General features: G+C 42.3%; 1 protein-coding gene across 1 annotated transcript; it reads right to left on the bottom strand.

The window, feature by feature from the left end:
• Positions 1 to 590: 590 nt before the first annotated feature.
• lrp2b (low density lipoprotein receptor-related protein 2b) lies at positions 591 to 39,265 on the bottom strand. The gene is made up of 80 exons (XM_076759923.1): positions 39,199 to 39,265; positions 37,537 to 37,647; positions 37,210 to 37,332; positions 36,475 to 36,591; positions 36,187 to 36,297; positions 35,067 to 35,183; positions 34,333 to 34,449; positions 33,976 to 34,119; positions 33,608 to 33,724; positions 33,021 to 33,149; positions 32,645 to 32,814; positions 32,208 to 32,431; positions 31,652 to 31,858; positions 30,898 to 31,100; positions 30,492 to 30,632; positions 30,159 to 30,368; positions 29,787 to 29,979; positions 29,262 to 29,387; positions 29,017 to 29,147; positions 28,558 to 28,695; positions 28,018 to 28,296; positions 27,673 to 27,912; positions 27,406 to 27,528; positions 27,132 to 27,248; positions 26,541 to 26,918; positions 26,006 to 26,254; positions 25,487 to 25,695; positions 25,160 to 25,344; positions 24,731 to 24,959; positions 24,448 to 24,625; positions 24,104 to 24,232; positions 23,359 to 23,525; positions 22,937 to 23,080; positions 22,411 to 22,520; positions 21,658 to 21,835; positions 20,942 to 21,155; positions 20,191 to 20,427; positions 19,890 to 20,081; positions 19,255 to 19,727; positions 17,997 to 18,444; positions 17,666 to 17,831; positions 17,375 to 17,533; positions 17,000 to 17,289; positions 16,273 to 16,476; positions 15,735 to 15,977; positions 15,487 to 15,612; positions 15,226 to 15,345; positions 14,520 to 14,651; positions 14,092 to 14,293; positions 13,688 to 13,983; positions 13,020 to 13,536; positions 12,651 to 12,806; positions 12,133 to 12,303; positions 11,782 to 12,005; positions 11,503 to 11,680; positions 11,002 to 11,198; positions 10,426 to 10,671; positions 9,912 to 10,040; positions 9,553 to 9,672; positions 9,212 to 9,328; positions 9,005 to 9,121; positions 8,545 to 8,682; positions 8,098 to 8,220; positions 7,122 to 7,250; positions 6,236 to 6,367; positions 5,944 to 6,069; positions 5,548 to 5,691; positions 5,259 to 5,424; positions 5,016 to 5,144; positions 4,468 to 4,688; positions 4,196 to 4,378; positions 3,923 to 4,042; positions 3,675 to 3,762; positions 3,452 to 3,516; positions 3,169 to 3,322; positions 2,964 to 3,021; positions 2,694 to 2,825; positions 1,558 to 1,641; positions 1,267 to 1,323; positions 591 to 933 (listed from the first exon to the last, which is right to left on the bottom strand). Exons 1-80 carry the CDS (start codon positions 39,263 to 39,265, stop codon positions 892 to 894), a joined length of 13,776 nt encoding a protein of 4,591 aa, XP_076616038.1. The 3' UTR covers positions 591 to 891.
• Between the last annotated feature and the right edge of the window lie 18,207 nt (positions 39,266 to 57,472).

Below are 57,472 nucleotides of genomic sequence, written 5' to 3'. Positions count from 1 at the left end.
TCTCAGTGAGCGGTGCAGTACATGTTTTGGCTGATGGTCAGAGATGCCTTGTGGGGGACCAGAGCTATGAAAACATGAAGTGTGAATCATCATGGACCACAGCATAAAAACACACCAGCTCACAGCTCCCTTTACAATCCTCACTATTCAGTTTCTACTTTTCCTCACTCCCTCTGTCTGTCTTCTCCACTTTTCTTTGGTCCCTTTGCTCATCTGGTTGGCCTGGTTGTTGCGAGCTCAAAGAGACATTGATGTGTTCAGACATTTGCGACAGTGGGAGAGGAGAGGAGCAGAATCACTGCTGTTGCTCTGCGATCACGGTCTCCAATTGTGGCTTTCTGTGTGATTAAATGGATGATGACAAAGCATTTCATCTCAGCTCAGTGGGTCAGATACAGTAGCTGGGGATCAGAGTCCTATCAGACAGATCCTTCTGTGATATGTGCAGTCGCACAAAGAAAGGTACAAGAGAGAGAGATTGTCATAGCGTTCAGAATCTAGGGGCTTAATCTCAAGATCTTAAAACCTGACATTTTATGACATGGCACAGAATCTGCAGTCCAATCATCACACTTCTACTGACACACAATGATGATAATAACAGCTTTAATATTCATCTTTCTGAAAATCAAAATTTATTTCAAGATAAAAAAGAAACTCCACATAAAAACAGCATTTACACGTTTATATTTGACTTCCTTCAGTTATTGAATGAGTCTCCTATCAGTTAAATTAAATCCGGTCTGCGAAAGATGATTTTTTTTGTACACAAGCAGTTTTGTTGAAATTTTAATTTTCCTTTAATGATGTTACAGTACATCCTCTAATAAGAATGAATAAAGTTTCAGCCTTGAAATGTGGTCCAGTGCAATCCCTGATGTCGAGGTCACATCAAATGTCAGAATCTGAACCGGGTCCAAATGGGTTCTCCCTCTGGAAGATCGCAACACGTCACAAACATTAAAGCAATGAGATACATTGCTACCAAGCTTCTTTATGTCACATATATATATAAATGTTATATGCAGTATTTTAACACAAAATAAAACCAGAATAAGTAGAAGAATATGTAGCTACAAAGTTGTCAAATTAAAGTAAAAATATACAGAAATTTACAAACTTCATGGCCATCATGTGAACTCTACCCAGCGCAATTAAACCCAGAACAATGGACAGTGCTTTGAGACACTTAATGCTGTCTGCATATCCCTTTTTTTTTCTTCCCCTGACACTTTCAGTCTGAGCTTATTGACATTCTGGACTCACCATATATGAAGGGTTTTTGAAAGATGCAAATCTGTCACCTCCAAGGGGTTCAAACTGCTAGAACAGAAAGGAGAAATGAAATGCTTCAATAACTGAGCAGATTAGCATGTGCACACACGCACGCACACACACACACGCGCACTCAAGACGTGACCGCCTTCAGTCTACTCCGACAAAACACTCCACTCTTGTCTGACTCTGTTAAATACATCACATCAGACCTGCACATTCAGAGCATGTAATCGTTTCCAGATATCGAGCTCTAACATTTTGACATGTCTCCATGGCTACCTGTGTGCTCGAATCAGCTGGCTGCGCAGGAGTGAAGTCAACATCTTCTGCGTCTGAGCCGTATGCCGGGTTCTCAAAAGCCCCCTAAAATGGCCACAAGGTTGAAACACGGAGAAGAGCTTAAAGGAACATTCAATCAGTTGATGATCATCACACAACAAAACAAACAAAGCGCTCAGACAGCAACACCTGATGACATCTGGTTTTAGAACATGATCCTTGACAAAGAGAAAATAATAAGATTGATTAGTAACTACAGTTTCCATTATCTGAATTTTCCTCAGTGAGGTACGATGTCTCAGAATGAATCCATTCAGTTAGCAGGTAAGAAAAACATGTGGCGTGACTTTAAATTGTTGATGAACCTCGCTGACGGTCGCAGGTGTGCTTTTTAGTCCAAAATTGCCAGAACAACCACAACTTGAACTTCCTCTAAAGAGTTCTTAAAGATCCAGTGTGAAGGATTTAGTGGCATCTAGTGGTGAAGTCGCAGATTGCAACCAAGTGAAAACCCCTCGTCTCACCCTCCCTGACAGCGGCCTCTAAAACACAAACAATGCTAACGCTACTCTCTGAAACCAGTACTTGATTTGTTCATTCTGGGCTACAGTAGAAACATGGCGGTCCAACATAGCAGACTCAATATTCTCTGTAGATATAACAAGCTCCTTCTAAGGTTAAGGAAACACAACGGTTCTTATTTTCACGTCTTTACAAAAAACATAATCATGAATATTATTTTGCATTTCTGCCATATTCCACCTAAATCTGACACACAGGATCTTTAATGTACTTGTGTCGGGTTTAAGTGACGTGCCGCATCGGAGCACAGTGTCATGTTTTTGCATTATATGTTCATATTTCTCATTCTGAAACTAAGGAATTACAGACCCCCAAACAGCAGATACACACGTTACACCAAGTTATGTCAAAAATATCAAGATGACTTTGGACACTGGAGCAGGGGACAAGGACAAATCCATGAAGGAAAAGCATTCTCTTGATGATACTGCCCTTTGGCATGTACTCTTAAAAAGTTAATGTGTTGTATGTCACATATTCATATGCAGCAGTCAAGCTGGAAGAGGTTATGAGCAAAATCAATGAACTCTACAGATCAGCAGCGATTTACTGACCTTGTCTGTTCCAGCAGGAGCAGGTGTGGCTGTCATCTTGTGTGCGGCACCAGGCTGTTGTGTAGTTTCATATACCGGGTTCACAAAATTATTCCCATCTGTGTCCACCATGGACACAGACATACAGGGCACCTGACATCAGACAACAAGACCAAACGAGTAAATATCTGTAACAGCTCTTGGTTTATGTGAAGTGTTAATCACTGGCTGTCAATGACGCGTGTGACAACCACGTCTAGTCATGAATGACTGTTTTGTGTTGCTACTGACCGGATCAGAATCCAGTCTTGTTTCATTTCCATCTGATGAATTTGGAGTTGAACCGTTTCTGAAAATCATCAAGACACAGATATGATTCAGCTGTAACACAACGCTGTACACGACATACCACCATAGCCTGACAAGAAAAAGCATATACTCATATAAGCATATAATAATCAATTCTACCATCTATTAAAAAGAGGCTTCATCTCACCTAAAGCTTGGCATACTGGGCATTCTGGGCATGGAGGGCATGCTGGGCAAGTTGTTCCTTAGCCTCTCCACCAGGTTAGGTTTCTTCCTGGCAACAAAGACCAGAGCAACTAGCAGAGCCACAATCACCACTGTCACACCAATCGCTATTCCAACTGAGACGGAGGGACAGAGACAGAGGAGGGGGAAAAGGTGGCTTATTAATAATAGGATTAAGTTTGGCACTTACAAGTGACTTTGAATATTGTTATGTTATATTTTTGGCTATAAAAAATTAAATATACTTGAGGATGCAACCACGTTGTTCATGTTTGTCTGGCAGTATTCTCCCCTCCACTGTGGAGGACATCTTTGAAACAAAACACAAACATTAGAGGTGCCTGTAAACTGAGCAATGCATGTATCTGATGTGCAGATGTACATAACAAGCCTGGAGGGCTGTGCAGTCCTTTGTGCTTTCTAGTTCATTTTCAGTTGCCGGTGGCAAAGACTGAAATAATGTCTTACATGCAGAGAGCCTTGTTGTCATCAAAGTAGCAGGTGCCTCCATTTTTACACTGACATGGAGGGGGCATGGTGGGTGGTGGCTCAAACCCTGAAATAATTCACATGAAAAGCAATCATGACATACTGGCCCATGGCAGAATGATTTCCATCACTGGGACGTCAATCGGGATTCAATACAGTCTTAGGTAGGAACATCCTCCTCTGTCTTAAGCACCTTACTGAGGAAAATAAATCGGTTGTTTTCTTACCAGCATCACATTCAGTGTGACTGCCTGGGATGAAGGTGGAGCCCTCGGGGCAGGCGCAGGTGTAACCGCCCGGTCGGAGCAAACACAGGTGGCTGCAGGTTCCCTTACAGGGATTCTTCACTGCAGACAGGAGGACGTGAGTTTTAATTCATTCATAAAACTTTCTGTGCATCAGTCAACAATAAAAGAGACTATTATTAATCTGCAAATAGAAAACATATGCAGGGTGTATATACTATATACTGTAAATTTTTAGGTGAGTGTGCAGCTTACTGTCTATGGAGTTGTATCTCTGCTGCTGGAACACAGAGACCTGGGTCAGCCAGGGCCCGGCAGTCAGCAGCTTGGTCTTGACTCCGAGACCAAACTTGTTCTGTCGGAACACCTCGCCTTTCTCCTGAGTGCTCCAGTAAACGTCGCCCTCGAACACACTCACACTGAAGGGGTTTCTCACATCTATAGGCGAGGTGTAACAAAATGTGAACAACTTAACCGAGCTCTAATGAAGAAAGTAGATACCGATGACTGTCCTTCCTGATCCTCACCTATGTAGACAGCAGTTCTACGGTCCTCTCCTGAAGGCAAAATAGACTCTATGCGGCTCTCCTTGGAGTCAGACCAGTAGATTCTGTCGTCGTTGGTGAAGTCAATTGACAGGCCAGTGGGCCAACCCAGGCCATCACCCACTAGGACTTTCCTCTCCTGGCCGTCCAGCCAAGAGCACTCAATCTTGGCTTCGTCTCCACGATCCGCCCAGTACAACATCCTGCAGAAACAGAGCAGAGGTTGAAGCTCTTGGCTGCGAGATGTGGCCGGTTAAAGTTTTAGACGATGGATAAATACAACAGGCTCACAGCTTGATTCTTTGTCCCTTCTGCAGTCGTCTGAATGTGAATTTCACTTACAGAATTTCCATTTGAGGAGAGAAATCCAAAAATGTCTGCCATATGTTCAAAGAAACACAACCCTACTGGCAAACGGTTTCCAAAATATTACACCAGGTGCAATATGTACAAATTTAGCAAGTGACCTTAATTTACTACAGTCTGTGACAGCTCCTCAAAGTCAGGTGTGGTAGGTCTGTCTGTCTCACCCCAGTCGTGGGTTGACGGCCACAGCGGACGGGTGGCCCAGGTCAGTGTTGACGATGTGCTTCCTGTAGCGTCCATCCAGCATGGCCACCTCTAACCTCTTCACCCTGGACTCTGCCCAGTAAAGGTTCCTGCAGGCAGAAGAATTACAAAACTACTCACAAAAAAATACTTTGACACATGCAACCTTTCTACCGCGCAGCTGTTTACTCTGAAAATCATATTCTTCATCAGCTCACACATACCTGCCCACCCAGTCCACAGCGATGTCGTCTGGTGTGGTGATGTATTTGATGTCGAGGTTGACAGCAACAGCCATGTTGTTACTGCCATCATCCACTGAAGGTATGTATGCTCTCTTAATGGCACCTGGTTCAGAGTCCTGACCGGCGACAGTAAAGTACACCATACCTGATGAAACACAAGGACATCACCAAACAAGTTCGAGATTTCAAAGTTGTCATTACTGTATTTCTTTGTGTGGACCCAGCTGTCTTTCCCACAGTATCTAGCATTAATCTGTGTGTGACGTACTGAATTTGGTGTTGTTGTGGTCCCAGTCGTAGTCCAGAGCCATAATGTGCTCCTCTTCATGCAGGAAGTCGTGGTAGGTCTCTACCTGCAGATTGAACTTACGGATACGAATGTTCTCTGGTAGAAGCAGCAGGGGAGTCGCTCCTGAGAGACACAGACATTTACACTTTACCTGTGATAACTAGCGGGGCTGATAAACAATGAAAAAAAAGATTTTATATCATAAAATGACATTTTTGTTGGTTGATTTATAATAGGAGAATGAAAAGAGGCGCAGCTGGCAACTACATTTACACTCACGTCATTAATAAATCACCAGACAGATAAGAGATAAGTTGCATCTGATTCTGAACTCTCTTTTTTCTCTTTGTTGAGCAATCACATGATTGTTCTCACCTTCAGCCTCACACATGCTGCCGTCGCCCACTTTCCGGTAGCCGGGAGCACACTCACAATCATAGCTGCCCTTGGTGTTCTTACAGAACTGAGGACAGGTGCCGTACACCGCACACTCATTGATGTCTGGAGGAGCAGGAGGAAGTTATAAGAAAGAGCTGACATTTGTTAAATATTCTTTTTGGTATTTTGAATGCATTTAGTGGATTTTCTGTTCAGCCATATGCAGTTGTTTGTGTATGCGAGTTGTGTGTGTGTGTGTGTGTGTGTGTGTGTGTGTGTGTGTGCGTACCCCGGCAAGTGTAAGTGCTGTCGGGGTCCACTGTGTATCCGGGTCTGCAGGAACAGATGAAGCCGGTACCGTTCAGGTTGGTGCAGTCGTGCTGGCAAAGCTTCTCCTCACAGTTCCGATCGTGTCCAAAATCTGGAGCCAGGCAACACAGAGCCGCTTAACTTTTGATGAACTCCAACAATGGTTTTGTTTTTACGAGGATGCTTATGCAGCTATTGACCATAATCTGGGTATTTGGTCACAATGATTCCCTGCACCTTTTTGACTGAACCATGTATCCATAAAGCAGATTCTGCTGTGAAATTATGTTTATATGACAAAAAAGCAAAAGCTACCAGGTTAGAGAAAAAAGACCCCATCCATATCTGCCCATCATCATCATGAGGAAAATATCTTAAAATGCACCTTTTTTCGATTTAGTTTTCTCAAGATCTGTATCTCATAATGATGAGATACCTCATAACTTGATTAATTTTCTATAATTATGATACTACGTCATAACTGGGTCTCAAACTGGCCCTGGATAAGTGGCACAAAATGGATGACCGGAGTCATCATTTCCCGATATGGAAGTCATAATTCTGAGTAAATTGCTCCAATTTCATTTGGAGAATGCAATGTGCTTCTGTAAAGACCAAATATTCACATGATGGTAACTGTCCAATACATATGCCATAATTATGAGATCTTTTCTTGTTATTGTACAAGCCAATTTTATTGTTTTGGCGAATGCTGTCTTGACATTTGATCTGTATTAACTATGTACAATAACCTCGTTTTTTAATACTCGACCAAAACATCTGATTAGGATGCATGATTCATAGTGTTTTTCCCCCAGCAACATTTAATAACTGACAGTGAACGAGTGCTTTGTCATGCTACTCACTGCAGCCCAATTCGTCAGTGAGGTCCCCACAGTTGTCATTGTGGTCACATACATATGGCAGGGCCACGCAGTGTCCGTTGATGCATTTAAACTCCTCCAGTGTGCAGGGGGCCAGTGTGGGCTCGCGGCCTGAGGAGGACACAGCCAGAATGAGTCATCAACAAAAGTGCGCGGGGAAGGTTGAGTGGGTATACAACCCATCTGTGGAAACATGTCCACCTCCACTCGTCTAAGACTGAAGAGCTTTCAACTGTCACTCTTCACTCACCGACTGTCTAAATACCAAAAAAGAAGACAAAAATGTGTGGACTGCCCACATGTGTAGATAAAAAAAAACCCCCTAAAGCATACCACACAGTCAAGTACTCAAATGTAGGCACATACATGTACAGGACAACAAACTATACTATAGCCACTGAATCACTTGAAGGCTTCTCCACAGCCTCCCTTGTTTGTCTCCTCCCCAGCAACAAATGGATTTAGATGAGCTCGCCAATGTCCACCAACTATTTAATCTCCTCTCAAAATAATTTGCTCCAATTGATGTTTAAGCTGATTGTGTAACAATTCCACAGAACAGACCGTTTCCTTATCTCTTGTACGTTTCAGGTTTTGCGCAGACACACTCCATTTCACTGGCCTCAGAGAGGAAGGCTGAGGAGGCATTAGTGTCTAATCCTTTGCTGCCTCAGAAACTGATGATTAGTGGTGCATTGGCTGAGCATGAACTTATCAGAAATATGATTATGGCTTAGCTTAAAAAGAAAGAAAGGAAGCGCATTTTTTCAAATGTAAAACATCATCATACTGTACACAAAATCTAATTCATCGTATGTCTCTGTGTGTTCACACTTCTGTACCTAACTCAAACTTCTTGCAAGTTTCATAAGCGTAAGCAGCGGGTAAGGAGCAATGTTTCCATTCAAAATACCACTGACAAACTACATAGATATTGGTGTATGTGTGTGAGCCATACAATGTTCCTCTGTCTCGTCACTGCCGTCTCCACAATCGTCATTCTGGTTGCACAGCAGGCCGGCATAGATGCAGTAGCCATTTGCACAGCGGAACTTGGACGGCATCTCACAGGTGACGGTCACTTGTTCAACACAAAAATCCAAGTTTAGATCAACCTCTGCGAGCATTAATGACTAAAAGCACTCTGATGACATTAATCATGCTGTCTTATCAATATTTGGCTGCCTTCTATACCTCTGTTGACTTCATTATGAGGTAGATTTAACAGGAAGGAGCAGTTGAAGAGCTGTTTTCATTCATGAGGTGAGGATCCTTACATTAAGTTCATGAATTAGTATTAGGATTAGAATTATAATGTGCTTTAAGGGAGGAATGATTATGTTGATCACAGAGAAAATACTTTTCACCAGACTTTACCATATACAATAAACAAAATGTTTCTCACAGCACAAACTGAGCTGCTCGTCAGAGAGGTCGCCACAGTCATCGATGCCATCACACACCCATTTCTGGTTCACACACAGGTGGTTCTCACACTGGAACTGGTGATCAGGGCACCAACGGCCTCCTGGGTAACGAGTTGCTGTCGGGGGGGGGGGGGGATAAGATGAATAAATAAAATAAAACAGACAGGATTTAAAAGGCTGTAGTCTTTTTGGAGATGGGCGTTATGTCTTTATTTAACAGTGGACAGTCACGAGATGACAGGAAATGAAGAAATGTAGGGGAGAAAAGAAATGGGAGTTTGTCCTACTGTCAGGTATTTTAGATATTTTTAAGACTTTACACTTGAATAATTTAGGACTAAGGACATGCAGATACCTCATACACACACACTCACACACAAAGACAGAATACAAGCGGGGCCGGGCAGTTTGCCACTAGTTTTCCTGTGGTTTACTTACGACAGCTGGTCTCATCTGACAGGTCTTGACAATCAGGCCGGCCATCACACTGCAGAGCAACGGGGATACAGTGACCCGAGTCACACTGGAAAAAACCTGGACGACACGTCAGCAACTCTGGAAGAGAGCCAGGATGGTAACGTGTTTGTGCTGTTTCATGGCAGAGAATATGTCACAGAAATGAGTTTGCGTGCAGCGCATGCTCACCACAGTCCCGCTCGTCTGAGCTGTCCCCACAGTCGTCCTCGTGGTCACACACAAAGGTTCCAGGGATGCACTGTGCGTTGTCACATCGAAACTCGCTTTCAGAGCAAGGCCTTGGCTCTACAGACCATGATCAGGGTAATAAAGAGACACACATAACTTCAGTATGAAATCAGAATGAGGTCTTAATGGTCACACACACTCTACACAGTTTTTTCAGTATACAGTGTGTATAAGTAATCCAAAATATAGGGTAAAGACAAAATATGTAACCGTGGTGGACACATGACTCTTGCTGGTTTGTGACGGATTGTGCTGAAAAAGTAGGACAGTAGGACACTCACGGCAGTTCCTCTCATCTGAGCCATCACCACAGTTGTCAGTGCCATCACACTGCCAGCGGATTGGGACACAGCGGTGGTTGTCACATCTGAAATCTCCCAGGGGATCACAGGTCACCTCCTCTGTTGGAAGACAAAGTCAGAAATGGACAAATGAAAAGATGAGTCAACCATTAATTCCCACCGATAAAATCAAAATCAAGTTAAACATTTCAATGAAAGAACAAAAAAACATGATTGCCAATCGCCTTTCCAGCTACAAAACGCAGTCAGTGTCTCTCCTTGCTTTTTCTCAATTAGCTAGTCTTTGTTACAGCCATGCCTTCACATTATGTCACATCTGCTGACACACAAGCACTGACCGCAGTCTTGCTCGTCACTGTTGTCGATGCAGTCGTTGGTGCCATCACAGCGGGCCCACTGAGGGATGCAGCGGTAGTTTGTCCTGCAGGAGAACTCGGTGTCCTCGTCACACTTGTAGTCTGGACCCACTGGACAGAGAAAGACAGACAGAGAAAGAGAGACAGAAAGAGAGAGAGAGACAGAGGGAAATGATGAGGAAGATAGAAATGAGACAGCGAGCATGGTCAGTAAGAACACAAGGAAGAGGATGAGAGGGGAAAACAATCAATACAATAACAAAATGGATGTGGAGTTTACAATGATTATATCACTGAAAACATAAATTGCCTGATTATACTGTCAGCTCTGCTATCATCAATTACAGCAGTGCCTGTCTTTTACGTGCCCATCACAGGCACAAGTATAAGGGAAATTAGGGGTGTCGCAGGTTTAATTCCTGCCACAGCCACTGAACAAGACATCTCTCAGCTCACCAATGAGGAAAAGATCATCAGTTTCAGTCGTGTTACTTACTGCAGGTTTGAAACGGCTCATCAGATCCATCTCCACAGTCATCCTGGGCGTCACAAAAGTAGCTTGATGGCAGACAGCGTCCGTTAGCACACTGGAACTGTCCTGGATGGCAGGTCCTGTGGGAACAAATCTCTGTGTCCTCATCGCTACCGTCTCCACAGTCATCCGCCCCGTCGCATTGCCAGGACACAGCGATGCACTTCTTGTTTTTACACTGGAACTGGTTTTCCTGGCATCTGTGGTCACCTACAGGGACACCAGCAGCTTGACTCATGTTTGAAAATTTGAGCAAAGTCCAAACTGAACCATCTACCTGAACTACATCTGAAGTGTGAGATCTTCTCCTGAGATTAAGCCTGACCAAGGCCTGAAATTTTGCCAGTAAATGTAGTATTCTTCATTACTTTACAAGCAAAATCCAAACAAAAATGAAATTAAAAAAAAAATAAAAAAAATCTAGGCAGACCTAAAATAATCACAGCTAAATTTTCAATTCTGCACAGGTAGAACAACTATAATTTCTTCCTATCGGACTTCCAGTGACAGTAATCACAGTAACTATATTAATTCTCATACTGCAGAGAGCCGCATCCTCGTCCGAACTGTCAGGGCAGTCTGGGGTGCCGTCGCAGATGAAGCCAGCGTAGCTACAGCTGCCATCCTGACACTGGAACTGGCCAACAGGGCACAAACGGGGCGGGCAGGTCTCAGGTTCATCTGAGCCATCACCGCAGTCTGATTGGCCGTCACACTTCCACCATATAGGAATACACCTGAGGATGAGAGGACAGAAAAAAATGATCTTAGAGATAGTGTGGGTATAAGGCAGCCAATGACAGGCCTTTCACTGTCTGCGTGTCACCGTTTTCAAGATCCCTGTCGACGGGAAACAACAACAACAATCTCCAAGGTTGTAACCTACAGCTGTAGGTTTGATCAGTTAATCCACAGATTTACAGGCTTTTACGGACAATTCCCCAATATCTAAAGCTCTGGAAATAATTCAATTCAATTCTACCTATCTATCTATCTATCTATCTATCTATCTATCTGTGAGGACTGTGAAATGGGACTGACCTCTCATTGTCCCCACAGCGGAACTGGGTGCTGGAGCAGTCGGCGACACACTGGATGCTGAAGCCCACAGAGAGGCTGATGAAGTGATCTGGACACTCGCAGAAAGCTTGCTGCCCACCAGGCGCAATCAGACACAAATGACTGCAGGTCAGGTGATGGGAAGTGCAGGGGTTTTCACCTGGGAAATAGGTTGATTGAAAATAACATATTGGTCAATACCAAGCTGCAGGGCCATTGAGCCAATAAGAATATAAGCATCCACAGTTTAAATGTACATACTGTGAGGCTGCCTGTAGGGGTGGTAGACGTGGATGTCATAGGGCCGGTGTGTGTTGTTGCCCATGAGTGTTCGCTGTTCGCCAGTGTACTTGTGGGCTTTCTCCACTGTGTGCGTGTTCCAGTCTGTCCAGTAAACCCAGTCCTCAAACAGGGAAACAGCAAAGACATGGGGAAGTGTACCAGCAATGGCCCGGTGGCGGTTCTGGCCATCCATATCTGCAAAGCTGAAGATTGATCCGGTGGAGGGTTAATACACATTGTAGGCAAATTACTGGTACAAATGACAGGAATTCAGAGTGCCACTGAGGCATACTTGACTGCAGCTGAAAATGTCTGAGTCTCTAAACTCACTCCAGAAAGTTAAGGTGGGCATCAGCGAAGAAGATCTTGTTGGTGGTGTAGTCTATGGTCAGAGCACTGGGCCACTCCAGCTTGGATGTGACAATTGCACTGATATTGCTTCCGTCCATGCCAGCTCTGCCAATATATGCTGTGTCACCCCAGTCGGTCCAGTACAGCCATCTGGATTAAAAAGAGGACAGGAAGGAAGAGCACAGAAGGGAGGGGAACAATCCAAACAAAGGATTAAAGCATTTTTATCGTTTGTGCACACATTTTATTGCCTTTCCTATTCCTCTGCCTACCTGGACCGCTGCAGACGGCACAAGATTACACAGGCTTCGTAAATATCTATTATCATATATTTCCATTACAGCTACAATAAACTGACAGGGGAAACGTTTTGCAATGTTAACTGTAGCTGTTAACATCTGGTTTTGGTGTCACAGATCAAGGGCTTCCGTATGTGTGTGTGTGTGTGTGTGTGTGTGTGTGTGTGTGTGTGTGTGTGTGTGTATGAGTGTCAGTACCCAAATTTAGGGTTCACAGCTACAGCACGAGGTTGGCTGATAACATAGGTGGCATTTCCATGCGTGAACGCTCCTGTCAGCAGCTTCTTCTTGTAGCGCCCATCCAGCTCCATCACATGAAGTGAGCCGTAATCAGAGTCTGACCAGTACAACTTCCTGCAGCACACACAAAAGGTTTTCACTGACATCCCTGCAGCCATGTTTTGGTCAGAGAGACCGATTCAGTAGTCATGACAATGATGTTTACAAACAATTAGATTAAGGTGCAAATTTGTCCTTGTTTTTACACACATTTATGTACATATGGGATGTTTTATTGTTGAATACAACACTAAAGGATTAATTGTAAGTTCCTCTAACTTCACACACCTGCCCACCCAGTCCAGCGCCAGGCCTTCAGCTCCTAATACGCCCTCATCCGCCAGCGTCTCCCTGTCAGTCCCGTCCAAACGCATCCTCTCAATCTTTCCTATTCCTGCATCCAGCCAGTACAGCCTCTGCTCAGAGTGGTCAAAATCTAATGCCACAACATTGGACAGCCCCTGCAGGACTATACTCAAATGTGATCCATCAGTGGTCAAATTGCGAATATAGTAGCGGTTACTGTACAACAGGTATGGGGCAATGCCACTGTTCTGACGACAGGTGCGCCCATCTGCTTCACGGATGTACCCCGGGGCACATTTGCAGTGGTAAGAGCCAACAACATTCTCGCAGATCTGGCTGCAGACGGCAGGTGTGCTCAAACACTCGTTGATGTCCTCGCAGGCGTGGCCATCTGGCATGAGAGTGTACCCAGGGTCGCAGGAGCAGTAGTAACCGGTGAGGGTGTCGGTGCAGATCTGGGCGCACTTGTGGACTGAAGGGTCGTTGCATTCATTAACTCCTAAACAGAACGACAAAAGAAACAGGAAAGTAAGGTGACACAGTTTTTTAAGTTGAGAGATCTCAATGTAATTCAGTGAAAACAGTTCCTCACGCATTAGGACGAACCCATACAATATTTACACATGATGTCATATTTCCACGTCTCTCACCGCAGCCTCTTTCGTCGCTGCTGTCCTTGCAGTCCGCCTGCCCGTTGCACACCTTACTGTTGTCAATGCACTCGCCTGACTTGCACATGTACTGCTGGGGTGCACAGGTGGGCTGGGGGGTAAAGCACAAGCTGTCTGCCTCATCGGAGCCATCCAAACAGTCGTTCATGCCGTCGCAGATGTCGGAGGCGAAGATGCAGGCTCCGTTACCGCAGGTGAACTGGTAGCTGCTGCATGTGCCATAAGTACAGCCCAACTCGTCGCTGCCGTCCCCACAGTCATCCACACGGTCACAGCTGGGGGAAGGAGTAATTCATTAGGCTCTATTCAGTAACAAGAAACATAGGTTTCAGACTACGAAAGAAGTGTCTGCTTTCATTCACTCGTGCAGACCTCTGACTTACTGGAAGTTGAAGAGGATGCAAAGCCCGTTGGAACAGGCAAACTCATTCATATGGCAGGTGCGATTGGGACAGTTTTGGAGCTCATCAGCCGCGTCAGCACAGTCTTTCTCGCCATCACACACCAAGCTTATAGATACACAGCGAGGGTGGCCAGGATGCCAGGTTGGGCAGGTGAACTGGTCAGAACTACAGGTACGGTCGCCTGCAAGAGACAGAAATAGGATGAGATGGATAAACTATACGATACCACAAACATGCAAGGTCCACATTCAGCTGTACAGATTTTGAGAGCATACGTGATAGAAGTGTACGAATAGGCAAATTTCAGATGAGATGTGGGATAGAGCTAGCCTCTAACAAATCGCATAAAATAAACGGATTTCCAGTGTAACCTCACACAGTCTAGAAAAATCAAAGCGTTATCTCACCACACTGCAGTTCAGGAGCCTCGTCACTGTTGTCCCCGCAGTCATTGTTGCCATCACACACCATTGAGTGGGGAATGCAGTTTCCATTGGTACATGTGAACTGGCTGGAACTGCATGTTCTGATTTGATCCTCTGCACAGGAACAAAGAAAAAGAAATCATATACAAGAGGCGCTATGAGATCTCCTCTATCTAGACAGGGAACAAGTTTTAGCACATGCTAATCACTGATTCACTGTATGATTAAGGTCTTATTAACATGTTATTGAGAACCATTCTTTAAAAAATGTGGCATCTACACAGACAAATTGACTGCTGGATCTAAAATAAAAGGCACAACCAAATAAATGTAACAGGGAAATGTGTCACCCAGCCCTAACCTAACAAATTAAAAATCATACTAGAAAACTACAGTCTTCTATCTGCATCCAAGCCATGTCAAGATATCAAGACACTGAAAATACTCTCTGAATCTGAAGTTGCATCAGTCTAAAAAGCAAAAACATAAAATGTAGTTTTTCAATTTTTCTATAAATTCTATTTATATAGTACCAAATCACAGCAAAAGTTATCTCATGACCCTCTATATAGGGCAAGTCTAGACTGTGCTCAATTACACCATGAGGTAAAATGGCAACAGACAGAAACCTTGAACAGAAACAGGCTCTGGATGGGCGACTGGTTGGATCCAAATGTGGAGCACTCACCGCAGGAGGGAGGTTCATCTGTCCCATCTTTGCAGTCTTCGATGGAGTCACATACAAAAGAGGCAGGGATACATTTCCCTACATCGCAGAGGAACTGGTCCGAAGAGCATGTGCGAGTCTCTGTAGCACAAATCCACAAATCCGCAGATTTGTACATATATCCATGCACTCTGCTGAATCTACTCATCAGGTAAAACATAAACTTGGCAGCATGACATTCTTTCTCTCTCTCTTATACTCTCACTCAAGTGTCCACCTTACCACAGAAGAGAGGATTCTCATCGCTGTTGTCCCCGCAGTTGTTGTAGCCATTGCACAGGTCTTCAGGGAAGATGCAAATATTGGTGTTGTCACATTTCTCCTGGCCTGAGGGACACGTCCTGTCAGCTGAAGAGGGCAAAGATCAAAACCACATCAACCACAGCATCAAAAACACAGAATCAGTGTCAATCCTAGTCTAATGAAGAAGTCCACCGGTAAATAAATCAGCCAGCTTGATCGTCACTCACGGCAGTTGATTTCATCAGAGGTGGCGCTGTCCTTGCAGTCATTGACGCCGTTACAGACAAAGTCCGCACTGATGCAGCGTCCGTTGTCACAGGTGAACTCAGTATCAGGATTACATGTGGGGAAGGAGCAGTCCTTCTCATCACTGTTGTCGCCACAGTCATTGTTGTGGTCACAGGTGAAGAGGAGCATCACGCAGCGTCCATTGTCACAGGTAAAGTGCATTGGCGAGCAGGTGTGGAAGGCTGAGCAGGACGAACAACAGAGTGCTGATTTACTCTCTTGCCATTAGAATTATGTTTTAGGCTTTCTGCTTATTCTGTTTATTCTAAGAACAAGCAGAAGCTACAACACACAGTTTAACAAACAGACATTATCAACATTCAAAGTTAACAACAAAATGAGTGCCCCTTTCCCATGTTGGCCCTTATTATACCTAATGGGGATATAAAATATCAAAAAATCATCAGTGTTTATGTACAGCATTTTTAGATCTGCTTGCTTACGTGGTTTAAAGTCAAATGAAACCTCAAGTCTCACCACACACTCTCTCCAGCTCATCCGAGTTATCGTTGCAGTCGTCGAAGCCATCGCATTTAAAGTTTGCTGAGATGCAGTTACCATTGAGACAAGTGTACTGCTGTGCATGACAGCGCTTCCCTGTGTCTTGGATGCAGTCTTTACCGTTGTTGGCCAGGTACCAATTCCCCTCATGGGGACACTGGCACTCTGGACCCGTTGGACCTGCAGGAGAGATTATGGGAGGAGAGGGAATTTAAGAATGGAGAGGAACTGGAGGAAACAGAGATAATCTGTTTTTTTAATTAGTAAAACTGTGTATCTTTGTGTCGTTTAGGATCTTCAGAACCTCTCTGCTTGTTCTGAAGTCTCAGAGAAAATGGTCTAACTTCAAGCTGACTCAAAGCATTTTGTCTGTCACTGTTAAAAATTCAAGAGGTTTTATGTAAGACTTTATTTTGAATTATTACATTGAGAGGCCACAGGCACAAATTCAGGCACCAAAAAGAAAGCTGCATTCACAATAGACAAGGTCAAGTATACAAGACACGTCCAGATACAGAGAAATACGTTGATGTTGCTTTGGAGGACAGAGGTTCGATCTCAATGAGGACAATGAGAACATATGAAAAATACCAGGTGTAAATGCAAAGGAAAGATTAGATTCTTTGTTTTCTGGATAACGCATCCAGATACAGATCCCATTTTATTATCTGGTGTAAATTGGATGTTGAGAGTTTGTGCTTACCGGGAACACAGACATGACTGCAGCCTCCGTTGAACTGCTGACAGGAGCTGGAGCAGCTCTCCTGGTTTGATGGGGAATAAACGTGGATGTCGTTTGGTCGGTACTGCAGCTCCTGAGCCAACACTGTAAAGCCAGAGCCATCGTCCTTCGAAGCCCTGTAGACTGCTCTGTCAGTCCAGTCGGTCCAGAAGATGTCTTGTTGGAAGACAGTCAGGGAGAAGGGGTACTGGACCCCCTGCAGGATTACTTGTCGGTTCTCACCGGTCAGAGTGGCCCGCTCAATCTTATCCCTGGGAAGGAGCAGAGGAGTTGTCAAAAAATGTGAACAGTACAGGATCTGATGCAAAACAGTACATATTTAAACAGTGCACATACAATGAGGCATCAGCCCAGTACAGCATCCTTTCATCATGATCCAGAGACAGGCCATTGGGCGTTGTCAGGCTGCTATTGATGATGGCGGTGCGGAAGTTTCCACCCAGTGTGGCCCTCTCAATCTTAGCTGGAGTGCCCCAGTCAGTCCAGTACAGGTAACTGGGCAGAGAAGGAGCACAGTGAGAAGGGAGGAGAGGACCTCTTGGATATACTTTGATGATGGCATCATGGTGAGTACATCACATCGATGTCCAATCTGTAGACACTTGGTAGAGAAGTAAGAGCTTTTACCCATAGCAGGGGTCAACAATGATGCCTCTGGGACGGTCTGCAAGGGCGATGATTGAGCGGTTCCCCCCATCCACCCCCATGGCCTGGACATTGCGGCTAGAGGAGTCAGTGAAGTAGAGACGCTTGTTGACCCAGTCATAGGACAATCCCTCTGGGTCATCCAAATCTGAGCAGTGTAACAGAGGAAGAAGATATTGAATAAAGAGAGACAAAAATAATGATTAGGTCATGAAGGAAGTGGAAAATGAGATGAGTGAGGAAAGTGAGGCTAAAACAGGAAACAGAAAAATTTATTAAAAGATAGTCCCACAAAGGGAACACATTCACCCACTTGTAGCTAAGATGACAGGTGGGCTGGTGGGGGATGACGTGGAGATGTAACCAATTGTGCTCCGACCAACACCCATATACTGTGTGAAGAAAATCCTCCTCTCCTTGAAGTCAAAATCCAGAGCCATCATGCCATAGCCCAAGTTCACTGTTGGATAGGGGGTGCTGTGATCTGCGGGGTCTAACCTCAAGCTATTCAGCGTGTAGTCTGTGGTGAAAATTATAAACTCATCTAGCCCGTAGCCACATGATACTCCATTACTAAGGAGTGACCCATGCGCACAACTACATTTTGGTTTCTCCTGGTCTGCTATGGCGAAGCACAGCTGGTGGCACCCTCCATTGTTATCGTGACATGGGTTAAAGCCCACCTGGTTGGCAGATGTTGGCTGGAGATGACTGTCAAAGACAGTGACATCAGACAGCCCATCAAGATTGTCTCGAATTATCTGGAACCAGAAAAAGAAAAAAACTGTTTTGTTATTTAGTGCCATAGGCTAATTTTCTGTCAACTAATTGTTTCAACTTTACCTCCAACCAACTCAGCCTTCACTCCTGTTACTTCTTACCAATGGAAAATGTACTACTTCCCATTGGTAACTACTATTGCAGCTGAAAATTGGTATTGCTACCGCTAAATTTATTGAGCTTTAGTCATCTGTTTTTTCTGTGGCTAAAGGGAAGATTTCCTCTTTGTCCAGCCCAAAGGAAGATTAGTTTCTAATTTGACTGGAAAACCCCTGAGGAAGTGAGAAATGAGCCATTACGCTTAAGACAGATAAGAGTTGAAATAATTAGCTGATTGACAACATATTAATCTGTTGTAATAATCGAAGACTTTTGTTTGTTCCAACTTCTCAATGTGAGGATGTTTTGCTTTTCTCTTTTTTTAATCATTGTATGCTGAACATATTTGGGTTTTGGACAGCTGGTCATACAAAACAAGACGAGGAAACTGAAATTGAACTGTAATTTCTTACATGCATTTTTTTCACCTTCTTTAGATTAAACAATGAATCAATTGATTGAGAAAATGATCTGCACATTAACCAATAATGATGCAGTGCACTGTTTACAACTAACATTTAGTAGTAGCAGTAGTTATTAGTAGTATTATTATTAATAGTAATATTTGAGTCCTCGATAAATTGTGTAAACAAACTTAGACAAATTATTTTACTAGTTCAAGGGCAGATCACAAAACAGCATCACTAGGAAAGCTAAAACTGCGTGTGAAATTCAGTGAATTTAGCTCTCACCTCTGGCTGGTCAGAATTGGCAGGGTCCTTACTGGCCTGGAAGAGCTTCTCAAGCTTTTTATCCACCCACAGCATGTAGTTTCCAAAAATAGCCATTCCTGTTGGAGACGGATAAGGGCTCCCATACCGGACAATCTGCCTCTGTGTGCCGTCTGCGGCCATTCGGGAGATCATATCAAGAACATCGTCCGTCCAGTAGAGGAAATTATTGGTGTAATCAATGGTAAGGCCGCGAGGTGACGCTAGGCTTTCTGATGCCAACACTGTACGGTTGGTGCCATCCAGCAGGGCCCGCTCAATCTTGGGTGTTCTGCCACCATCAGTCCAGAAGAGATAGCGCAGCTTGGGGCTGACGGCCAAGTCTCGGGGCTGGTCATGGGGGGACTTGAGGAGAATCATTCGGTAGGTGGTGTTGATAGAAAGCACCTCCAGAAAGGTCTGTTCCTCAAAGGCATTGGTGAAGTATAAATTACCTAAGAGAGTGAGTGGAGAGACAAGAGAGATGAGAAGCACACAGCCTTAGCGTTTGGCTGGGCAACATAGGAGTTTAGTTCTGTACAAAATCAATACACATCTTTGCACCTAAAGCCTCCCTGTAAAGATAATGGATTTGGGAGAGTTCAGTGGCTTCATACCCGCAATCCAGTCTACAGCAAGGCCCTGGATGCCTCTTCTTCCAACGCCTGAGTCGATGACACTGCCGTAATTCCCTCCATCTGTTCTGGCTCGGAAGATACCCTTGTATGCGATGGAGGTGCTGTTATCAGTCCAGTACACAAAGCCAGACTCAATGTGGAGGTCCAAACTGCCCTTCATGGAGTAGGCTGCTGCAAACGGTAATAATACTACTTGTAGAAACTGACAATTTGGTGCTTGTAGCCAACATGCAGAACTGGGTCAAACATCATAATGCACAACAGTATTAAGCCAACTTACGTCCACCGACAGGCACCATAGCCTCAGAGTGGTCCGAGCTGTTAATGTGGAAGCCACGGATGTAATTGGGGGTGGAGACAATTGCGTAAGAATCATACTGTTGACACTGGGAGCCATCTTCAGATGCGTAAAAGCCTGTGGTGCAGGCACAGGTCTTTTTATTGTTTGGTTTGGGCAGACAGAGGTGGGGACAGCCCCCGTTGTTGGAGCTGCAGGCGTTGGTGGTCCCTGCCGACTCTGACATGGGGGAAAGCAAGAGAGGGGTGGAGGTGAGCATTACTGGATCATATGAGTCCATATTACTGTCATGCAACTGGAGAACTGAACAAAAGTTAAACAGATGAAAGAGGCTGCGTTTTGTCTCCTTGTATGAAAAATGTTGGACAACTTTCTGCAAAAGAAATAGAATAATTTAGTAATGCAAAATACTTCTGTGGTGAAATCAGAGGAGAGGGAAATCTTCTCCCAGTCTTCAATAATGACAGATTATTTGCTTATTCTGATTAAAAAGAGTTATGACAACTATAAAGGTAAAAGGCCTAATCAACACAAAAGCTACATTCAAAAGATGAAATACAAGTGCTGCTCAATCCTGCTGTGTGCTGTCCTTGAGAAGGACACTAAACTCCTAATCACTCACTCACTGGCAGTAATTATCATTTGCGTTATATAACATTCTGGATGAAAACACCAAATAAAGCACAAGGACAGACGCCTCTGGCTTAAAATGGAAAACAGTGAATCCACGTACTGTCTCTGGCGTACACTTTGAGTCCATGGAGGCCAGACATGCCAGTCCTCATCACCACCTTATTGGAACCGGTGTCTTTGTCCACCCTCTCAATGACTTCGTAGTCCAGGTCGGTGTAGTACAGGTAGCTCTCGTGGACTGCCACCCCCCACGGATGGGACAGGCCACTCACCAGTGTCATCCGGGTAACTCCGTCCATGGTGCCACTCTCAATCTGAGCAAACAAGGAAAGGGCTACGATAAAGATAAAACTACAAGCAAAAGATTAGCGCAAGAAGTGACCCAACAACAAGTAGAAAGTAAATGTATGTGCCTAATTTGAAGAAATTCCCTCAAGGCATTCCTGAAATATTGCATTCATGAAAATCCCATTCATGGGACGGGCTGCGTACAGACGGATGGACAACCCGAAAAACATAATCCCTCCGGCTACAGCTGTCACCGGTGCAGATGTATAAAAGCATGAGCTTGGTCTGAACTCGTCAAATAACTGATTGACATGAACTGAAATGTCTTGTCGTATAGTGTGGTACTGAGTATTAAAAGCATTAAAGACAGAACATGTTTCACCGTGAAATTTACATAAAAACTGTTGCATAAAAGAAATAGAATTAAAAAGGTGAGTAAACTGACCATATTCCCCCTCAGAATCCCTAAAATGAAACTTGTACTAAACACAGTAACTGCGAATAGTTTAGCATGTATACTGTACACACCACGCCTGAGCCCGCCACACCCCAGTACAGTTTATTAGCAGGGGGGTCAGCGGCGATGAATCCAATGTTAACCAGGTTTCCTGTGTAGAGGTTCTTGAGGTTTCCTCCGTCCATGTCAGCGCTGCCAACCTTTGGAGGAATTCCATTGTTTGACCCCTTGTCTGTCCAAAACAATTTCCTGTGAAGGAAGAGTATAAATCTTAGAAACAATTAAAGAGAGTCAGGCAAACATGGGTCACTCATCATGTTGTTACTATCAAAGATTTAAAATTGAGCCATGTGTTAAACAGAAATAACATATATACAGCGATTAATTTTACCTACTGTATACAAAAGCTAAGATATAGGCCCAACTGCCTGTGTTACTGATGACTGCTTATAGTTTAGTTTATTTATATGGAAAGAAACATGATTAAGATGGACTTGCTGCTGTAGGAAACATAAATCCTCTTAATTTCTGATTTCTTGACTGTCTTTCAAACAATTAGCCCACTTTGTCCTTTAATAAAGTCAAGTTAATAAAGCCCAGTTTTATTGGCTCTGTCTTTCCAGTGTCAGTGAGTTATGCATGTATGTATGAATTAACAAGTATTGCTCTCACCATCAAAAACACAGAGGTTAATGACGAGCATATAATTAACCCAAGAAACTGACACCTGGTTTATCACTTCCATTATGTTTCCCATGCCACTGACAAAAAGTAACACACAAAATACTCCATAGCTTTCTTGTCTCAGTGAACAGTTGCTGTACCCTCCGACTGGATCCAAGGCTATTCCAACGGGCTCTCCCACTGCCTCTGGTTTACCAGTGGAGGTGATGAGGGTCTTCCTATAGTGCTGGCTTCCATCCACACGTATAACCTAGAAGTTAAAAAGTTGTTCACTTGACGATGCAAAAACAGAAATGAAGTGATGAAGCACAAAAACAACAAAATTTGCAGGTTAAGAAAAAAAACTCTTACACTCACAAAACATGACCTGCACATTAAAGAAAACAAAATAAATACATACTAAATAAACAAAATGCAGTAATTACATCTGACAAAGAAGAAATCTAAGATATATCTGTAATGAATTAAGACTGAATGTCCTATAAAAGAAAATGGGGAGGGAGCATGTTTGTTTTTGTTAATGGTTGAATAAAACAACACTATAGCATGTTCTCTATAATTCCAGTTTAACCTTTAACACATTTAATCTAGTAGTTTTGTCTGGACTCTTTTTCCCATTGTACTGTCAGTAATAAACATCATAATTTTGTTTCAAGACGTGCTTACCTCTATGGATTTAGTAGTGGGATTGGTGTAATACATTAATCGGCCTATCCAATCAAAAGCCAGGCCGGATGGTGAGCCGATGACAGCAGCTGGAGCAAACTCAGACCTGTCGGTACCGCTGGTTTTCACTTGCCATATAGAACCCTGATATTGAGGCAAAATCAGAGAGCATGCTTCAAAACAAGTAGATCAAATAATGCATAAAAAATAACCCCCATAAACAGAAGGTAATAAGCACAAGTGCATATCAGTACTCAGTCACACACTTCTATTATACTCTATGTTGTGGAAATAATAAACAAATCAATCAATTAAGGGATTCTTTTTTCTTCCTCTATAGGAATACTATTAAACACATTTCAATCGAAAGCTATTGTTGCATAAAACATTTCTCCCATGTTCGATTAAAGACATCTACTCACAGTGCTCTGCACCCAAAAGACAATCTGCTGCTGGTCATCGAAGTCGATGTCACGCCCCTGTCTAATGCCTGACACAGGGGTCATCGCATTGTTGGATTGGTCAGTGGGGTCCAGAGGAATGCCAAAAATCACTGAATCTCTCTCCACCAACAAGAAGGGAGCCTCATCTAGAATAGAACAGAAATACACAGAAATACACATACTGAGCTGTAGGACATTCATTCATTCATCTTCTTTTACCCGCGCATCCCATTTCGGGGTTGCGGGGGGCTGGAGCCTATCCCAGCTAGCAATGGGCGAGAGGCGGGGTACACCCTGAACCGGTCGCCAGCCGATCGCAGGGCTACATACACATACACACAGACAGACAACTCACACACTCACACTCACACCTATGGACAATTTACAGACCAATTAACCTAATGAGCATGTTTTTTTGGTCTGTGGGAGGAAGCCGGAGTGCCCGGAGAGAACCCACGCATGCACGGGAAGAACATGCAAACTTCACACAGAAAGGCCCTGCCCGACCCCGGGTTCGAACCAGCAACCTTCTTGCTGTGAGGCACGCGCACTACCTGCTGCGCCACCGTGCCGCCCAGCTGTAGGACAAATGTATATAAATCCGAATTAGAAGATGAGTATTTGTCCACATGGTTTATTTGTACCAAGATTTCACCATGGTTAACTCATCGGAATATTTGTACAGAAATCACTGTAAAAAAATAAAGCTACTAAAGAAACTTACCTTTGATACAAGTGCGTTTGTCAGTGTCCAACTTCCAGCCAGACTCACAGTGGCAGGTGTGGTACCTGGGTCTCAAGGTTGATAGTAGGCACAGCTGCGTGCACAGGTGCTCTCTGCATGGGTTCAAGGCTAAAGACAACAACCACTGTGTCACCTTCAATCAGATTTATTATAACCTTTGATATGCTGCTTCAACATACTATCCAATTTGGTGCAGCCATTATGGTGGAGTTTTTACATGCACTACATTTCTCTGAGTTAACATGGCATGCACGCTTTTACCTCTGTACTCACAGCATGCTTATACACTTCCAAGAAAGATTTGCTGCTTAACTAGAGGCTACCTGCAGGCTGTTTGATGGGATGGTCCATAACAATGCCTGTGGGCTGGATCACATCACTCAGCAGAATAGTGACGTTGCCACCATGGAACTTGTTCGTCCTCATCACTTTGCTGGTGTCGCGCTCTGACCAGTAGATGCTGTCCTCGAAGATGGTCATACCGTGTGGGTGCTGGAGAACCTGGAATGACGTGGGCATGTGGGTGGGAGTGTTCAGGCTGCCATCTTACCTACCACCTTCAGAAAATAACACTAGTCTTGTTGCAGAGAACCAAAGTAAACCCACCATGTGACTTGCCATGACCTGATAGCGGTTACTGCCATCGTAGTCACAGTAGTCAATATACTTGAGGTAGGCATCAGCAAAGTAGACCCTGCGTGTGGTGTAGTCCAGGGTCAGGCCGTTGGGCCAGTAGACCTTAGTGCTGACAATGACACTTCTCATAGCTCCATCCATGGCAGCCCGCTCGATCCTGGGGTTCTGACCCCAGTCTGACCAGAACATCAGGTTGGTGCTGGGAGGAAAGGCAGTGTGATAAGGAGCTTTGATAAAATGCCTTGTGACTTGCTCTTCACAGGCTGAAAGGTGCCATTAACATGATTAACAGTGAACCTGACTCCCATCCTGTTGGAATCCCACAGGAGCCAAGACTCCCAAAAATATGTCAGTTCTAATCTAAATGTCCTTGTCAGTTACTCCAGCAGAGACACTTACTGGTTACGGGGGTCTAAGACCAGTCCACGGGGGCTGGTAACATTCTCGGTGAGAAGCACTTTCCGAAAGCGACCATCCAGAGTGGAGACCTCAATGTTCTCCATGACAGAGTCGGTCCAGTAAAGGTTCCGACCCACCCAGTCCACAGCTATACTCTCTGGTACCATCTGACTAGTGGAGAACACCTAGAACAACAAGGACGCACTGAGTCAATATTGTACAGCTTGATTTAGTATTTTTTGTGTTTCTGTACGTATGTTTGAGACATTTTGTGCGCAGAGGTTGAAATCTCTCTCTTTAATGCATCGGTGCCATCATTTCTCTTACCTCCTTTTGATCTGTGCCGTTCTCATAGGCACTGAATATATTCTTCAGCGAGGCATCAGCCCAGTAAATTCTGGAAGTTATGTGATCAAAGTCTACAGTCACAACGTCTGAACCACTGGCCACTGGGTGTGTCCGGGGTGGTCTCATGTTGAGCCGGTGGCCGATGACCTGGCTACGCTTGGCAACCACAAGTATAGCTGACAGTTTGTCTAGAGGCAGAAAAACATCTTATTTCTCATGCACCAACATCTAATTTGAAGTGTATCTTTGTATATACAGAAGCATTTCACATAGAAATCGTACACACAAACTGTAAAAATGAATAGTATTCTGCTTCATTTGCATACACTGCAAAACTTTTTTAGTATCTTACTATGTTACACATTCTAAGTTCCTGTAATTGCTGCTTTTAGGACTTTTTAGGGTTAAAATATCAATGGAAAATCTATTTTCTCTTTGTGTTAAATCAACTCAGCATTGTTTAATTTCAACTTCATTTGTAATGTGTGTGGTGTTTACCTGCAGCTTTGCAGGTGCGTCCATCAGGCTCTAGAAGGTAACCATGTGAGCAGTAGCACCTGAAGGTTCCTCTCTCGTTGTAACACTCCTGGCTGCAGAAGCCTGGGATCAGACACTCGTTGATGTCCTCACAGGTCTTGGTGTCGTTGAGGAGCTCATATCCTGATGGACAGGTGCACTGAGAGCCAAAGGGTCCTTGGATACAGCCATCACTACAGCCCCCATTGTTCAGTGAACAATCATCTTGGTCTTCATGAAATTACATGACAGTGAGTTAGTGCTGTGCATTTATTAGGCACCATGCTGAACTTGTTGTTGCTGACTTTTTATTCTTGTGCACTATATTACGTTATGTTTGTGCTAATTCTGTATTTCACATTTTTTACAATTTAACAATCCAAAGTTTATTTGAAATGTTGTCGTATTACTGTTTGATTATTCAAAACAAAATATACTTTTTTATTCAGTTTTATGGGTATATTCTTTGCTAAGGCTCAAGTAGAATACATATTGCATGGAATATTTTAAAACTCACTGCAGATCGGTGACTCATCTGCTCCATCGGGGCAGTCCGTCTGGCCGTTGCACACCTTGTCCAGGTCAATGCACAGCTGGCTGGTGGGGCACTGCCACTGGTCGGAGGGACAGCTAAATGGAGGGGTGGGGCAGTTCTCTTCATCACTCATGTCCAGACAGTCATTATCACCGTCACACAACCAGTATGACGGGATGCACAGCTTGTTGGCACATTGGAAAGAGCTGGATGCGCAGGTGACAGGCGGGCAGGAGACGTGTTCATCGGATCCATCCTCACAGTCTGGATGGGCGTCACACTCCCACTCGCCTGGTATGCAGAAACCGTCGGTCTGGCACTGGAACTCATCACTGTGGCAGAGGCCTGGACCTCGAGTGGCTGGAGGGGCCACAGACATTTAAAAATGACTGAAACTGCAGTGGCTTACTTTCAGAAATTTCAAAAACTCACCAGCAGAAAGAGAAATCTTTTATCTGACTGAACAATATCAACAATAAAGCTGACAGAACTTCAAGTGGTTAAATTGGTCATAGTTACATCAGCACAACTGACATAATTCATTTTGTTATATATACTGGTCGTTAGGCTTACGACAGTCTTGTTCATCAGAATGGTCCTTGCAGTCAAACACTCCATCACACTGATATCTTGAAGCAACACACTGGTCTACAGTGGCACAGGCAAACTCATAGGAGTTACAGGAAAACTCTTCAGGTGTGAGGAGAAAAATAAGAGGGAAAAGGTAAGTACTTAACAGAAGCATGGAGATTAGTCACTAAGCATCGCAAAGTATTTTACAACATAAGAAATGGTCCACATAAATAAAACAGAGCACAGCAAAGAGCGACACTGTAGTGATTCCTACCGCAGTTCTTCTCATCAGAGCCATCCAGGCAGTCCTGGTCTCCATCACACACATAGGAGTTGTGGAGACAGCGGTGGTCGGGACACAGGAAGTAGGCAGGAGGGCATGTAGTAATGGTTGAATCTGTCAATCACAGATACAACTCATTGATCAGAATTTTGTTACATTAGATTTACAAGAACATATTTGCTTGCACAGTATTTTATGCAGTAAAATCCCATTGAGTGAGGTGACTGAGCCGAGAATGGACAGTCCCTACATACTTACTGCAGTTGTGTTCATCAGAGCCATCGCCACAGTCATTGGTACCATCACACAGCCATTCTTTAGAGACACACCTGTTGTTATCACAGGTAAATAAGTTGGCAGCACAGGTGGTAGGGAGTTTAGTGGGACAGTCCATTTCATCAGAACCATCACCACAGTCATCCATGCCATCACAGCGCCAATGGGACAAGATGCAGTGCTTGTTGTTGCAGGTGAACGCTTGTGAAGAGCAGGTTGCTCCTGGTGGAGATGTATGAGTCAGTCATTAAAAGTCATTAAAACAATTGTTTGTTCAATGATTCCATCCACTACTCCTCAAATACACATATTTTGTAATACATTCACCTGTATCAGTGCAGTTGGCCTCATCAGTCTTATCCATGCAATCAACGATTCCATCGCAGCGGTGCGAGTTGGGTATACAGCGTCCTTCATCACACTCAAAAGCGTAGTCACCACAGTTGTTATCCAGTGGGGGAACAGAATCGTCCTTGATGCAGTCCATCTGATTGTCCTGAAGTTTCATGCCATACGGACAGCCACACACTCGGCCAAGGGACGGAGTTGGGAAACAAAAGTGACTGCAGTGGCCATTGGGCAACATATTGCACTGGCTGGAGATTGCTGTTGGGGAGATGACGACGCTACAGTCAGTGGGTTTCTGGACTATTGTATCTGTCTGACTCACTGCTCAACTATGGCTGTGGCCCTGCTCACTCTGCAGTCACTGATTATTATAGTTTGAGAATTTGATATGGTTATCATTCTCTTCTTTTCTAGAACTGTCAGAATTTTGGCCTGTACTTATCACTCTGCATGAGTTACTGTTGGCCAGGAGTATTAAACTATTTGCAGACTCCAGTGCCTCCCAGTGTGTCAACTTACTGCTGTGGAGGTCAGCTGTGTAGGCCTTAACATTCATGATGCCAGTGATTCCTTGTCTGATCATAAAGTTTCCTCCTCCATCCCTCTTCCTCATCTCGAATATTGCTCTGGTCCTTGTATCAGACACATACAGGTAGTCTACAAGACAGAAACAGATTGTTTTGCAGCATTTTTAAAAAGACTAGAAAAAGGTACTAAAAAAAAAAAAGAAAAAGAAAATATCATTAAGTCACGAGTAGCTGTAGTGGAAAAATTTTAGAACAGGTAAAATGTGTTCAATGTACAAAACAATGTATGCAATATAAACAAATTTTTAAAGTGAGAAAAGAAGTTTGGACTTTATGCTAATTAAATAACTTATCACTCAGTATATTAATGTGCATGTGCAGTATAGGTATACTATAATAAGTGGAGGTCATAAAACCAGAGAACAAAATTCTCTCTCACCAAGAAACCCACCTTTATAAACTGTTAGAGAGAAGGGTTGAGTGATCTGGCCAATATTGGTAAATGTTTGTCTGTCATATCCGTGAACACTAATGTGACCAATCTGTTCCAACTGGGAATCCACCCAGTACAGCCTGTCCTTCCTGTCAAAGACCAATCACAAGGAATTACCCAGTGAATATAAAGAAATACTACAGTTGACAAAACTTCCAAGACGAGAATCACGTCATGGTCCTGTAGGCGTTCACTGTGCTTACACATAATCAATAGCGAGTCCGTATGGCCACCCCAGCGTTGTGTTGACCAGAGGAACAGCACTGCTACCATCGCAGAAGCCTCTCATTATGAGCGCTGGGCGGTACCAGTCAGACCAAAACAAGAAGCTGTGGATCAACATTTGATTAAACACACAAGAAGACAGATCTGTTTAGTGTCAGTCAAAGATAGGATATAATGAAATCAGTGACTGATGCTTTGTGGATTTTAACGAAACCTTGGAGGACTGAATGTGCTCACTTCTGGCTGTAATTTGCATTAAGTGTAATATTTAGATAAAATAAAATGACCTGTATAAATACATTTTTCAGAGAAGTAAGCAGTTAATCACAGTAAAAGACACAATATCAATGAAAGGTTACTGGACTGTGATATTTACATGCAAAGGTGAATGTGCTATAATGTGAATGCCTTTAATTCCCTTGCTGTCCTTGCATCTTTGAATCGTCTCAGAGCAAACTAACCACTTTCTAGCATTTACACCTCAGATAAATCTGAACACTCACCCAGCACCGGGATGCACTGCAATTCCTTTTGGGTTCCTCAATCCTGTCACAATGTCTCGTGTGGATTTGTCTGTGACTCTGAAGGCCGTCACTGACTTGTAGGAGCTTGAGGTCCAAAATAAGACTTTGGAGGTCCAGTCATAAGCCATGGCATCAATCATTCCCACTCTGTAGCCTGTCAAAATCTGTTGGACTGAGAAAGCATAAAAGAGTCAATACAGTGAGGTGTGACGCACAAGAATAAGAACAGAGCCTTTAAAGGCAAACTGTAGCACTATGATTATATCCTATATGGGTGACAAATGAACTTACAAAATGTTACACAACAGACACATTTTTTTGCTTCATGACACAAATATAATAAAAATTCACCTGCGCCATTGAGGGTCGACTTATAGACAAGGCCTTTGGACCTGTCGTTGTAGAAAATGGCTTCTTCCTTGGCGTCAAACTCCACAGCGGAGCCAGAGAAAGACGTTCCGGGCCCAGAGAGGGGCAGGGTGACGTCCTCCTGCAGGGACAGGTTCAGTGGGATTCCCCGCACCGCGAGAGAGGTGGCGATCAACAAGAAGTCCTTCACCTCTGTTCAAAGAGTCAGTGAGGGTGGTTACTTGAAGGGAAACATACTGACTAAACATGGAAATTATTGTGAACACACCGGCTCTAAACATCAGGTCATTTTGCCCTCAATGAAGAGAAACTCACTGAAGCAGGTCCGACGGTCAGGCTGAAGATCATAACCATAGCGACACTTGCAGCGGAAGCCCAAACCGTCATTATCGGTGCGGTGACTCAATACACAAATGTGCTGACAGCCACCGTTGTGTCTGCCGCAAGGGCTCGTCACTGTAGGGAACAGATGTGGTCATTTTATCACAACACTGTTGTTTTTCATATTGCTGTTAAACAAAAGGAAAGAAAGGGTTGCACTTCCTGGACATCTAAAAATAACTGAACTGAATACTGAACAATAACAGGAATTCCAAAAATGAAAACATGTACAAAATATGTAAAGTAAGACTTAATTCTGTGCCAGCAGCAAAAACACTGGGACATATCTAACCACTCAACTTGATCTGACTTGTTACAGGTTGGAAGTGCGCCTGCTTACCAACAGGTTGCAAGAGAGAGTGTGAGACTAGAACATGTCCTGGTCGATTTCTAGCACGATACAGAAGTGTTGGGTTGCTGCCATTGAAGCGATTGGCTCTCAGCACACCCATCTTGCTCCAGTCAGTGAAGAAGACGTGGTTTTCAAACACAGCAATTCCAAAAGGATGTGGAGCCTGGGTTGCACCGGAGAGGACTATTTTCCTGGGAAACAACAACTCAGAATGAGCATCAAGGAGAGCACAAACCTGGATGTGTCATTGTTTCAATTTTAATCTTAAAATGACTGAAAGATATTGGCTGTAGATACGTCTGCTGTCTCTCAAATGTAATGGAACTAGATGGCACTCGGTGTGAGTTGCTCAAAGTGGCACAAAAGATACATTTGAAATGTCATGTAGGAACCATTTTCTTTCTACCAAACTTTAGGTTGCTTGTGTAACCCTGGTTCTCACATTAGCATGAGTGAGATGGGAAAGTCCCCCTAGCTGCATATTCCTCAGACGCATATATCTCATTACGTCAATCCTGATTGGGCTGCAGTCACTATGTTGTCTGCCCTGTGTCCCCTTACTAATTGTGTTGTGGAGCCATCTAGTGGCAGAGTGCTGACTCATGACTGAAACTTTTCCTCCAGGAGCCACAGAGAACAAAAAAAAATACTTTTGATTTTGTGGGGAACTGTCCCTTTAACGTTACTCTCCAGGTTAGAAGAAATCTGTCATGACTGACAACATTTTCAGAGCAATCTTTACCTGTCCAAACCACTGTAGGTGACGGTCTCCACCGTGTCAAAGTGGCTGTCAGACCAGTAGACCCTCTGAGTGACAATATCAACGGTAATTCCTGTTGGAACGCCGAGTCTGTTCTTCACCAGCTCAACACGATTACTGCCATCCATGAAGGCACGTTCTAGCTTCATCTGCTCATTGGAAACACCCATGTCTGTGAAAAACATGTAGCTGCAAACAGACAAAAAATAAACAATTAAAAGGACGCTATACAAGCTATGTAATGCCAGGTCAAGTGGACATAAAAAAAACCATAATAGAATTATCTTCTAATGTTCTTAAACAGGATTATTTTGAACTCTGACTGAGTTACCACTGATACACTTTGTATTTGACCATAATCTGGTTTTAAGTGATAAGTTTAAATGCTAATGAAAACAAGTAAATATGTGACAGAGCAGACTTTAGACCAGTCTTTACCACGTTGATTCAACTTTACTTTTAAAGAGGAAAAAACAGACCACTGGTAGAACAGTAATGACACTTCCAAGCACGGAAAGACTGCGGCATTTAATCTCACCCCACTGTAGGATCCAGGACGAGGCCATGAGGACTGCGCAGGTTTTCAGCCACCAGTGTGACCCGATTATCTCCATTTAAGTCACATATGTCGATGCGCTCCACCATGACCTCTAAGACATAAAGCTTAAAGCTGATCCAGTCCACGGCGAGGTTCTGGACATCGCTGACTGCAGTAGTCAGAACCTCCTTAACGTCACCCCCTTTGTAGTTGAGAGAGTATACCTGGTAAAAGAATGTAAAGGTTTGGGATGAATGGGTTTTCCTTCCCAACTCAACTACTGCCTTAGTGGCCATGAGAAAAGCATGTAAGCCACAGCTGCTCCAGTACAGCCTCCTGGTGGCCAACAGAAATTATTACTGCAGAACAGATGCAGTTCAGATACACAAGTACCTTGAGTTTTATGAAAATGCCACCAGACAATAATCCAGACTGACCTTTTTGGTATATGAATCACTCCAGAAGACTGTGTCCCTGTGCCAGTGGTATGCCACCCCTACAGCATAACCTTTGCCCTGCGACGGCACCAGAGTTCTGACAACGCGCCCGTGTATATCAGCAGTCATCACATCACCCCCATTGGTGAAAATGAGCTGAGGCAGTCCACCTGTTAAACACAAATACCAGACCTCAGCATCATTTCGAAAAGTTAATCAGTTATCTTACATATCTCATGTAATCATAAAAACATATTTCAGAACATATTACACTGCTTCCTTAACTATGTCATGTTGATCTTTACAACACCCCACAGATTATGCAGCGGCAGATATGTGTCATAAAAAGCTACTGTGTGATTGTAACTCCCTGTACCTGACACATTGGCTTTGCAGATATGACCCTGCTCCAAGAAGTATCCGCCAGCGCAGCTACAGTGGTGTGTCCCAGGACGATCTTCACAGAGCTGGTCACAGATCCCCCAGATCTGACAGTCATCATAGTCTGGACAATACAACGAACAGCCACTTTTTATGTTTAAGGCATTAGGATGAGAAACCATACCAGTAATTTGGAACTGGAGTGCCATGAAATTAGGCCAATCATTTTAGCTTTTCAAGGCTGATTCATATCAAAAGCTAAAACAAAAAGACGGAGACCATTTCACCAAAACAAGCTGCTGTTTAACACTAAAGGTCTGGCATACTTTGTAAGCCGAAATAAAAAGGCATTACAGCATGACATCTTATAATGTACATCTGGAAGTAATCTTTGACATCTTTGAAATGAGCCACACCTCAAAAAACGTTCAGCTCTCTCCTGTTGCTTAACTACTGCATAGGTTTGAAGAAGCTTTTCAAAAGCTCTGTATTCTGTCAATATCTGAGAACACAACTACCACTGACAGTGGCACAAATCCAGCTTTTGTTTTCACAAAAACACATATGATATATGGCACTCACCCACACAGGAACGGCTGTCATTGGCTACAGTGAAACCATCAGGGCAGTAGCAAGTACCTCCCTGAGGAGACTGGTGGCATTGGTACTCGCAGCTTAAGGTGGAGCACCGTTCCAGGCCTGCGAATAAAAATCATATAAATCAACGTCATGCTCAAAGCCAGGTCAATTTAAGGTTTTTACTTTGCATTATCATTTCATCATCATTATCATTTACGGGGCAGCAAAAGAATCATTATCGTGACAAGCTTTATAGCCATGATCAACTGAGTGTTGAGGCCATTAGTGTTCGCCCTGGGAGAAAATACCTGAAAAGGGTGAATCTTAAACTAAGCATGTGTGAAGGAGTGACGAAGATCTGCGTGACTCACTGCAGGTTTGCTGCGCAGTGGAGTTGGTCTCATCTGTTCCTCCAGGACAGTCTGGTTTGCCGTCACACACGCTGCTCATTGGTATACATACTGTCGAGCCAGGACATCCCCACTCACCGGGGTAACAGTCTCGAGAGTCACTATCTAAAAACCATAGGAGCACTTATGTACAGTATTTCTTTGACTGGATTCCAAAACTCAAGCTTAACCTACTTAAACTAACCCCAACATATATGCATTTTGGGGATAGTCTTTCCAGTTTTGAATGAAACTACTCAGCTATACCAACACAATTAATGTTAATACTGAGTTTCCACTTGAAACCTTTAGTCCGCCTGTAGGGTAAAGTTTTCTCACCACATCCTCTCTCGTCACTGTAGTCCCCACAGTCGTTGAACTGGTCACACACCCAGCGCTGAGGAATGCAACGGCCAGTGGAACATGTGAACTCATTGCCGCTGCAGCTCTGGTATACTAAAGAATAGATAGGCCTCACGTTTATTCTGGTTTCCACTAAATTTTACATTTACATTCAACATGCCATTTTTTGATTGGAATTGAATATTTGAGATGGTTATTATACAACCTATGGGCATACAAGCAGTGTGTCAATCAAGTTGGATTCCACTGTTCTGGAATGCAAAAATTCAATTGGCAAATTTTTCAATAAATGAAATGTATGAAATGACTTTGGGATTCTTCCAAACTTTTGAGACACTCTACGATCTATATGTAAATTTATTCAGAATACTGAACAGTTTGTCTTCTAAGCAGAAATAACTGTTGCCCATACACATATGCCCACTACAACTAAAAACATGGGCCTCTTAATTAAATTTTACACTAATTTCACATGTTTGAAAGCTTGTTTTCATAGCTTCAACACAATATGTAGATGCTCTATACCACTGGACATTGCATCAAATAAGAAAACACTGAATTGCAATTGTTCCCTCAACAAATTAATCAATAATGAACGAATCAAATTAACATTTAATACAATTTAATGTGACTTTCAAAAATTAGGAGACAAACAGTTTCAAAGTCATTAGAGCTGAATTAAAACTCTGTAGAGTAACTTTCACCCTTACCACAGCCCTGCTCATCGCTGTTGTCTCCACAGTCGTCCCAGTGGTCACACACCAAGGACATCAGTACACAGAAGCCATTTGCACACTGATACTGATGCAGGGCACAGTGCTGTGTAGCTGGGGGAAAAAAAAAAAAAAAAAAGGAAGACAGAGTTTAATAACAAGTCAACAACCTCTACCTAAACTAAATGCAGCCTAAATTGCAGCAACAGTAAAATAATTTCTGAATCATCAAAATCACGAGGAAGCTAAATTAAAAAAGAACCAGGGGTACAAAGGCTGCGCTTTATTACCTTTAGCTACAATAGTGCTGTTATCGTAAAATGAGTCAAAGCTAGGCTCAGTGCAAGAAAAAAAAAACCGAATAACTAAAATAAGTCTTACCTCATGAAAAAATGAAACTGCATTATGGCACGGCATTTAACAAAAACAACGTTGCATATGATTTCGCCAGTTTGCGCCCCTCTTTGGAATTGCCCATTATGATAGCTAGCTAACATACACTAAGCTAAGTCTAAGCTAACGTTAGCAACGTACGTTCTCCTAAATAAGCCTGAAACCACACTTAGTAAAAACCCTAAAACACTTGCGGGTGTTTTGAAGACATATCCGGATTCTTGAACCACTCTTTGGACTGAAAAATTGTCAGTCTGCTTCCCAAAAATTACGTTTGAAAAATCCTTTTCCTTGTTAAGATGTAACGTAACCAAACAAAGATGGCGGACCAAACTGACATTGTCCCTCTAAGGCTGCACGACACAAGAACAATCTTAAAAATTGTTCTAAAAATGATATGAAAAACAAATTATTATTATTATTATTATTATTATTATTATTATTATTATTATTCATCCCAGTATTCATCTCTCCACCAGTGACAGTTATGAACTCCTTTGAATGCAGACAGTTGACTTTAATTTGCAGTGCACCTGCTATGTGCCTACAAAGTACAGATACAGATATCACTGCTCTATTCCTACTATATCATTTTAAACAACTATTTGCGCAGAAAGCCAAGCCAGCACAAGGGGAAAATGTAATGGATCACTTTTTTTCTTTCATATTCTTAAGTAACTATCTGCAAAACCATCCCAACTAGAGTCTAGTCCAGTCTACTCACTGCAGTTGAATTCATCAGAGCCATCTCTGCAGTCTGGTAGCCCATTGCAGTACTGAGAATGTTTGTAACAGGCCCCATTCGCACATGTCTTCTCGGTGCAATGTGGATAGTCTGCAAAAAACACAAGCTTATAGTATTAGTTCAGACTATCAATCTTCAGCCCAATAATGAAAATTATCCATCAAAGCCCCCCAACTGTCAGATTATACAGGTAAACAACAATATAAAGCAAACTGACAGCATACATCAGTATTGCGAATCTTGGATGATATCAAAGTGCAGTCTTACCGCAGTTGTTCTCATCAGAGTTGTCCACGCAGTCCTTCATATGGTCACATCTGTATTCGATAGGGATGCACTGGCCCTCCTCGCAGGTGAACTGGTCTGAGCCGCAGGTCTGTCCATCTAAACCAAGAACATGTGTGGGGGTTTTGTTTTAAAATGCTATGCTGCAAGGGATTAGACTTGTAATTTTCAAGGTAAAAAAGACAACATGCTGAATGAGCAGATTATGAACTTCAGATAAGGACATCAGGACATTTTGTTATGTGTTCAATGATACTACAAGAGATCACTTCTGTCTCTGTTCTGTCATTCTGTACAGAATACTTCTGACATGGAGAGCCATGGACAAAAAAACATTTAGCAAGAAATCATAGTAAAACCTTGACATCATTAGGCTAAATCTGCTCTCTGCTAAACTGCTAGAAGGAATTATCTCCTAAAATTTGCAGTGCATTTTCTTAATGCATGGTTTAAATTTCATACTGGCTATGATGAGGCCACCTAGTGGCTTTACTCTTCACTACTGCACAGGAGCAGGCACCTTTTACCCTCCATGATGATCCTTAAGCGTCTGAGTGAAATAGAGTACATGATCTATTTTTAGCCAATTTCCAGGACACATTACATGATTATAAATCACAGTACTTCTTGTTTATAGGTGACATCTTCCAAGGGAAAATACCCACAGTTTCAGTCCCTCATTCTTAACAACAGCACAGAAACAATCATTCTGCATACCACAGGTTCTTTGTTCATCTGAGTTATCTTCGCAGTCTTTATCCCCATCGCAGACAAATTCCAAAGGGATGCATTCACCACTTGTCACACATTTAAATTCCTCTGAGGTGCACGATGGAGACGCTGCCAAAACGAACAAAACAGTTGAAGAGGACACACATACATTATGCTGGTTAAGGCCCAAAGTTAGGGCTTCGTTTTATGTCTTGGTACATCAGATGTATACATATTTTGTGGTGAACTCATAAAATCACTGGACATGCTGGGTTTTTACACTGGTTTTGCTCAATTCTGTTTGTGTCTTCAGTGATTGGTCGTAATACTCACAACAGTCCTGCTCATCTGAGTTATCTGTGCAGTCTCCTGTTCCATCACATACCCAATCCATGTCGATGCATTGCCCATTAGTGCACCGAAACTCTCCACTGTTACAATTTCCTGCAAAAACACACAGAGACAGAAGGATAGATTCACCATCATTCGTCTTATTATGATGTGGGCTTCACCTGTGTGGTTTCAGTTACAGAGGCCTTTTAGACATTTTGTTTAAAATACATTCACTTATAAAAGTTAGGTTGTCTTCAAGGATAGGACAAGTCTAGAAGAAGAATCAGAGGGACAATCCCCTTATTTGTCACACAGTAACATCCACATGCCACACACACACGCCATGCACTGGTGAAATTTGTCCTCCGCCTTTAACCCATTGTGGTCGTCCTTCCTCCGTGGCAAACCAGGAGCGGTGGGCTGCCATCCGACCGGCGCCCAGGGACCCAGTTCTTTTTGTCAGGTGGTGATCTTCTTGCATGTTTTTAGTGGGGGTATTTTTATGGAGGAGGAACACGGTGGAGGAACACGGGGAGAACGTGCAAACTCCACATTGCCAAAGCAATGACTGTTCGATTTACTAATGATGGATGTCCTTAGTATTGGTTGCCAGTCAAAAAGGAATCTGAGGCACTCTGATTATAAGATGTCAAAATATTTTATGGATTATCCATAATTTAAGAAATGATTTTCACATATATTTATAACCAGAGTACCTCAGATTGCTTGTAGACTATCAAACAATACCACTGACTTCCATTATTAGTAAGTTGGACAGTCAATGCTTTTTTTTTTTCTTTTTTTTTCTTTTTTACAACACTGCAGTTATAGCTGTACCTTTAAATGTCAGAGGTTGCTGATATGGACAGTTTTGTATTATTTTACAGTTTCCTCAACAAATGAGTTACCGTGTTTATGACATCTGGAGCCACACTGTGTGCTACGTTTGAACCTTAAAACATGTGATTCGGCCATTAAAAGATAGTTAATTCTTCACCATCTGCGAGCAGTCCATCTTATGACCTTTAAGTATACAGCCCATCCTTTGAAAAATGTAATTGATGTCTGAATCAGCACAGAGATGTGTAGTTTGAATCGCTTGTGCATTCGTAACTTTTCAGCATTTTGTGAAATTTCATTTTGAACGAAGCACAACAGCACCATAAAAAGTCACATTTCTTATAAGGTATTGTAAATTTAGAACTACTGAAAATCTTGAATTTAGAATTTCCTTTGAGATGCTGATATTACTCAGAGTTCAAATTTTACCCTCTATTCCTTGCGTGACATTTTAACATCGCATGCAGGTGCAGCTTTTAAACACTGATTGTTTTAAGTTTGAATAATTTCAGAAATTGTCAATAATCACATCGTTTTAATTCATGTGATAATCTATTTAAAGTGTGCGTCAAACTGTCGAATCTCATTTAAACAGGAATTTGAGCATTTTTGCACAGCTCAAAAACTGCAGTATTTGGGAAAGATGAAACTCCCCGGAAATTTAATATTGTGGTGAAAACATCAGTGTGATGATGCAAAATACCCAAAAGAGCCCACTACTGAAGATTACCCTGTATTTAGTCCTACTTATTCCTCTCTTATGACTTTAACATATTGGTGACAAGAGAAGGCACTGCTGTGAAATCAAGAGTATCCACATACCTTGAACAAGTTGAATTCCTTGGGACAGCAGCAGAAGCGACAGAAGATGAAGACCGTTAAGGCCCATAGTTAAATTCTCCTCTTAGTGTGACAAAGCATACACGCTCATGCTAAATCTCACTCCCAAATGAGCCTGGGGAAGATACTGCCTTTGGAGGTGTAAAGCCCAGACCAACTGGACAGAGCAATAATGTGCCATGGAGTAAGCCAGCTTTTTATGGGAAGCGCATTTGCATAAACTTCATCTAAGATTAACTTTTACCTTTTAGTATGTTGTCTACATCAGCAAGAAAAAGTAACAACTCATTTTTGTGTAACACTGAAGCAGGAAGTTAACACTGTCTATGGCTGAAGAAGACTTTATATTTCCTGAAAATAGATTTTTTTTTTTTTTTTTTTTACATGCTGTACTTTCCACAACCCAAAGAAAACATGACTGCAGCTGAGAGTACATTTTCAGGCCTAATTCACGTGTGATCATGGGCGTTTTTTCACCATCTTTTCAGTTCATCATATTCTATGAAGGACTTTGCAAATTAAATGTTTTAGACTTCTAAGTGTAAGTATACACACAGGAACTGCAAATATATGGTATGATGGATGTGTCATCTGTTTTAATGAATTGCAAACAAATACAATATACCTACAGTAAGTATTATTGATAGGACTTCTATCATTTCAGAAAAGGGTTGGTGTACATTATCAGTGCTTTAGTATTGGGTTGTTTCGTACAGGCAGTGCTTTTATACTTTTATATACCACATATTACCTGTTTTTAGATGTTATATATTATATCTTACAGATGTGACATTGATACTCAAAATTAGTTGAATTAAGGCAGACACTTCAGGTTTAAATAACTCTGTGAAATCCATTTCCACGTCCTCATTTGAGCAGAACAATAAAAAATAATCGTTAACTTTACTGGAGCTGTGTGTGGCGTGTTAATATCAAATCATTGTCACATTACAGACACACTGTATTTGTAGTTATAAAACTTTTGGCAGCCTCTCGTTGCTTCTTTATTGCATTTTATAGTGTGTGACTTTGTCACTCTAAAAGTGCTTAGATGGTTTATAGCGCAAGGGAATATTGCTTTGTGGCAAAAACAAGAAGTGATGATTATCTACCGGTGGTGGAAAGTAACTGAATGCATTTATTCCAGTACTGTACTTAGGTACAGTTTTGAGCTACTCGTACTTTACTTGAGTATTTCCATTTTATGCTACCATACTATATTATTTATATCTATACTATACTTTGACTCCATTACATTTTGGAAGCAGATGTTGCACTTTTCACTCCAATACATTGAGTTGACAGCTTTGGATACCAGTTACTTTACAGTTTCAGATATATTATTAACAAAAGACACAAATAAACTACAAATTATGCTACAATTATTTAGATTTGGGACCAATCCAATTCAATATCAGGATCAGGATCAGAGCTGATAATGATGGAATTCGCTCAGTTGATATCGGACTGATGTCACCAATCCACCAACCCAGATTCCATGTTGTAGTTATAGTTAACTGGGTTTTTTGTCATGGTGTAGATATTTATTCCTCTCCACAGTTCTTGCACTTTTATTTAAAATATTCGCTTTGAAAACCTGAAGAAGGATTTGTCAGTTTGTTTGAGATTCTCATATTACTTTTGAACACACATATACAATCTGCTTCCAAATAGTCAATAGTTCAATGCTGTGCACTTGTTTTTCTTCTTCTTTTCTTGTTTGTATGCAAAGCCCACTTAACCTATACTTACGGTTCAATAAATTGCTTTGGAATATATTCAAATTGAATGCTTTTCATATATTTTTGCTCTTTTAATAAGAAGTCTTAGCTGATTTCACATGGTCGGAATCAGATTGGAACTGGATAAAAAGCAGATAGGTGCATCTCTAATATGATTCTAGGTTAAACTACCAAGCAGGATATAATATAATCAAAATTGCAAAATTGCATTGCATGTGAAGCATCACTATTTTCACTCAAGTAAAAGATCTGAGTACTTTTCCAGTTGTTTCCAGTCAGTGGAGCTTAAAATCGTGTGTTTTTCTGACTGATACACCTGCTGCGCCTCATTCTTTCTCTCTTTTTACATGTACATGACATTTAGCACAATGCTTTTAAAACTAACACATACTCTTGGTTTGCTTTCACCTCAAACAGAACCAGCAAACTGACCTGTCTTCTCTGTTTTTGCCTCCATGAAAGAATCCAGGAAAAATGATGAGTAGTGCATGTTTAAAATCAATTGAGTGACAAAGGAAAACTAATACAAGAGGTGGTAGAATATTTCTCAACATTGTTAATTTATTTGATTCTTGTTAAATCACAGCTTGGTATCAATCTGACATGAAATACACTGTATTCAAAACACAACATCAACAATTTCAATGTGGTAAACATTTTGCCCAAATTATAGTGAAATATATGGATGGACTAACGCGCTTTAATTTGCAGGAATAACTCACTGAATTTTATTTGATCAAAGAAACTCATCTCATTCACAAAAACAGAGTTAAACATATAACTGTAACTCATTATAGACCTAAAACATTTTACAGACAAAATGATTTAGTCAAAATTCATAGACGAGCGAGACATTGACTGTGTGAGAGAATGATACCGAACATCCTCATCTCTGAGTATCAATTTCTGGTTCAATGAGCTTAAACAATTTGACGTTCATAAGTAAATAATATCGTCATTCATTCACGGTAAAAAAAAACCATTGAAAAGAAATACGGTGCATCTCACATCCCAAAACTTGTCAAGGAAAAGTCGAGGAAAGACAGAAATGTTGTGTGACCGCTTGTACCTGGTCAGAATATAATATTTTGGGGGAAAAACCCTCAACAAGTTTTGATCTGGGTTAAAGTCACTGCAGGATAAATCTTTGTGGTTCCTCAATAGTTGAACCGTCTTCCGTTGTCATGCTCGTAGTTAGGGTTGGACTGGCCTTGTCTTGAAGCGTATGGGTTGAACTGAGGTTGCTTCTGGACGTAGGGGTTGTTCTGGGGTCGAGATTGAGTATAAGGGGCCATGTCGTCTTGGTCCTCATACAGCCGCTACAATGAAAAGAGATTTTCTTTATGAGAGAATTCCAAACCAGGCAAGTATATCTCTGATTTTCTCCCCTCTCACTCTGTTGAATATTTTCATCGCTTTGCTAGTCAGCATTGTACCCTCCCACCTGATACATCAAACACACACACAGAGGTGTACTCACCGAGTTCCTCCCCACAGGAACCAGGTTTTGCCTGCTGTAGCTTGGAATCATCTCCAGGTTGGTCCTGTTCCAGCTGCTGGTGGCTGTGGCTCGTGGGATCTTTGGCACCCCAGCAATGGCAAAGGCGTTAGCTGACCCATGAATCGAGCTTGCCTGGCTGGAGCTGCTGTTCACCAATGGTGCCTTGGCAGGAGAGAGGCTGAAGCGAAGCTCCCCAGTGTCTCCATTTTTGTTCTTCTTGGACCTCTTCTTTGAGGATCTGAAAAGATGGAACAAAACCATGTATTACTGTCGACTGTATCTGTATCACTGTATTATACTTTATTTAGAGCATTTGTAAATAGATATTTGTTTGATTCTGTATATTTGCAAAATGTATTTGGCAGGATCAATGTTAAACCTGTTAATAAAGATGAACATGTAGCATGAATGAGAGAGACATGGAATAGACACGGCAGAGGCAATGATGAATGGTTGGAAGTGGGTGAATGAGTGAATGAGAAACTTACATGTGTGCCACTACAGGCAGAAGAATGATTGAGATGAGCAGCAGTCCCCCAAACACAGTGCCGACGATTACCAGAGCCAGCTGCCATGCTAACGAAACATGACAAGGATGTCAATAACAAGACTATGCAAGGAACATAACTTTAAAAAACAAAAACTATGAAGTCTGTCATAATGAAGGCGTCGCAATACTGAACCTCACTGCCTTTAAACATCAAAGTCAGTTTATATGTCTCACGTGAAAAACCTTGTGAGTTAAAAGCCTCTATTGAATACCAGTGCAGTCCAGGAGCCTCTAGTTCAACTTCATCATATTGACAAGCCAAAATAAAACTTGGTATCTTAAACCATATCTAACTAGCAAGACACTGATATTAATGCAATGCAGTGTGACATGAACATGATTTGTGGAGGTAATGTTACAGCACTGGAGAAGATGTTTACATTTGTATGAATCAGCAGTTTCCCCTTACAAGCACCCCTCATAAAGCAGAGACACTCTTTTAATCTGTGTTTCATGTCACTATTTCTTATGTTTATTTTTTTAAAAGGTTCTCACATATATTTTTTGTTTTTGCTGTCACTCTCAAACACATGCTGTATACTCACATTCATTGCAGTTGAAACCAGAATAACCAAATGGGCAACTGAAAGACAAGAAGATTCATTTTGCAGCTTTATTTACACCGAAGCTCTCTACAAACACAGGTCATATTTACCGTCAGTTTTTCCCTCCTCACGATGATTTGCATGAAATACTGTTGAAATATAATTAGGTGGATAATTTGATAGATACTAACTGATACGTTTTCAGAAATGCTTTGACATTTAAACACTTACTCGACACATGTGGAGATATTGTAAGCTTTTTGGCCACTGGGACAAGCTGCAAAAGTAGAAGAGGTTGAAGTAGTCTTTAGTTTAGATAAGGGAAAATTATTATATAACGCACACACACACACACACACACACACACACACACACACACACACACACACACTCAATACTCTTACCAATGCATATTCTGTCAGTGTGGGTCACCTCAACATAGTTTTCAGTGCAGTTACAGGAATAAGATCCATCTTCTGGATAGCAAGTTGTAGTTCCCTCATCACAGGGACTCCTGTCACACAGGTTTTCACCTTTAAATGAAGGACACAAACAAAGATACTCTCACTACACCTAACTCAAATACGCATAGTGCTACAAAATATGCAACACACCACACTAAAAACTAACTTCATGAACTGTGGACTGAAACGTACAGTATGCTGATAGCAGTTGAGAAATATCATTATCAGTCAGACATTATTACTCATTGGCTGAGTGACACTGTACACTCTATGAAGATCACTGCATGTGCACTGACAGGGACCAAAGTTTCAGAGGCTTGGTCACCTTTCACAATAGTTTATCTGATGAGAGTATTGGCACTAAAATAGACAGATAAAGTGTGCAGAGTATTGTATTCAGTGGAATGGCAGTTACTCATTGTATGATATTGGAAATGAAAAAGTGGTATTGAGCCACTGACTGCATGAAAATTTAACAAATTTTCTGAGATTTATGTCTTCAAAGCTCAAGTTTTCATTGGAAGTTCTCATTATGAATCAATGGCATGAAACCTTCATTCACTTCAGGTATAAACAGAAAAAGCAGATGCATTTAGAATTTCTAAACAAGCTTTGTTAAAATGCAGTTGTCTGAAATTGATTCAGGTACTTGCAGAAGAATTAAAGCACAGAAAAACAATGACCATCACCATGTTACTGCTGGTTACACACTGAACTGCACAATCTGACAGAAACACTGAGAACAGGATACTTTTTGCAGCTTATTCTTCCATATTTGACAGATGAATGAATAACTTTCAGGCAGAACTCTTCAATGATGTTCCACCTGACAATGAATCTACATTTTGTTTGAATGTTTTTTAGATTAATCTCACCATCAAACACCATAAAGTCTGACATATTGACTTGATAAATAAACCTACTTGCGAAAGATGTCCCTTCCAGTAAACAGTTGTCACAGTCAGAGGCTCCTGTCATAATTTTCTCAACGTCTGTTGTTGTGACGTCAGAACTTGAGCTGAAGATGATCTCTACAGTTGCATTGACCGGATCTGAATTCTCTGACCTTGACTGACGATTGCCGTTTGTCCCATTCCTTTATACACAAAAAGAACACTTTACATTCTGCAATTCTTATGGACAATATCCTGCAAGTGTACTGAAGGAAGTATGGTTATAGATAGAAACAGTCAGAAGATAAACACCACTGTCAGTCTGGACTTACCGGAGTTCCAGGACTGTAGATCCAGAGTAATCAGAAGAACTTCTGAAAACTTCATCCAGCTGTGTTTAGAAATAAAATACCATTTTGTTTAGGACATCATCTGATGTGGAAAGCAAATCCACTTTGGATCAAGTGTCTTCCAGAGATTATTTTGCTTTGATATTGTGCAGCAAAATAGTACGTTTATTATGACACATATAAGATTTAAAACCAACGTGATGATGTGAGTTAGATGGACGATCACTGCTGTCAGTGAACTCCACAATCAACTCTTCAGTGCATTTTATCATCAAAAATATCAAACATCTTACAATGACGATAAAGGAGGAGTCATTTAACATTTTTTTAATTTCTACACAATAGAGCCGACATATCGTCTTTGCTGTCACACCAAAAAGTTAAATGTGTGCAGATCATGGATAAATCTATGGATCATGCCTGGCCAAGTAGATGAGGGATATCAAACATTACATTACAACATTAAACACACAAGCAATGGGTGTGCATTACCTGCTTTTACTCCAAGTCTACATTTACAAAAAAAAAAGCCTCATATAAAGAGGAGAGAACTGATTGCTTACCTCTGAAATAATACGTTCAGAGGCCTCCAGAAATTCTTTTGACTTCTTGTTTTTCATCTCTGCATTGTAGTTTAAATTAGTCAGGCGTAGTTGTCCTGGGAAAACTTTGGCTAAAATAAGAAAAAATCATATTAAAAGAGTTATATATACCTCCAGTCATAATCATTTATTTAAAGGAATAGTTCAACAATTTGGGAAATATGTTTTGATTTCTAGCTTAGAGTTGATGAGAAGACTGATCCATCTTTCATAACCATTATGTCCAATAAATATAAGGCAACAGCTGCCAGTCAGTTAGTATAGCATAAAGACTGGAAACAGCTGGTCAGAAATCCCCCAACCCCAACTCCAGTATTTGCTCTGACATTTTGTTTTCCACCTCTACCAGTCTTTATGCTAAACTAAGCTAAGGGTCTCCTGCTCTGGCGTCATATGTACCAGAAAAATATGACAGTTGTATCTTCTCATCTAACTCTCTGTATAGAATGTGACTGTTGCCCAAAATGTCCAACTCTCTAGCTGCAAATATGTAAAGGTGATTATAATTTGACTGACCTGATATAACCAGTATAATAGTAATTGTTTGTTAAGTAACTTTCTTATGGAGTAACAACATGCATGGTGGTTGTATGTTATAAAATAGGGGTACTTACCACGCACACAACTTTTGCTGACATTATTGTAGAAATCACCAGGCAAGCACAAACATACGAAGGTTCCATTAAAAAGAGGCTCACAGGTGCTCCCAGTACCACACTGGTTGAACCCACAAGGGTCTGTCAAAAAACACACACACACAACAACATTGTTTGTTATATGTGAGCATCTGTACAGTTATTGGATGGATGGGGGAATTATCTGAAAGTGTTGCAGTAGGCAGTGGTGGACCAACTGTAATGTTACCTGCTTCTGTTGTTTGAGAAGGTGTTGTTGGATTGGATGAACCGCCTGTAACGTTACCCGGTGGTGTTTGAGAAGGTGTTGTTGGATTGGACGAACCGCCTGTAACATCTCCAGCTGTTGTTTGAGAAGGTTGCGTTGGACTGGCCGAACCGCCCGTCACGTCAGCGCCTGTTGTTTGAGAGGGCTGCGTTGGACTGGCCGGACCGCCCGTCACGTCAGCGCCTGTTGTTTGAGAGGGCTGCGTTGGACTGGCCGGACCGCCCGTCACGTCTGCGCCTGTTGTTTGAGAGGGCTGCGTTGGACTGGCCGGACCGCCCGTCACGTCTGCGCCTGTTGTTTGAGAGGGCTGCGTTGGACTGGCCGGACCGCCCGTCACGTCAGCGCCTGTTGTTTGAGAGGGCTGCGTTGGACTGGCCGGACCGCCCGTCACGTCTGCGCCTGTTGTTTGAGAGGGCTGCGTTGGACTGGCCGGACCGCCCGTCACGTCTGCGCCTGTTGTTTGAGAGGGCTGCGTTGGACTGGCCGGACCGCCCGTCACGTCAGCGCCTGTTGTTTGAGAGGGCTGCGTTGGACTGGCCGGACCGCCCGTCACGTCAGCGCCTGTTGTTTGAGAGGGCTGCGTTGGACTGGCCGGACCGCCCGTCACGTCAGCGCCTGTTGTTTGAGAGGGCTGCGTTGGACTGGCCGGACCGCCCGTCACGTCTGCGCCTGTTGTTTGAGAGGGCTGCGTTGGACTGGCCGGACCGCCCGTCACGTCAGCGCCTGTTGTTTGAGAGGGCTGCGTTGGACTGGCCGGACCGCCCGTCACGTCAGCGCCTGTTGTTTGAGAGGGCTGCGTTGGACTGGCCGGACCGCCCGTAACGTCTGCGCCTGTTGTTTGAGAGGGCTGCGTTGGACTGGCCGGACCGCCCGTCACGTCAGCGCCTGTTGTTTGAGAGGGCTGCGTTGGACTGGCCGGACCGCCCGTCACGTCAGCGCCTGTTGTTTGAGAGGGCTGCGTTGGACTGGCCGGACCGCCCGTCACGTCAGCGCCTGTTGTTTGAGAGGGCTGCGTTGGACTGGCCGGACCGCCCGTCACGTCAGCGCCTGTTGTTTGAGAGGGCTGCGTTGGACTGGCCGGACCGCCCGTCACGTCTGCGCCTGTTGTTTGAGAGGGCTGCGTTGGACTGGCCGGACCGCCCGTCACGTCAGCGCCTGTTGTTTGAGAGGGCTGCGTTGGACTGGCCGGACCGCCCGTCACGTCTGCGCCTGTTGTTTGAGAGGGCTGCGTTGGACTGGCCGGACCGCCCGTCACGTCAGCGCCTGTTGTTTGAGAGGGCTGCGTTGGACTGGCCGGACCGCCCGTCACGTCAGCGCCTGTTGTTTGAGAGGGCTGCGTTGGACTGGCCGGACCGCCCGTCACGTCTGCGCCTGTTGTTTGAGAGGGCTGCGTTGGACTGGCCGGACCGCCCGTCACGTCAGCGCCTGTTGTTTGAGAGGGCTGCGTTGGACTGGCCGGACCGCCCGTCACGTCAGCGCCTGTTGTTTGAGAGGGCTGCGTTGGACTGGCCGGACCGCCCGTCACGTCAGCGCCTGTTGTTTGAGAGGGCTGCGTTGGACTGGCCGGACCGCCCGTCACGTCTGCGCCTGTTGTTTGAGAGGGCTGCGTTGGACTGGCCGGACCGCCCGTCACGTCAGCGCCTGTTGTTTGAGAGGGCTGCGTTGGACTGGCCGGACCGCCCGTCACGTCAGCGCCTGTTGTTTGAGAGGGCTGCGTTGGACTGGCCGGACCGCCCGTAACGTCAGCGCCTGTTGTTTGAGAGGGCTGCGTTGGACTGGCCGGACCGCCCGTCACGTCAGCGCCTGTTGTTTGAGAGGGTGGTGCTAGACTGGCCGAACTGCTCGCAATGTCATCCCCTATTTTTTCAGGTGACACAACAAATGGACCAATTGCACCTGTTTGTCTTCCTCCAGGAGGTGATCTTTGGGCTGCACTTCGTGAGACTGTTGTGGTTAAAGCAGCACAATGTAGCAGTCAGGAAATGATATTCTGACAATTACCAAAAGCTACAGATAACCAAAACAATCTACTTGAACAGGTTTTTTGCCAGAGCTGACAAGGTTATCTAAAAAAGAAACTGATTTATCAGTTGTAAAAAAAAACAAATATAAAAAAAGAAAAATGAGAGGGTGACTGTTTTACAAATTCAACCTGTTTGATAATAAAAAAGCAGCCTTATCTCCATCATACTAACAACAACGGGCCAATGCCAGTCAGCATATCACAATGATGATATGCTGCGATAGAAATATGTACAGTTTGTTGGCACAGCAGCATGAATTATGGGTTTATGGGCAGTGCTTTTCTTTCAACTGAAGATAAAAATGAGAAAGGAGAATAACAGCTGAAAAGGTCGTTGGTGAACTAGTTGTGGCCCTGCCATATTTTACACTAATAAATTGATAAAGTCCAGCTGTTCACTGTGAGCCTTTGTGGTTCTCATATGTTTGTTTTTGTCGCAGCCTGAAAGTACAGTCAACTCTAAAACACTAAATCACTAAAGAGAAAAGATTTTCCCACATTTATGCTGAGGGTGTAAAATGCCTTAATTTAAAAAAAAAAAAAAAAAATCAAACAAAAACACAACACGAAACTCATTATACACTGTTTGTAATAATAGATTTTCTATTTCCATCTGCAAATTGAATTTGAAACAAGGGCCGAATAAGGTCCTTATCAGTCCATATATGTCCCAAAAACTGAAAACGATGGTTGTGCATCTGTCCCATAAAACTGAAAGCTTATTTAGGCTTCAGACGTGCAAAGCATTAACCAGAGTGGACAATCTAACAAAGGGACTTCCTTGACTGGAACAGACCTCCAAAGGAAGGTAGGGTACGACAGGGTCAGAAGGTTGACTCAGATTGCTTACATCCACACAGTAGTCAAATATTTACATTTGATTGTTTGTGCACCAAACCAGTCATGAGGTAAATATAAATGAAGTTATTAGGCCAGCTCGAAGCGCTTATGCAGTGTATGCCTTCATTTCTATCTAGCTGTATACCTGAATTTTTAAAATTGAAACAGAACTGAGTTAAAACACATTCAATACTTAAAAAAATACGAGAATTGGTTCAATGGTAATTAAAGGACGATTATGGCCAGGTTCGTTCTTGAACAGCAACAGAAAAAGACATTGGGAACTGACTCCAGTTACGGTGACATTGAGGAAGAGAGATAATGATGGTAGCAAAGAGAAGTTTATCATAGCAGTCTTTACTGGTAGCTTTCCATGTCCCACTTACACGGTATCATCGGATCAAGGATTAATAAACCGTGCAATTCCAAGTAAACATCTTCATATCAACAGCTATTTAATAAAAGCCTATTTAAACATCAGCTGTGATGAAAATATTTCTGCTTTGGGTAGCTAGTTTAAATCAATAGGCAGGAATATTTATCTTGATTATGAAATTCACCTCATAACTGAACTTGTGATCATTTGGGGTATTTCATTTATCAGATATGTAGAAGCATAAAGTACAAAAAAAAAAAAAAATCTATATATATTTTTTTTTAAAATGTTTAGGATTTAAAGTTAACATAAAAAATCAGGAGACTTACCAAGACAGGCTGTAACCAGCCAAAGGACAAAGAGGAGTCTGAATTCTCGAGCCATTGGAAAAGAACTTAAGGACAAAACCAGCACAAGATAGAAAGCCAGTGAGGGTGATGAGTCGACGAGGTTTTAGTGCCCTAAAACCCTTGGATGATGAGGGCTCAGGCGTCCTCCACTGGCAGTTTTAATCATTAACCACTCCTCCGAGGGCGACACTGTGTGCTAAAGTACAATGCCCACCCAGAAAAGACGACTCAGAGTCCCACTTTCCATGTCTCCATGCCTTGTATCTGTTCATCCTCCTTAGATCTGTCCATTTCATCTCAAGAACATCCAAAGAAAAGAAGAGGTGGTTTTTCTAGAGGCCAACCTGAAAGTCAAACGTGACATTTTTTGTTGGCTGGGACGACACTCAAGAGAGGGTTTGGATCGATGAGAAAAGTACTCTTTGTATTAGAAGCCAGACAAGTTTCAATGTGACATTAAATGCAAAAAAACAAACAAACAAACAAACAAAAAAACCCCAACCTGTCTGTGCGTTACATGCCATCATAAAAATGTATTAACAGTAATGCTAGGCTAATTTGTGAAACATGAATTAAAGCAGAGGTCAGGTCACAGTCTTCCAACATCACCAACACTTCCATGATTCATTACATCATTTAAAAACTTGCAGTTGAAATATAAATAGATAATAAATACACTTGTTTATCACACAGATTAATAAATGTTGTACATTTCGGTTGTTTTTCTTTAATTGGCTTTTTGCTCATAAATGCCAGTCAGAATGTCTGGTTTGCTGAGCACATACTAGATCTTTTCCTTTAGAGCAGATCATATTTCACATAGTTTTCAGTACTAAAATTGTTCTTCCCTCATTATTTAGCCAAAATTCATACTCAAAAACCTTATGTTCTCAAGATGAAAACCAAATATCTGTCTGATCATGTTCACTCTCAATGTCATAACCCCAAACTTCTTCTGAACACTGATGGTATCAGAATGGTTCATAAAGCTCAGTGGGTCCAAAACCAAAGTTGAGGAGAAATGACAAGAATAAATTCATTGGTAGTGCCTTTCAATGCGCATCAAAAGCAAACCTAGCCTTAAGTCAAGACACTGTTGAAATATAGCAGCTCTTGTATAAGGTCAAATCTCTAAAACAGAGGAGTTTACTTGCAGAAATTATTATCATTGTGCAACATCAGACACATTACTCAGGCATGTCATGTCACGTATGTGTTTGCTGGTCGAACTTATCTCTGTTGCCATAAAAGCAGAGCTGGAGGATTTTTACAACAAGAACAAAAAAAAAAACAACAAACAAACAATGTATGTGTCCTTGCTTCAGTATGCAACACTGTTGATCATCATTAATGACAATGTTCTGCTCATTTCTAGAGTACATAGCACAATTTCTTATGTCTATCTCAGCTTCAGACTTCATAAGTTACTTATTGTGGCTGTTAGGAAGGTAAAGGACAAAGATTGGACTCTTTTCAAGTCATTTCATAAGTTTATGGCAGTTCCACCAGTCACCATTAAATGGCAAGGCAGCTTGTACAAATATAATTTTTTGACAGGCCTAATTAAAATTTAACACACCACCACCACTGCAGAAGAAACTGTGTCCGAGAAGCCAAATGTTATTACAATTACAAAAATATTGCTTCAGATTGCAAATCAACCCACTTACAATATTGGCCAGTGAAGGATAATATGACCTCTGAAGACATCATAAGATGTGAGATAATGTGTTTCTTGTTGTAAGAATTTAAGGTAAAGGTTTAACACTGACAATGTAGGGTGTTGGGAACATAGGACCCTGAGAACATAGGACACTGGGAACATAGGATATTGGGCACTTAGTAACTTGAGAACATAGCAACCTGCATTCATGTCAGTTCACATCCTCCCATAGGTGTTCAGTGGAATTGGTGGCAATGATGGCCTTAAGCAGGGTGTTTCATGTGTTTCATGTGTTTGATTTCCATACGCATCAACACAATCAGTGAACCCTCACGCTCTGTGTGGAACTACAACCCTGATTCCAAAAAAGTTGAGACGCTGTGTAAAACATAAATCAAACAGAATGTGATAATTTGCCAATCCTTTTTCACATATTCTCAATTGAAAGCAGCACAAAGACAGTATATTCAAAGTTTTACCTCATTAGCTTAATTTATGTTTGTTAATATATGCTGATTCTGAATTTGATATCAACAACATGTTTCAAAAAAGTTGGGACAGGACCAACAAAAGACTGGAAAAGTTGCAGAAAAAACACTTGTTTCGAACATTCCACAGGTAATCATGTTCATTGGTAAGAGGTGATGGTATTGTAAGAGATGGGCGGCCATGGCTTTTTTTTTTTTTTTTTTTTTGGGAAGTTTGCCAGATGCATTTGAGCAGCTCAGATTTTGTCTAATGTAAGCCCCAATTCTTGTGTGTCTAACCAACCCCAACAAAACAATCATTTTATAGTTTCCAGGTGTCAGGGCACAGTTGTCCCATGAAGAGGGGAATGGGAACATGTTATAGTATGTGTTAGTAAGGCTTTGACCAAGCAGGAGAGGAAGTATGCAACTGCAAAGAGGAAACTATTGGATATGCTCATGCTCACAAAACGTTTTAAACTCTACTTATTGGACAAGGACGTTTGCAGACAGATCATAATTTCCAAGGGCTAGAGGGACAAGTGGTCATGTGGTTGGAGCAGTTAGCCAACTTCCAATATAAAACTGTACATTGCCCTGGAAGAGGGTATGTTTTCTTGCTGGTAATGTCACCCACCCAGCCAGTTGGGGTGGGGGAGGAGCTCAAAGCTGGTGCTGTATGTGCTGTACAACACACTCGTCCTGAAACAGCGGAAGATGAATTCGCTCAGGCTCAGAGAAGTGATATTGAGTTGAACAAAGTTACTGCCTTGAAGAGAGAGGAGAATGCATGCCTACAACCACCTAATGATTTGCAGAAGTATGTGTCAGCGTGGACCCGTTCGCAATTACAGGGCTCAAGGCTGGTTCTTATGCAGCAGCAAGTCAGGTTCAGGTTGTTCTTCCCAAGTCCCTGGGGCCTAAACTTTTAGGCCAGTTGCTGATTTTAATAGAGTGAAATCTTTTCTTTCCCCTGCACCAGAAGCCATCAACCAAGAAGGACGCCAGAGGATGCAGCAGTCAGATTCCACACAACCTGAAGTAAGTGAAAATGTGGGCTGGGTCCATCAGCTAGCTCCCCCGCTTTATTAGAAAGCCAAGAGGAAGAGAGCTGCTGATGACAAAAACTACAGTGCCAAACCAGTGGATGGTGCTGTCCTGCCTCAGCTGGGCCAGGATTGCAGAGGGAAAGGGAAAATGGAATCGGGGTAGTATTTGTATTTGTTAGATTTGTCCACTCATCTAATCAGATTGTTCCCCTTAATTTGTCGCCCACTTATAAATCCATATGTTGCTGTTGATAGCAATTACATTATAAGAGCTATTGCACAGAGGCAGAAAGTCATTAAGTCACCAAAGAACAACAATGTAGGACAATTCTGCAAAAGCCCAGATTATAATCAATGAGAGTATTTTTTACATCTAATGTCAATGTTTTAAAAATTCTCGTTACCTTCAGTATCTGTATATGGCAATCACTGTGTGGTTAAGGTATGGGAAAGATCAGGCTGAGTGCTGCATTTGCTGTTATTTACACTGAGACAAATAGCAGAAGTGAAGAGAGAAGTCAGTCTGATCCCTCTAATTTATATGGAAGCAAAAAAGGGTCATTCATGTTTTGAACTTTTGAAATGGTGTTCACAAATAACTTCTCAGCCTGCAGTTGGATATCACCTTATGTGTGCATGTGAAAAAATTGTATGCACGTATCTGAAAAAGTTTTGTGCACACAGGTATAATTTGCACATGTACAGAAAGTTTTTGTAGCTGTAGAAATATTTTGTGGATGTGCAATTAAAAATTGTGCCAGAATATTTTGAACTATGAGCTTTCACAAAGTTTGTTCAGTGATCAAGTGGATTGTGTTCTGTTGGATATGGATATACGCTGGATATATACAAGGCTGTGAGGAGCTACCCCTGGTTATGAGTCTCTTAAATAAAGGTGATCTTTGTGTGCTTCATGCTTACGTATCATGCAACCATACATGCCAGTGGATGGCAGCACTAGCTCATGACAAAACCTGTTAGTGACATTTGTCATGCTCTGAGTTGCACTGTAGTTAACCCTTGTTCTGTGCCTCGACTGATATGCAGATGTGGCAAATTGTCCAGTCAGAGGTTTCAGGGAAAAAGTTCCATATTGAGTGATTTAAGTAGAGAATTCAGATCTAGGAGAAAAGGTCAGAGCTTCCCGATTGATTTAGAAAGTTTCTGTTGGTGAATGAAACACTGCATATAGAATAATGAAATCAATCAGACATCCAAGAGCACCATCGTCTGGGTTATCATAGTGACAAATATTTTTTTAAAAAACATTCTGGCCTCCCCTTGGTAACCCTGTCACAGAGTGGAAGGGTGAAGGCATCACACTTAAATTGGGCATGTGTCAACCATGACTCGGACAACTGTTTCAGTGAATTAATAAAACTTTAGTGTTCTCCTGCGGTAGTAACAAGAAAAGACACCGTGCAGAATCCAGGTGTTTCGTTAAGGATATTTATCAGTCCAAAACAAATTATACAGAGTCATACTTAATGAGGTATTGCATATGTTGTGTAGACGTGTGTGCAGTTCTGCAATATAATAGAACACACAATATAGGCTGATTAGAATTTAAATCAAAATCTAGCGTAAAGCAGTGATTCTCAACTGGTGGCTCTCGTTTTCAGTGGGTCACCCAGGTTGCCTGGCCAAACAAACAAACAAACAAACAAACAAACAAACAAACAAAAGTTAAGAAAAAAAAAAAATCCTGTGCTTTTATTTTGAAGGGGATTTTTTATGCCGTCTATTCGTGTCGTGTCTTGGGTCGCGATTTGTCATTATACGATGAAGGTGGGTCCCGCAGCCAGACCAGTTGAGAACCACTGGCGTAAACAACTAGACGAAACCAAGCTAAACAGAAATGTAGACATTGGCATAGATTTAAAGGCTAAGAGACGAGCAATTAAAGATTATCAAACAGAATACAACAGCCAACAGTCATGAAACATGAAAATAGCAACCGAATACACAGAAACAGCAGTTAACAGACGGCATGAATACAACTGTCACTGTATCACAAACTACCTGCTAGCTCTAAACCGCGTCACTTAAAAACAACTTCTAACTTAGAAATACACACTCATTGCTACATATAATGAGTGTAGCAAGCATGACAGAAGATAACTCACATTACTATAGCCGTACACACAGACAAATCACCGTTGGACGTAACGGCGGTCCGAGGGAGGCGACGTCACCTGCTTCTTTCTCACCGAGGTGCGTTTGAGGGTATTCGCGGTGGAGGCAATCTGAGTTACATGTGCTGCCTGAGGCTTGACCTTTTTTTTTTTTTTTTTTTTTTTTTAAAACAATTACTGTTTTGTAATGGTTAGTTAAATCTTGACAAACACAAAACAGAACCAGCAAACCGACCTGTTTTTTGCTCCATGAGAAAATCCAGGAAAAATGATGAGTAGTGCATGTTGAAAACCAATTCAATATATGAGTGACAAAGGAGAACTAATACAAGAGGTGGTAGAATATTGTCATTTTATTTGATTCACATACTCTTGGTTTGCTTTCACCTCAAAGTCCATTTCTTTTTGGTATTTTGTTGTTTTTGTAACACTGTACATCTGTGCTGATATAAATGGATGTGTGTGTGTGTGTGTGTGTGTGTGTGTGTGTGTGTGTGTGAAAGGACTTTAATTAATGCATGCCATGTGTCTAAATCCAATATTTCCAGCATTGAAATGTTTTGATCATGACTGTTTTGTAACGGTTAGTTAAACCTTGAAAAAAACATTTCAAACACAAAACATGCAAATGCTTTTAAAACTAACACATACTCTTGGTTTGCTCTCACCTCAAACAGAACCAGCAAACTGACCTGTCTTCTCTGTTTTTTCCACCATGAAAGAATCCATGAAAAGTGATGAGTAGTGCATGTTTAAAATCAATTCAATATCATATGGTATGAGGGACAAAGGAAAACTAATACAAGAGATGGTAGAATATTTCTCAGCAGTGTTATTTTATTTGATTCTTGTTAAATCACAGCTTGGTATCAATTTGACATGAAATACACTGTATTCAAAACAGAACGTCAACAGTTTCAATGTGGTAAACATTTTGCCCACATTTTAGTGAAATATAATATGGATGGACTAACACGCTTTAATTTGCAGGAATAACTCACTGAATTTTATTTGATCAAAGAAACTCGTCTCATTCACAAAAACAGAGTTAAACATATAACTGTAAATCATTATAGACCTAAAACATTTTACAGACAAAATGATTTAGTCAAAATTCATAGACGAGCAAGACATTGACTGTGTGAGAGAATGATACCGAACATCCTCATCTCTGAGTATCAATTTCTGGTTCAATGAGCTTAAACAATTTGAGGTTCATAAGTAAATAATATCTTCATTCATTCACAGTAAAAAGAAACCTTTGAAAAGAAATACAGTGCATCTCATATCCCAAAACTTGTCAAGGAAAAGTCGAGGAAAAACAGAAATGTTGTGTGACCGCTTGTACCTGGTCAGAATAAAATATTTCTGATCTGGGTAAATGTCACTGCAGGATAAATCTTTGTGGTTCTTCAATAGTTGAACCGTCTTCAGTCGTCGGGCTCGTAGTAAAGGTTGGACTGGCCTTGCTTCTGGGCGTAGGGGTTGGACAGGGGTCGAGATTGAGCACAATGAAAAGAGACTTTCTTTATGAGAGAATTCCAAACCAGGCAAGTATATCTCTGTATATACATCAAACACACACAGAGGTGTACTCACAGAGTTCTTCCCCTCAGGGGCCGGGTTATGCCTGCTGGAGGCCGGAGATGACCCCGGGCTGGTCCTGTTCCAGTTGTTGGTGGCTGCGGCTCGTGGGATTTTAGACACCCCAGCATCGGCATGAATCAAGTTTGCCTGACTGGTTCCGCCATTCACCAATGGTCCCTTGACAGGAGAGAGGCTGAAGTGAAGCTCCCCAGTGTC

This window comes from Chaetodon auriga, chromosome 20 (genome assembly GCF_051107435.1).
Source record: "Chaetodon auriga isolate fChaAug3 chromosome 20, fChaAug3.hap1, whole genome shotgun sequence".
NCBI lineage: Eukaryota > Metazoa > Chordata > Actinopteri > Chaetodontiformes > Chaetodontidae > Chaetodon > Chaetodon auriga.
This window is presented reverse-complemented; position numbering and strand designations above follow the sequence as displayed.

Excerpts from the sequence above, each read along its gene's own strand:
- lrp2b (XM_076759923.1), bottom strand. The coding sequence starts at position 39,265 with ATGGGCCTTAACGGTCTTCATCTTCTGTCGCTTCTGCTGCTGTCCCAA. Across the intron at positions 33,725-33,975 it reads CACTGCGCAGCAAACCTGCA|GCCTGGAACGGTGCTCCACC; the intron begins GTGAGTCACGCA and ends TTTTATTCGCAG. Across the intron at positions 23,081-23,358 it reads TCTTTTGGGTGCAGAGCACT|GGTTCTATATGGCAAGTGAA; the intron begins GTGAGTAGATGT and ends CCTCAATATCAG.